This window comes from Schistocerca serialis, chromosome 3 (assembly GCF_023864345.2).
Source record: "Schistocerca serialis cubense isolate TAMUIC-IGC-003099 chromosome 3, iqSchSeri2.2, whole genome shotgun sequence".
Lineage (NCBI taxonomy): Eukaryota > Metazoa > Arthropoda > Insecta > Orthoptera > Acrididae > Schistocerca > Schistocerca serialis.
In genome coordinates this window covers 310,548,267-310,620,355 of record NC_064640.1, presented here as the reverse complement: position 1 = coordinate 310,620,355, position 72,089 = coordinate 310,548,267, and the positions used below count along the sequence as shown (strand labels likewise).

At 37.6% G+C, this 72,089-nt stretch overlaps 1 protein-coding gene across 1 annotated transcript; it reads left to right on the top strand.

The window, feature by feature from the left end:
* The first annotated feature begins 17,825 nt into the window (after positions 1–17,825).
* Positions 17,826–63,715, top strand: LOC126470112 (PP2C-like domain-containing protein CG9801). Its single transcript, XM_050097717.1, has 6 exons — positions 17,826–18,195; positions 19,123–19,358; positions 36,806–37,573; positions 42,720–43,039; positions 53,250–53,451; positions 60,448–63,715. The coding sequence occupies exons 1-6, from the start codon at positions 18,056–18,058 to the stop codon at positions 61,206–61,208; spliced, it is 2,427 nt and encodes an 808-aa protein (XP_049953674.1). The 5' UTR covers positions 17,826–18,055; the 3' UTR covers positions 61,209–63,715.
* The last annotated feature ends 8,374 nt before the right edge of the window (positions 63,716–72,089 follow it).

The following is a 72,089-nucleotide window of genomic DNA, read 5'->3' as shown; positions in this document are numbered from 1 at the left end:
AAACTTTCAAAAATGTAGCATAAAAGATGGATGTAAAAAAAAATAGTGTGCATTTCTTTTGGAGTGACCCTCGTATCTATGTGATCGTTCCAATTTAGGTTAGTTGTAAGTGTAATCCCTAAGTATTTAGCTGAATTTACAGCCTTCAGATTTGTGTGACTTATCGCGTAATCGAAATTTAGCTGATTTCTTTTAGTACTCATGCGAATAACTTCACAGTTTTCTTTATTCAGGGTCAATTGCCACTTTTCGCACCATACAGATTATCTAATCTAAATCATTTTGCAAGTAGTTTTGACCATCTGATGACTTTACAAGACGGTAAATGACAGCATCATCTGCAAACAATCTAAGACGGCTTCTCAGATTGACTCCTATGTCGTTAATATAGATCAGGAACAATAGAAGGCCTATAACACTTCCTTGGGGAACGCCAGATATTACTCCTGTCTTACTCGATGACTTTCCCTCTATTACTACGAACTGGGATCCATACCAGATAGTGTTGATAGAAGAGATAGAGAAGATCCAACGGAGAGCAGTGCGCTTCGTTACATGATCATTTAGTAATCGCGAAAGCGTTACGGAGATGATAGATAAACTCCAGTGGAAGACTCTGCAGGAGAGACGCTCAGTAGCTCGGTACGGGCTTTTGTTAAAATTTCGAGAACATACCTTCACCGAGGAGTCAAGCAGTATATTGCTCCCTCCTACGTATATCTCGCGAAGAGATCATGAGGATAAAATCAGAGAGATTAGAGCCCACACAGAGGCATACCGACAATCCTTCTTTCCACGAACAATACGAGACTGGAATAGAAGGGAGAACCGATAGAGGTACTCAAGGTGCCCTCCGCCACACACTGTCAGGTGGCTTGCGGAGTATGGTTGTAGATGTAGATGTAGATGTGACCTTTCTGATAGAAAATCACGAATCCAGTCGCACAAATGAGGCGATACTCCGTAGGCACGCATTTTGGTTAGAAGACGCTTGTGGGGAACGGTGTCGAAAGCCTCCTGGAAATCTAAAAATATGGAATCAATTTGACATCCCCTGTCGATAGCACTCTTTACTTCATGAGTATGAAGAGCTAGTTGCGTTTCACAAGAACGATATTTTCTGAATCTGTGCTATGTGTCAATAAATCGTTTTTTTTTCGAGGTACTTCATAATCTTCGAATACAGTGTATGTTCCAAAACCCTATTGCAAATCGACGTTAGTGATATAGGCCTGTAATTCAGCGGATCACTCCTACTTCCCTTTTTGGGTATTGGTGTGACTTGAGCAATTTTCCAGTCTTTAGGTACGTATTTGTCTGTGAGCGAGTGGTTGTATATAATTGCTAAATATGGAGCTATTTTATCAGCATACTATGAGAAGAATCTGACTGGTATACAATCTGGACCGGAGGCCTTGCCTTTATTAAGAGATTTAAGCTGCTTTGTTACACTGATGATATCCACTTCTATGTTTCTCATCTTGACAGCTGTTCTTGATTGGAATTAAGTAATATTTACTTCGTCTTCTTTGGTGAAGAAGTTCCGGAAAACTGTGTTTAATAACTCTGCTTTAGTGGCACTGTCATCAGTGACTTCACCGTTGTTATCGCGCAGTGAAGGTGACAATGGGCTTCAAGTGTGGCGTAGACCCCACAAAGCAATGGACCTATGTTGTTTGTTTGGTTTGTGGATTAAAGGGACTCAATTGCGTGGTTATCACTCTCCTAAGCTGTCAACAAGGCACTGTGCAAGCTATTGGCGGCTCCACCTGATGCGGATTCCATACCGCACAGCAGTACTCCAGAATAGGGCGGACAAGCGTGGTGTAAGCAGTCTCTTTAGTAGACCTGTTGCACTTTCTAACTGCCACTGGTGTGCTTTATATATGACCAGAATCTCTTTGGGTTTTCTGTCAGATTTCGAGGCAGAGACAGAATTTCATTGTGGAAATTATTAAAAGCATCTCGTGTTGAAGTACGCGCTATATTTCGAACTTACGTAAAACTTTGCCAATCTTGGGGATTTTGCGTTCTTTTAAATTTGGCGTGCTTTTTTCGTTGCATCTGCAACAACGATCTGACCCATTTTGTGTATCATGAGCGATCAGTACCATCACTTATTAATTTATGTAGTATATATCTCTCAATTGCTGTCGATACTATCTCTTTGAAAACATTCAACAACCTTTCTACACTTACATGATCAGATCGTAAGAAGTGAAGACTGTCTCTTAAAAAGGCGTTAAGAGCATTTTTATCAGCTTTTTTAAATAGATATACTTTGCGTTTCTTTTTAATGGTTGTCGGTGTTACGGTGTTCAGCCTAGCAGCAACTGCCTTATGGTCGCTAATCCCTGTATTCGTCACAATACTCACTATTTGTCCTGGATTATTTGCTGCTAAAAGGTCAAGTATGCTTTCGCAACCATTTACGCTTCGAGTGGGCTCATGAACTAATTGTTCAAAATAATTTTCTGAGAAAGCATTCAGTACAATTGCGGATGACGTTTTATGCCTGCTGCCGGATTTAAACGTATAATTTTTCCAGCATATCGAGGGTAGATTGAAGTCACCACCGACTATAATTGTATGAATGGGGTACTCATTTGAAATGAGACTCAAGTTTTCTTTGAACTGTTCAGCAACTATATCTTCTGAGTCGGGGGCTCGGTAAAACGATCCAATTAATAGTTTAGTCCGATTATAAGGTATAACCTCTACCCATACTATTTCACACGAACTATCTACTTCAATTTCGCTATAAGGCAAACTGCCTCTGACAGCAATAAATACTCCACTACCAACTGTATTTAATCTGTCCTATCTGAACACTGTTAGATCGTTTGAAAAGATTTCGGCTGAACTTATTTCCGGCTTTAGCCAGCTCTCTGTACCTATAACTATTTGAGCTTCAGTGCTTTCCATAAGGGCTTGGAGCCCTGGTTCTTTCCCAACACAGCTACGACAATTTACAACTACAATACCAATCGTTTCTACAACTACCATACTGTGTTTTGCCTGCCCACTTTTAGACGGACACCCTTTCTGTGGTCTCCTGAGACCCTCTAACCTAAAAAACAGCTCAGTCCCTTCCACACAGCCCCCGCTACCCGTGTAGCCACCTCCTGTGTGTAGTCGACTCCTGACCTATTAAGCAGAACGCGGAAACCCACCACCCGATGGCGCAAGTCAAGGAATCTGCAGCCTATATCACAGAACCGTCTGAGCCTCTGATTCAGACCCTCCACTCGACTCTGCACCAAAGGACCACAGTCGGTTCTATCGATGATGCTGCGGATGGTGAGCTCTGCCTTAATCTTGGAAGCAAGCCTGGTAGTCTTTACCATTTCCGCTAGCCGCCCAAAACCAGACAGAATCTGCTTCGATCCAAAGCGACATACATCATTGGTACCGACATCAGCCACCACCTGCAGTTGGCTGCACCCTGTACTCTTCATGGCGTCTGGAAGCACCCTTTCCACATCCGGAATGACTCCCCCCGGCACGCACACAGAGTGCACACTGGCTTCCTTCCCCTGCTTGGCAGCCATGTTCCTAAGGGGCGCCATTACGCGCCAAACGTTGGAGCTCCCAACCACCAGCAAACCCACCCTCTGTGAATGCCTAGACCTTGCGCGCCGAGAAGCTTCCTCTGGAACAGGGTGGACGATTGCATCCCGCTCAGAGACATCGTCAGCCACAGATAACACCTGAAACCTGTTCGTCAAACGAACTGGGGAGGCCCTACGATCGGCCCCTTGGAAAGTTTTTTGCTGCCAGCCAGACTATGAAATGATCTCCCACTCGACCATGGGTGAGGGGTCAAACTCAGTTCAGGTAGTACCCGGGGCGGTCACAGCAGTGGACCGATCGGAGGAAATGTGGTATGTGCTCGACGTCCATTGTATCCCCACATCCGATCCCCCACAGTGACACCCCTTGGCAGCAGCCTCAAGCTGTGTGACAGAAGCCAACGCAGTCTGGAGCTGTGAGGAAAGGGTCGCCAACTCAGCTCGCAGCTGTACACAACAATCACAGTTCCTATCCATTACTGGAGTCGTTCCTGTTTTAAGCTTGTAAAAATATGCAACAAACTAACGGTGTACTCGCCTTATTAGCAGCAGGAAATCGAAGTGCTCACTCACTGACAGTCTAACTGACACTGGGCTGTCCTAACCAAACAAACAAAAGCCCTAATGATATCAGGATCGATACAATGGTCGATAGGAACGGCGGTACTGTACACTACACTGTTATTGAAATAAAAGGTTGTGCCAAGTAAGCACTCGAACACTCAAGAAATTACAAAAATAAACTAGTAACTACATATCTAACTGAAAATAAGTCACTCCTGTTTGAAGCTCGTAAAAATATGTAACAAGCGAACAGTGTACTGGCCTTATTAGTAGCAGGAAGTCTCGCTGATGGTCTAACTGTCGTTGGTCCCATTCTTGCAGGATCTTTTTCTGGCCGCAGCGATGTTGGAGATTTGATGTTTTACCAGACTCCTGATATTCACGGTACACACGTGAAATGGTTATATGGGAAAATCGTTATGCCGGAGATGATGTGTCCCATCGTTCTTGCACCGACTATAACACCATGTTCAAACTCACCTAAATCTTGATAACCTGCCATTGTGGCAGCATTAACAGATCTAACAACTGCGCCAGACACTTGTTGTCTTATATAGGCGTTGCCGACCACAGCGCCATATTCTGCCTATTTACATATCTCTGTATTTGAATACACATGCCTGTACCAGTCTCTTTGGCGCTTCAGTGTACAATAGATTAAAGTTTAGACAACATGAACCTAATTTAAGGAAGAAGTGTAATTTTATCAGCAAGATGTATCATGGCACAACTTCTAATAAAATTGAAAGGTCGCTGTGTAAATCTAACTTGCAAGTTGCCTTTAGAACCGAAATTACTTTCGGACAAGTAGTTCTTCATAACACGTCACAGGTGAAGAATAAATACATTCCCAGTGACATTTGTAAGATAACATGTAATGACTTCCAAAGGAACTATATTAGACCAATGGATCGAACATTTATAACATGACTCAATGAACATATGCTCACACAAAGTGAAAATGCACTAGATACACATTTATCAACACATAACCATCAAGTCTCTAGTATTGGAAATAGCATGGAGATTTTGGATAGAGAAAACAACTGGCAGTAGCTTGATGTGCTTAAGGAATTTGAAATTTACTCTGCCAAAGACAAGAATCTTCATGAACAAAAAGAATTTTCCTATAATGTTTACTCTCATGTTTGTGATGACGTGCTCCAGAAGGTGTACAGTGCCTGATGTTATTCCCCGTTCTGCATACACGACTGTGTTCATCATGTTAGGTGACATGGTGGAAGTCAGTCACTGTGACGTGCATAAACACACTATTGCCTTACGCAGCACCACTCAAGCTCCCTCAGTAGATGGAGCATTCGAGTGGCCATTCTCTTCTCAAACTATTCTCATTTAAAATCTTACTTAATTTTTATTAATTATTTGATAAAAGCTGTAGTAGTTTTTGTAACTAGACTCATATTTCTCCACCCTTGGTAAAAGTCCTCAGTGTATTTCTATTTTCATTTGTTAAAATGAAGGCATATTCTTAATGTTTCAGATATTTGGTAATTTTGCAGTGGCTTTTTAAATATATAAACAAGAACAAAAATGCACAGTATCCTGTGAGTTTATTTTTGTTTTCTATCTTTTTTAGTGTAACTCATGATTCATGTTGAAATGTATTGGAGTAATGTATCTTTTAAGTCTTAATTTAATTAATTTTTTTAACTGTATGTGGAGAAATATTTTCCAGTGTTTTAATCTACTCATATATGACTTACATATATGTCACAGGCCATAAAAATTTTTTCCATACTGCTTTTTCTCTAAGTTTTACAAAGCTGTTGACAAATTCCTTTTTTCAGCTTCAGGTGTGTGTGGGTTCGTAATATTTTGTTGTTATTTCTTCAACTTTTGAAACAAGTGCTTATAATATCACATTTCTGTCAAAACATTCATTGCTGTTGCTTTTTCCTGATCCAACCTAAACCCGAAAACGCCTTGTAGCTCGAATGGAAACAGCTGGTCATTAACAAAAAGTTGTGATCCAGATCGAGTCTATTTATTATAACAACAAGATCATGGTTCCCAAGACATGGCAACAATTATGAAACAATTGCATGTTTATCAATACGTACAATACATTTACTAGCTGCTGAGCTGAAGCATTCAAAGTTTTTGTATCATTTTGAATAGACTTATATCATCAAAACACAAGAGTGCAGAAGGCAGCTTATTGAAAATATCGTAGTTGCATCTCTAAACGAGAACAGACCATCGATAGCATATCCCTTTGTAACACAGCAGTTTCTTACAACGAACAGCATTGTCGCTTCCGTAGTTGTTATTCATTTCATAAATATGCTATTGATGAACAGTACTTAAACAAAACTGATCTCACTGTAAAACTACCATATTTATATTTACACATATGATAACTTCTGATTTGCCTTGCCAATTGACTATATTGTATTTCAGAAACTACTCACGCATTTTAGGTTTACCAATAGTTATCTTCTGTGATGAAAGTGTTTCTTCAAGTGTCATACAGAAAACAAACCTACAGAGCTGCAGCAGCTGGCATTACCCTGCTAATAAAATTAACTCTATCAAACTGGGGCTAATGTTGCACTGATTTACTATACTAAAAATTCAGATGTGGTTAGAAGCATTGCTAATATATTTGATCTGCAAAGTAAATTCTTAATTTCAAATGATTTAGAAGTACATAGATGTAAAGATAAAAGATACTACTTCATAAATACCGACTCATTTCTTCTGATCTACTTCTTAAAAGTTCGTACATGAAGAGAGGCATTTATAGATTTAGTGTTGACCTGGGTTCAAAACCAATGAATTTAAGCTGTATTCTATTCTGAGAATAGATTGTGAACTCATAAATAAAAAAACCTGTCACTAAATTTTTCGAATAATATGTATACACAGTTGTGAAATATAAGAAACTTTAGCTGGTAAATAGACTTATCTGGATGGACCTTTCTTTAGCAGTACAGTAAGAAGTGGCTTTTGCACATGCACTATTCCGTTTTTGTGAAGTAGAAAGAAAGCTCCTTGTTCACAGGCATGATGTGAGACAACAAATGGCAACTTAACTTAAAACATTTAAATTATGCAATGGCTATGAATTTCAACAGGAAGGAAATAGAAAACACTGTATGATAGCATTTTGTTATATTTTAACATAAAAATAAAGGTTTTGTGACATGTTAGTAGACATTTCTTAGCAAACGAATCATTTTGTCCATGGCACTGACAATGTTTTATTTATAACAAAACAATGGAGACTCCAAGTTTATTTCTCTGTGAACATTTTATTTGAGATTTTGATACATGATTATACGAGATGTGGTAATACAGAAACCAGACTGGTTGTTGTGCACATTGCCGGCTTCGTTGATGACAAAGAAGAGAGTGGGGAAATAACTTTGAGACTCTCCCTGACATGTATACAAAATTTCAGGCGACTCTGGTGGTTAGTCTGGCTGTGAGCATGCTTAGAAATGGATCATGTGTCTGACTCAGTCGGAATTTTGCATCACTCTAAAGTGGAACAACGTGTTAACAACAAAATTTGAAAAAGGCGCCACAGAAACTTACAATTTGTCGAAACAGGTTTATAGTGATTGGTGTCTACCTCATACACAAGTTTTCAAGTGGGTGCAAGGGTTCAAGGACGGTAGGGAAGACGTCGAAGACGATCCGAAATCTGGCCATCCTTCCATTTCTAAAACTGAAGGGAATGTGGAGAACGGGCTAAGAATTGTACGAAAAGATCGCCGCCTGAGCATTCGAGCAATTTCAGAACTTGCCCACATCAATAAAAAACCGTTAGACAGATTTTACATGATGATCTGGGCATGACAAAGGTTTGTGCTTAAGTGGCGCCAAGAATCGTCACAAACGAATAAAAGTAACCTTGAGTGGACTGCTGTGCTGACACTCTTTAAAACATTGAAAATGACGCTGATTACCTCAGTAAAGTAAATATGTGTGATTAAACATGGATATTCTAATATGATGAAGACACTAAGCGACAATCCATGCACTGGAAGAGTCCTCAGTTCCTTAGGATAAAGAAAGCACACATGAGAAAATCAAAATTCAAACCAATAATGATTATTTTCTTCGATATCCGAGGGGATTATTTACATTGATTAGGGTAGCTGAAGGTCAGGCTGTCAATCAAGCTTATTATGTAATTGTTGTGAATTAGAGATGGGTAGTTCGCGAACGAACGGGTGCAAAGGAACGGTTCACCAAGATGAATGAAAGGACCGAGGAACGAATTCCAAGGAACGATCGGTTCATAATTCACTTCGGTCGCGGCGGTCTACTTATAGTTCCTGGGAACGAGGAACGATCGGTTCATCGTTCACTTCGGTCTACTTATAGTTCCCGGGAACGAGGAACGATCGGTCCATAGTTCACTAGTTCACTTCGGTCGCGGCGGTCACTTCGGCAGTTCTCGTTCCAGCTTCGGTCGCATGCTCGTCATTCTTCGCATGACCACCTGTCTCAGTTCCACTGCCGACTGCTCCTAGTTAGTACAGTATCCAGTTGTTCGTTTCGTTCACTGCGCTCGCCCATTTTACATGTGTTTCAAACTGTTCTTGCACTTGGCTCTGGCTATGCAACGTCCACGACCGGCAATCAAAAAGTATTTCATAGTTACATAAATTACATAAAAATTACGTCGTATGTAATAGGTAAGTCTTTTCAGGTAAAAAAAGGGCATATCAGCTCACTTCATTATATCGATGAACAGCAGAAGACATACTTATAACAAGGCAAGTTTTTTTTGTTATTCATATATTTTTTGGTTTCATCGACTTGATTTAGCAACTAACTTTCAATAATTTGCTTAATTTTTAGTGTAAGAAAATTCATATAAAACGATTTCCGTGTATATTTCATATACAAAACATTATATTTAGGAAAGCTCTAATCATTTTTAAGTTTGGTTGTTTCCAATTTGCATTACCTGCTAGTTTGGTTTCAGGAACATATTTATTTTCTTTAATATGTTACTGTATAATGAGATATCAGAATAAATTATACTTTTCTGATATAGTCATATTCCAGAAAACATTTTGTGGATATTTGATTGTCCTCTGGATCTTGTATGACAATTGTGCGCATCTTTGTTCTCCATTAGTTGACCATTTTTCGTGAGACAGTCCTTAGTGAATAAGATTGTTTCAAGACATACATGGAACATTTCTAACTCTGAAATAAGTAATATGAGGTCTGCAAGATCATATTTTTGGGCCCACAAATTATCTTGAGTTTCCGTATTTGCATTCTAATGGACACTGCACAATATGCCTGTACCAATGTTTGTTTATTTGTTGTACCTTTTAAAATCCTCAGACCATGCCCAACTGTCACGAGTTTCTTCAACAGGTTATTTTTGCATTTATCCTACATCAAGTCCTGCGGAACCCATAAATGCAATACCTTTGTAGCATTAATATTTACTACACTAAAAAAATTACTTTGAATCATTTTTGATCAGGTTGGTGAGATAAGTTAAAACTGACATCTACAGATTTCAGAATTTAGAACTGGGGGTTGTTCACACTGGATCTCAACAGAAGTGATGACATCATCAAATGGTGGTGAGTTCACACTAGACAGAACGAAATCGCAACATCGCTTTGCTTAGTCCAGTACCAAATGGAGAAAGTGAGGTAATGAGCTACTCCAAATGAAACAAAAAATCTAAATATAGGTTTATAATTGAGGAACTATCAATGATAAATGTTATTAAATGGCAAAGAAAACATTATAACTGATGTTCTTCAAAACCTTCGTCAGTAAACTGCTGAGAAGCGAATCAGTGGGAAAAGTTTCGTCCAAACTTTTCAAAACATCGATATTTACATGCTACAGAAACTTTATACATTCTAACATGTCCAACAATATTTGTGAGACAAGATGTAGGACTTTTTACGTCCATAGGGTTTTTTTCCTTCAAGTAACAAATTATGTCAAAAACTGGGCTTTTCTCCAGCAATACAGTCAACTTATCACTGGCAAAAAAGTTTATTTAACGAAAATTGTTTCATCAATTTATGTTCTTATTTATGCATACTGTAACCTTCTTCTGTGTCCAGATTTTGTAAAACCTTAATCATATTTCACTGTTTGGTATCTGCCCTCTCCTGTGGACTAAAACTTATTGAAAAAATATCCAAGTCATCATAGAAAATCACAAAAACAAAGGAGAATAATGAAAGTACGACTAAGAAGCCGCAAAAACACTAAAGGGTCATTCCATATCAATTCAATGCAGTGAAGTAGCATTTTCAACCTGACCATTTCAGATTTCTTTCAAATTTGGTACATTGAATGACCCTGATAAGAGATGGAAAAATACCAATTTGCAGGTGTGTGTTACAACTTGAAGAAAGTTATAGGTGTGTAAAGTTTGGAATTAGTGCAAAATTTACATGTGTCTGTCACAACATAAATGACTGTAATTCTGGGTCTAATTCAGTTACAGCAATAAATGGTACCATTGGAAAGCTAACAAATAGACCTTTACATTGATATGCTACATGGCAAGTTTCTGATAATTTTCATACAAAATGTCATTGACCTTGACCTTTGACCCTGAATATCTCAAAACACCACATCTTCAATTATTTTGAAAAAAATATTTAATTGTTCCAGTATGTTACTATAAATATGATAAATATCAAGATGGCACACCAAAGGCATCATGCACAAAAAATTATTTTGTCAGCACCAATACACTTCAGAAATGAAGAAGGTAACACACATATATGAAACACAGATTATGATAAAGTACAATCCACAAGTAATATTGTACAAAAACATGGTTACCATTATTATAGTGGTATTATGAATTATTTACATTACATTATGTTATTTACATTACAGTTGTAATGAAAAGGGAATGAAAAGTTATTAGATCTCTCCTCACAATTCTCCAACTAAATTGTTAATGTTCACCAGATCTGATGCAGGGAGATTGTATATCATTCCAATTGGTGTCACTGGATCCACTCTCGTTATAATATCACATTTTCTGATGACACAAGCGTCTGGTTTGGCAGGAAATACAAATGACAGAGATGGTTCTTGTGGATGCAAGAAGTTGACCTATACTTCACCTGTTTCTTCATATGTTTGGAAGATATATGCAACCCACCAATGACAGTGATACATACAGGCAAAAAATCCATGTATATTTGCTAACAGCATTTCATTGACCATAGCAATCACTGACTCTTCTCTACTCACTAAAGAAGCAGAATATGTCTTTGTCTTTACTAAACCTTTGTTAACAGATATCACCCAATGAAGCTTATGGGTACCTGGCATCGTCCTTGTATTTTTTAAATGTTGTTTCAGGTTGGCTGTATCTTCATCATGATAGGAAACTGATGTATAATGGAAGACACATGAAGGAACATTTTCCTTGCACCACTCAAACAACTGTTGTGATGTCAAAATATGATTTTCGCAAGTTATCTCTTTGCAGTCCCTGCTACCCCATCGCAAGATCCTTTACCATGCGCTGTAGCAAAAAAACGCCATTCTGCTGTAATAAAAATCTCCTTGATGGCAGGACAGATTCATAAAGTTCTTTCTGTTTTTGTATTGGGCAGCACACCCATCTGAGAAGTAATAAATGTGCTTTGGATTATAAAACTGGTGTTTTAAGAAAATGATGAAATTTTTCTGGAAAGAATAAACACACACTGTATCATGCTAAAGGCAGTCAGATATTTCCACATATAATACATGTCGTATTTCATTAGTTCTCGAGTCTCTGTAGTAAGCTACAAATGAGTGAATTGCAGCCTGTGAATTATTCCAGTGGAATTCTAGTACCTCATCCTCAATGGTGAAGGAGTAATTTTCTGCAAAGTCACAAAGAACAAGAAACCCATTTACTTTGAGACCTTCTTTAGTGATTTTACAGAAATGTGACTGTTGCTGGGAGATAAATGAGTGTGGTAGGAGCTGTTGTAACCTTGATGCAAACATCTGAATGAAATCATCTATTGACTTTGTTATAGCCTCTAGAACTACCCTGCCTGTAGTTAACCAACACTTATATGCAATTTCGTCAATGCAGTTCTTACCAAACAGACCATACAGATAATCAGTAAGTCTTGTCACGCCTGGACAATAGGGACATGATCCTAAGAAACATGGTGGTACTGCAGGATTAGATGTTACAAATGCTACACAGTGCTTGTATGATGGTAATTTGTATTCTTCACTCTTTGTTAGTGCTTTATGTTTACAAACTTCAATCATTAATTGGAAATTCTGGTGCAAGACATATGCAGAAACAGCATGGGTTCCACTGGCATTGGCAAGAACACAGTGCTTTGGCAGCAACTCACAAAATTTGGAGAATCCAATATTTATATCTAGGTATTTATCTTTGAAATATACATATGGTTCCTTAAGGTAGTGCAACACTAGCTGCTTTTGTTTATATACTGGGCAGTAGTTAATGATATGAGGAACACTGATTCAAAAACTAAAATTAATAATATAGAGTTAAGTATACATAATGATAATTTTTCTGATCCTTATATAGTTAGCAATATATTTAATGATTACTTTATAGATGCTATTGAAAATGATACTTGCATGAAACAGGAGAGGCCGTTTAAATATGATAAGGAAAAGGAAAGGGACTCTTGTATGCTACCTAAAGTAACCATCAAGGACGTAACAGAGCTAATTGACAACCTAAAAAATAAAAGATCTGCTGGATGGGATGAATTCTCTCCTTTTCTACTGAAAAAATGCAAGGGCGAGTTAGCCAGACCGTTAGTCCATCTAATAAATTGTGTACTTGAAGAAGGTGTGTTTCCGAAGAAACTGAAACTTGCTTTAGTTAAAACTTTATATAAAAAAGGGGAAAGAAAACAACCACAGAACTACAGACCAGTTGCCTTAACGTCAGTGTTTGGTAAATTAATTGAAAAAATAATGCTAGATATCCTAATTGAGCACTATAATATGAATAACTTAATAGGAGATTTCCAACACGGCTTTAGAAGTGGTCGGAGCACCATATCTGCAGCAGTACAGTTTGTACACTGTCTGATGGAGAAAATAAATGAGGGATACGAAACGGCAGGAGTGTTTTTAGATCTTTCCAAAGCGTTTGACAGAGTCCATCATGGCGCTCTTTTAAGTAAACTTGCTTATAATGGTGTCAGTGGGAAACTGTTGCTTTTAATAGAATCTTACCTTAAAGATAGACAGCAATGCACAGAAGTTGTGTATGATAATGGAGAGGTAATTGCAAAAAGAAGATCATAGATAAGGAACATAAATTTTGGTGTGCCACAAGGCTCTATCTTGGGCCCCTTCTTGTTTATTTGCTACGTGAACGATTTCCCAAAAGTATTAGACACCAGTCATCGTATTACTATGTATGCTGATGACACCTCTGGGGTTTGCAGGGCACGTAGTAATGATGACCTAAATTCAGTGGTACAGAATTTTGTTGAAAAAGCCCAAACACATTTTGAAAAAGAAAACCTGATGGTCAATATTAACAAAACTAATTTAATTTATTTTAAGACAAGTAGTTCAAATAAAAATACTGTTCTAAATGAGGACATTCAGGAAAATACCTGTTCAGAATGTAAATTTCTGGGGATATATATAGATGACAGACTTTCATGGAATCAGCAAATAGATCATGTCTGTGGTAAAATAACATCTAGTCTGTATTTACTAAGGAGATTAGTTCAATATTTAGATATAGAAGCAATAAAAATAGCGTATTTTGGGTTGGTGTATCCCCATCTATCTTACGGAATTGTATTGTGGGGTGGGTGTAGCCAATACAATATAAAAAGGGTATTTGTATTGCAGAAAAGAGTAATAAGAACTATGCCAAAAGTAAGACCCAGAACTTCATGTAAAAACCTGTTTATTAAGTTTAATATTATGACTATCTATGCAGTATATATGTTTCAATCAATATTATTAGTGAAAAAAGACAAAAAAGTGACAAACAGGAATATGGAAATCCATGATTACAATACAAGACAAAAATCAGACTTTCATATGGTGAGCAGACGATTGAATCTAACAACAAATACCCCATTCATTAAGGGAGCAATATTTTATAATTCTCTGCCAAACAACCTGAAACAGCTTTCTGGTAGAATTTTTAAAAACGAGTTAAAAAAATGGCTTGTATTGAAGTGCCCATAAGTATGGTGCTGACATGATTTGACCTCAGGAATGCTATATTAAATATACTTCAATGATATTTTACTTAGTGGCATGTAATCTACTTTCATTGTGTATCAATAATCTGAATGTAATTATTATAACATTGCCCATGCATGTTAAATACATGTTTCGAGCTGTAAGATAAATAAATAAATAAATATTTCACAGACACAAAGTCTTTTCTTCCTGGCATCATACGGCTCATGTCATGATGACAGTAAAACTCACGCACACACTGAACAGTTTTCTCACATAATGTCTTACTTAGATTTGGATTTGGTGTCACTAATATACCATGTTCTTCTACTAACTGTTTTGCTCTCCATACCATGTAATCTGAAGCAGAAAATTCTTTCATAGTTTTCCTTATACTCCAACTCTTTCGAAGTACAGTTAGATTTTGTGTTTTGTTGCACATACGATCTGAATTGTGAAACTTATCTTTCAGCTGGGTGACAATTTCACTTTCTCCATTTTCACTCTCTTCTTTTTCCGGTTGTGCCACATAAGTATACTCCAACACAGAGGCTATTATTTTCAGTTTTTGCTTTGGGTACCTTTTATCAATCTGAAGCGTCCTTTTCTTCACAGGAAATTCACCTAAATACTGAAGGCTACCATTTAAAGCATCGAGTGCTAGATCTGATGCTACTTCAATTCATTTAAATCTTCTCTGGAAGTAACTGGCACAACTGAGGCAACATCTGCAGTGATTGTTGGGTTTTGCGATCTTTTTTTCTACATTTACTGCAAATTTTTCCACCTAACAATACATTAGGATATTTTTTTATCATCCACTCCTGATTATTCCTTATATTCTTCTGCATTCTTGCATGACCTTCTTCCCTAAACGGATTGCAACAATACAATTTTGACTTGAAATCCATTTTTTACTACATATTACTTTATGACACATTTACACTGCACTTTGTTAAATAAGCCACAGCCATAAAACATATAAAACAAAATTTGCATAATATATAGAGATAACTGGACTAATAGTGACTAGTTGAAATAAGAGTCTCTCTGACTGGCTGTTCACTAAAACAGGCTAATGATGATTGGTGGAAATAAAAATCTCTTTGATTGCGTGTTCACTAAAAACGCTAATGTTATTGATTGAAATAAAAGTGTCTCCCATTGGCTGTTCACAGCTAGAAATATTAAAGAACTGGTCTGAATAAAAGTAACTGCTATTGGCTGGTGTTACAGAAAAAACTGGATACATAGCTGCTTACTACATGTTGGTGGTGTTGACAAAATAATTTTTTGTACATGATGCCTTTGTTGAGCCATCTTGATATTTACCATATTTATAGTATACTGGAGCAATTAAATATATTTTTTTTAAAAAAAAATTGAAGATGGGGTGTTTTGAGATCTTCAAGGTCAAAGGTCAAAGTCAATGACCTTTTGTATGAAAATTCTCTGAAACCTCTCATGTGGCATATCAATGGAAAGGTCTGTTCGTTAGCTTTCTAATGGTACCATTTTCATTGCTGTAACTGAGTTACAACCAGAATTACAGTCATTTATGTTGTAACATATGCATGTAAATTTAGCACAAATTCCAAACTTTGCAGACCTGTAACTTTCTTCACAGTTGTAATACACACCTGCAAATTGGTATTTTTCCATCTCTTACCTGAGTCATTGAATGCACCAAATTTGAAAGAAATCCGAGAGGGTCAGGCTGGGAAGTGCATTGAATTGACATGGAATGACCCTAAATCCAAGTCAAAACTTTCCTCCTGACGTCCATTTCCGTCTCACCTTATTCCATTCCGTTAACGGCATGTGCGAATTCCGTCATCTGAAATGCATTCTGAAATGTTTTAATATTTTGTTCTGTCCCCTTCCATTCCATAAGCTGTGAATGGACCTTAAAATTGTTTGTGCTGGACTACTCAGAAATTCACAATATAAATATTTCTGCTGTTAGTTGGAAACTTTCGATACTAGGTGCAGAGAAGGATATACTTGTATCAGCGGCAAACAGGGCACATTTTTTGAGGCTCACATATTCAGCGAGGTCACCCACATAAATCCGAAAAAGTGATGGCTCCGAGATCGAGCCCTGAGGAACTTTATATGTTATTGTTATTCCCAGTGCTTTATTTTCTAAAAAAAAATTTGAGGGTACTCCGATGTTGGATATAATGCACCGAAAATATAACTGAAGCATGGGATATCACCCTTATGCTTTTTAGCCATGACGTCATCAACATGTCGAACTACAAAAAAAAAAGTTATCGGACTCTTCAGTTAACTCCATTTCGAAGCTGCAGCAACTGTTCTTGACAATTGAATCGCTGGCAGCCAGTTCGACAAGCGTGTAGTGCCCTCGCCCGCTAATAGTGAGCGATGGTAGTGCTAATCGGATATGCGATGTCTTCGGTAATATTTCCTTGTATTGTTTTGTATGTCGGAGGGTTGATTGGATTCACCTGCTTCATTTGAGGTGTATTATAGGTCAATTGAAGTGTACGATATCATTTTGTTTTATTGTTCAGGGGTTGATGGGAATGGCATGTTTCATTTGAGGTAATGTATACTAAAGTGTTCGATACCACATTGTTTGCTTGGGTGTTTATTGGCATCGCCTGCTTCATTTGAGCTTCGAAAAGCGTGAAACAGTGAATGACATCGCTTTTCCCACCAAAAACTGCGCTGGTATCGTTCTTATTGCAATTACCAACACGAAAAAATGAAATAAAAAATTGATGTCAGTGAAATAAATCTTTGGCACTCTTCCAAGTTCTCAACATCGAAAACAATTACTTTGACAACGAAAAAGTTTAGGGGTACACCCCCCCCCCCCAGCGTTCCCCCAGAAAAACAGCACTGGTTATTCCATCTGAAAAGAAATTGCTATTTCTGACTTCTTTCCGAACATTTTACCCAAAGCAGGATATAAAAAATTCCGCTTGGAAATTCATTTAGTTGGCAAAATTAGAGTTCCGTCCTTGAGTAGTAGTATTATTATAGTACCTTTCCGATTGGTTTACGAGTTAATTTGTAATTTTCGTTGTATCTGTAAACGTTCCTGTATGATTACTACCATGGGCATGATGAAGAAAATAATACAAATGCGGCGATGTTATCGAAACTCATCTCTTAAACCACTTTAACGTGACTGTCCCTTTGAACATATGTTAGTACAAAATACTGGCGACATAGAGCTGTAATTCTTCAAGCATCTTGTAATTTAACCACCGCAACTTCCCCGTACTTCACTGACTATGGTGCGTTCTGCTATTACTCTTCGAATCAGCTAATTCTATAAGACGAAGATGACTGCAATCTAAGACGCTATCACCACCAAGAATACCTGAAAAATGTGTAAACACAATGTTATTTACAAAAGAAATCAACAAATTGGAATCGAGAACTATTTTGTACACATGACATTATCGATTCATCGTAATATATATGATAGGTTTCGATCATAGAGTATGGTTTCGATAGTGGAGTAGTAAGCATAGCAAAGCTAGCGGCCTAGTAAACAGTGCGAGAAGAGCTGGAGTGCTATGTAGGTAGTTACTGAGCGTATAATTAAGGCCCACGCAAGAAAGTTATTGAATTTGGAATTCGACCCTCAGCGATATGAAAATATTCGGTGTGTCATTGTTGAACTGTGTTTTTTGTTGTTCATTTTTGTGGAGGATGTGATCATTCGTGTATTGTCGTGCAACAGAAATCTTACTTGAATGATGCCATCACTAAGAAAGAAAGTGGTAGGCTTTATAAGGCAGCTATCAGTTAATACTCAGCAAGAAAATGTAACCTGTGAAAAATATCAACAGTCAGATTCTCCTGGAAGTTGTTTCATTCACCGCTATTTAAGTGGGTAAGTGCATATTTCATGAGCGCATATAGTTCTTTCAAAAAGCCCATTGTTAGTGTGTGTTACATTACGCAGGGTTCAGATGTATGAAAAGACAAAATTCTGACTGGTATAAAGAATAGTACTGAATCTCTTAAAGTGCTTTTCAAACGTAGATGAAAAATAAAAACCCATCTGTGTCACGCCAGCTAAAAGCTCTTGTTTGGAGAGGGAGAGAGAATATCTGCCCAATAATCGGCGCGCTCATATTTTTATTTTAGCAGTAATGATGGTGTAAATCATGTTTATTATTTTCAAGTGTGCGTAATGTCACGTATATGTTGCATGCGTTTGATAGTAAATATTTACATTGTGTAGGTATAAACGAGTATTAATTGTGCACTAAAAGTTGAACATAATACGCTCTTTTTCGATTCCCGTGATTATATGAGCGACATTACTTTGTTCAACCAGGCTTCATGAACTGAAAATCTATATATCGTCGTAGAGAATGGATTTTTAAGTACCCAGTCATGACAGTTACCTGTGGCTTTATTTGCGGAGGACTTTGTCCAGACAGACCCGTTCTGTAGTCTCACGTGTTTTGCAACCAATAAATCGTTCGTACTTTCATCAAACGATGCAATCAGCTTCAGTAATCATAAGAACTTCTCATGTGTTCAGTACAAAAAAAGTGAAGAATTCACCCGTGTTTGCTACCATAGTCTAAAGCATTTTATGCCTAATATCATAAATATATGAAACATGTAGTATGCAGTTTGAATTATTTATGTACCCCCTGCTTTATTTATCCAGTTATTAGTAAATAATACAGCTGCCAGTTTTGGCACTCAAAAAAAGTTTCGAATCCTTCTCATCTTCTCATTACTTTTATTTTTCATTAACACAGTTTCAATAACTGTTAGTTGCATTTTGGTTTATTTGTTTCAGTCATGATGTTCGTTCAGACGAACCTGTCATTCTCCATGGGCGAAACCCTCATGAACTTCCAGTTCGGTCCTTGGGTTCTGTTGTGAAAGGAGTTGAGACAGTATTTGCAGCTGTGACAGGACCAGATGGTGGATTGACGACTGTCAACAGGCGTCAGAGGCATTTGTCAGCTAGTGATCCAGATGTTGACTACATTGATATTCACGATCAGCAAGCAGAGCACGACCGTTCCACAGGTACCATTTAAAGATATTCTTCCCTTTCTTAATTTGAACTGTACAGACATAATTGTCAAGTGAATGTGAAATACTATTATTACCATGTATAGTGTTAGCTGCAGAAGGAGTGTAGAGTATTCAGGTTCAACCCCCTACTGTTGATTTATTTTTTTAGGCAACACAAAGGTATTCATATCTGTTGCTCACTTAATTACGTCTAGCCTACCTAATTGGTGATGAGTGTTCTGTTTGTCTGATGGATAGGACTAGTCAGACTGTGATGCTTATTTATGGCTCTCTGACAAGGGTGGGGTACCAGTATGTGCATGACGAAAGACATCAGTCAGGGGCTATTCATCATTCTTCTAGGTATCATAAACAGAAGTTGTTTATGTTGTTATCCTCGTCAGTTTGGAGACTCATTAACAGAAGTCATGTGTAAGACCAGCCTGTCAGAGCCTGCCTATTTTTCACAAACTTACAAGACATAAATTAATTATTGTTGATAAAATGAAACTATAGTCACTCTGAAAAGTGAAATGTCAAAGAAATCTGATAAATTTCTAAGGTCTGTCACGGATGAGATTTTTGTTGGAATAAATTTCATTCTCCATGTCTTAGTTGTATTAATTTGCAGTGATAAGCACTGCCGGAACCTTTAAGCTACACACTCATATCTACAAATCCAAGTCCACAGAATGACATAATGGCACAAAGTCACTAATGTGCACAAATCACTGTATGGGAAAAGACAGGATGTATGGTATGAGTGCTTCGTACTAAACAAGCTTCATGTACTGTGAGAATGGATGCAGGGCTATTTTTGATGAGCCAGTACAAATGCTCAGTTGAAGAAGGGCGTACACCCCTTCTTTGTGGGTTTCCAAAACATGTCTATCAATAGGATCATAGGGCAGTCACAGGTATTGCAGAAAGTGTATGTCAGCAGGCCAACAACCCTGTTTATGTGAAATAAATTCTTATTTGTATGGCTGTTTTGCTATAGTCATTTTGAACCAATTGTTGCGTGGTAACAAACTTTTTGTAGTATAGACAAAGTGCACTACAGCATCCCTGGCTCTTCCGTTGTATGCTGCAATTGGAAATTCGTTATTGTTGAACATATTCTGTGAGGTGGTAGTATACAATAGGCAATGAGAGTCACTCATGAAATTTGCTGTCTTAGTTTGTCAGAAATACTTCACTGTTCAAAACAATATGTTGTGGTTTTGGAGGTGCTGGCCAGGGTGGGACCTGAGAGCAGAGCTTATCAAAGATATTTGTAGTGGTTTTTGTCAGTAATATTACACTTTTTTCCCTACAGTAAATTAATATTTGCTAGATGGGGTTTAGGGTGGGACCTAATAACTCACATTAAACTGCTGGGTCAATCCATGTCAAGCAGTCCAGCACTGATCACTTGTCAGTCTCTGGGTGAATCCCAAACGTTTAGTGGGCTCAAAGATATTTTTAATTTTTTTTACTGTTCATCATTTAGAAATGGCAGCCATTTTTGTTTCAGGCCATAAGCATTTTTTTCACACTTGCACACGTGTGCCTTTTTTAAATGATTGAGAAGTGGGTTGCCCTAGGCCTTTGAAATAACACGCATTTAGTTCAGCACCCACTGGTTTACAAATTGAAACCATTAGCACGTAACTGGGTGTATTCGGTAATCTATATTTAATATCTCGGGATTAATTGCTCAGCCGAAGTATTTTTTGTGCTGTTCCATTATATAGTGCAGTTACTTTTTATCGAGTATCAATGCTCAGAAGCTTACACCGAAGAAAAACACTGTCTGAAAAAACATTCTTTATTTATTTATTTTTTGATCTACAATGTTTAAGGGACCAGATACAAACTGAGAAATAAACATGTAATAGACCTTTAGAATATCAAACTTTAGTAGAAATTTCAACTTTGAGACTCTGTTGGAAGCTATGCAAAAAAATTACAAGTGTGAGTCAGAAATGTTTTTTAATATCTGTGATTCTTGGCTAATGGAGTAAAATATATCAATTTTAACATTTCTGTGATTACTTGTTATGTCTTATTGAAAATGAGCCAACTAATTATATTATGTTGTTCTCATCTCATTTCTTGTTATTACATTGTTAATTGAACATCTGAGAAATTTCTCCACTCAGTTTGAGCTTTAGATTAAAAGTTCACCCAATGACAGTTGTAAAATCTAGGAGACACGCCTTCTCCAGTATGTTTTTACCTAGCATTCAAAATTGGTCCTTCTCAACTTTTTTAAACAAGCTCCTTGGTCCTGGTGGATGGCAAAATTTAACATACACATTTTGGTTTTGACAATAAATATAAAATACGGAAGCGTCCGATCCCGCCCGTCTGCTTTGACCCATGACGTCACAAATATGGCTGAAATGACCATAAACCACGATTCCAATATAGCGCATATAAAGTTGGTACGTACACATTATGAGGACGAAAATACATTGAGAAACAAACACACACACTTTCCACAAAAAGCCTAATGACACTAACGCGACAAGCGCGGTGAATGGGGTGTTTTTGGGTGAGGGCAAACTAAATATAAACAAATTTAGACACCAACCCGCATACAAAACCACAGAAAACGACGAAAAAAACCGGCATCACAAAACTCCCCAAATACCACTAAACACAATATCATCTGGAATGGGACACTTCCCTTGACCTATATAGCTCAACAGCAGCTCCCGATCCCATAAATTAGGGTCAAACACTTCCCTTGGTCTATATAGCTCAAAAACATCTCCTGATACCAATATCAACATACACAGCCACACATTGGGATCGAACACTTCCCTTGTACAGCGAACAACACTAAATTAACATTCACACAAAATCGTTAACTCACTGAAACGAATTCCACTACAAAACAGACCCGACACTCAAACAGAGCCCATTACACCACACAAACGAAAACCCTGAACATACCACCAGAGAGCACAACAAACCACAACACGACAACATCTACAAACACGCCACACTCACAAACCAAACTCCGCGCCGTCATGACGTCACACACGACAACACCCTTACATCACGGGTCAAAGCAGACGCGTGGGATCGGACGCTTCTGTCGACCCCAATTAATATTATCAACTTCAGCAGCCCCCCACTGTTCATTGTAAACCATTGCGTCCTTATTTTGAGGTGTCACTGGTACAGGTTTTTCATATTGATGATGATCACTATCAGGGGATGATGATGTCGAGTGCCTTTAATCTTCTGACAAGTGTTAAATCTTTCCTTCAGTGTGTTTGTGTGAAGTCCTCGAATTTACTCACAGTTTACAAAAACATGGGTAATTTCTTTTAGGTGTTATATAGAAGTTTTATATCACAAAGGTCTATGAGTGTGCAATTTTTAGATTTTTATCTGATTCCCTAACAAAGATATCACAGGCCAAAAAATGAAAAAATAAAGGAAATCAGTTTTTCCAAATAGTGTATCTTTTAACTGTAAGTTTCATTGATGCTTGATAAAAAGTAACTCTACTATATTGTGTAGTAGCACAAAAAAATATTAAGACTGAGAAAGATTAAATCTTCTCTAGAAAACTACTGTTAGTAAATGGAGTTTTTTAAATTTGTGACCAGCAAGCTTGAGCTATTAAAAACACATTAAGGAATGCACTCAGCTACATAATAATGGTTTTAATTTTTAGAACAGTGTGTGCTGAACTAAATGCTTTCTACTTCAAAGGGTTAGGGCAACTCATTACTGAATAATTAAAAAAGTAAACAGCAGATGCTTGGACATGTGGAAAAATGCTTGTGACCTGGAACAAAAATGGCTGCCATTTCTAAATGATAAACAATAAAAAATTAAAAATATTTTTGAGCCCACTAAACATAGGAAATTCACCCAGCAATACCAAAGTTTTCTGAGATGATCAAGCAACCAATTACTATTTTTCCTGGACCACTTGACATGCAGTGACTCTGCTGTGAGTGAAACAAAACACCTGCTAACATCATTTATTATACATGAGAAATTGTGAATGAATAATGTGATTGGGTACCCACATTCCACTTGTGATTTGTCATGTTCAGTTCCCGTCAGCCATCACATGAATGGTTACCAACAGTAATGGGCAATGGAAAAGCCATGGAAACCATATATGCATCTTTACCTGGAGTTCTGTGATATGTGGAAAGGTGATTTATTTACTGCAACTGAAGCAAGGGATATGAACAAGCATAAAACATGCATTGCAAGGTGGCTAAAGAGTACAAAGGGCTGTCCATGTGCTGCCAACTAATTTTTTGTATGTTTGTCTGTTCCCACCCTCCCTCAACCAATTAATTTACTTCCGGCTGGCCGGAATGAATAGTTGAAGACTGCCCGATCTCATGACTATCTTACAGCCAACAGATTTTTCATGTCTAATAAAGAGCATAAATGCCAGCCGGTGTGGCCAAGCAGTTCTAGGCGCTTCAGTCTGGAACCGCGCGACCGCTATGGTCGCAGGTTCGAATCCTGCCTCGGGCATGGATGTGTGTGATGTCCTTAGGTTAGTTAGCTTTATGTAGTTCTAAGTTTTAGGGGACTGATGACCTCAGATGTTAAGTCCCATAGTGCTCAGAGCCATTCGAACCATTTTTTAATTTACTTCCACTCCCAGTGCTAGTATTTAAAGGTTGCCATAACATTGGAAACTAATACATGTAAAGAAAATCCTATCATTGTTATGTGAGTGACTACATAAAATGCTGCTCTTCATTCTTGACAACAGATGCTGGTTCTGTCTATAATAACCATAGTTTCAAGGAGATAGTAAACCTTAACCTTCCTTTTTGTGAGTGCTGGAATGATGAAAAGGACTTAGCCAATATCTTTCCCTGTCATTTCATTATCCAGACTTGCACTTCGTTTGTTGTGACCTTGTCAACATGTATTTGGACCTCAACCTTCATTCCTTCTAATATTCACCTCATGTTGTATTAAAATCATGTATTCATAAAAAAAGTGGAAAAAATGAAATTGGTCGTATTGTATAGCCTCTGTGGACTGAAGACCAAATAGTGCTTGTGGCAGGGGTTCGGTCTTTTCCACAAGAACACTACAACCGATATGCTGTATTACTAAAACTCAGTTTCCTGTCAAACATTTCTGTGCAACATTCATTGATTTGTATGGATTCTTTTGATGGGCATTTCTTCCATATTTTGTATTTTCTAATTTTGTATTCTGTATATTGTCAACACATGTATTGCAAAATAAACACTTTTCAGGCATGTTTGTGCACTGCTTCACAACAAATTGGAAAGACACACTGTGGAAGGGCTTGGTAAAACAACCTGTTGCTAATCTTAGTGACACAGCGAAGTGAAGGGGGTGGGTACTCACCTACTCATTCTTCAGTTTGCAGACAGACTATGTTGTTGTTTTCTGTTGTTGTTGTCTCCAGTCCAAAGACTGGTTTGCTGCAGCTCTCCATGCTACTATATCCTGTCCAAGCCTCTTCATGTCAGAGTACCTGCTGCAGCCTATATCCTTCTGAATCTACTTATGGTATTCGTTCTTGGTCTTCTCCTACAATTGTTACCTCCACACGCTTCCCTACATTATTAAATTTGTGATCTGTTGTGGTCTCAGAATTTGTCCTACCAACTGATCCCTTCTTCCGGTCAGGTTATGTCACATATTTCTTTTCTCCCCAATTCTATTCAGTAGCTCTTCATTAGTTATGTGAACTGTTGTGGGTTGGCAGCAGAGCCAACACCGGGTACTAGAGGAAGCCGAAAGGCACGCGTTTTAGCTCACGCAGGCTGGCGTGAGGTCTGGAACAGGACAAGGAAATCAGACTTTAGAAAAACGGACGTAGTTGGTGGAATACTTAACTTTAATCCATTAATGATGAGCGTCGCTCTTGACTGTACATGACTCGGTATCAATAGTAACTGATAATGGCGCCTTGCTAGGTCATAGCAAATCACGTAGCTGAAGGCTATGCTAACTATCGTCTCGGCAAATGAGAGCGTATTTTGTCAGTGAACCATCGCTAGCAAAGTCGGTTGTACAACTGGGGCGAGTGCTAGGAAGTCTCTCTAGACCTGCCGTGTGGCGGCGCTCGGTCTGCAATCACTGATAGTGGCGACACGCAGGTCCAACGTATACTAACGGACCGCGGCCGATTTAAAGGCTACCACCTAGCAAGTGTGGTGTCTGGCGGTGACACCACATGAACTACCCATCTAATCTTCAGCATTCTTCTGTAGCACCACATTTCAAAAGTTTTTTTGTCTAAACTGTTAATCATCCATGATTCACTTCTCTCCTTACAAATACTTCCAGAAAAGACTTTCTGACACATAAATCTATATTCAATATTAAGAAATTTCTCTTCTTTAGAAACATTTTTCTTGTCGTTGCCAGTCCACATGTTATATCCTCTCTACTTCAGCCAGCATTAGTTATTTTGCTGCCCCAACTGCAAAACTCATCTATATATGTCTCATATCCTTACTTAATTCCCTCAGCACTACCTGATTTAATTTGAGTGCATTTAATTATCCTTGTCTTGCTTTTGTTGATGTTCCTCTTATAGCCTCCTTTCAAGACAATGTCCATTCTGTTCAATGTTATAAATGTCGGTTTGCCTTTCCTTAATCTATCTTCTGTGAGAAGTTGTAGGGTCAGTGTTGCCTCGGGTGTTCCTACATTTCTCTGGAATCCAAAATTATCTTCCCTGAGGTCGAATTCTACCAGTTTTTCCATTTTTCTGCAAGGAATTGTATTGTTATTTTGCAACCATGACTTGTTAAACTGGTAGTTCGGTAATTTTCACACCTATCAGCACCTGCATTTTCTGGAACTGGAACTATTATATTCTTCTTGAGGCCTGAGACTGTTTCATCTGTCTTGCAACCCTGCTCACCAGATGGGAAATTTTTGTCATGGCTGGTTCTCCCAAGGCCAACAGCAGTTCTAACAGAATGTTGTCTACTCCCGGGGCCTTGTTTCGACTTAAGTCTTTCGGTGCTTTCTCAAATCCTTCACACAGTATCATATCTCCCATCTCCTCTTCATCTATGTCCTCTTCCATTTCCATAATATTGCCCTCGAGTACATCTCGAGTGTGTAGGCCCTCTTCATACTCTTTCAACATTTCTGCTTTCCCATCTTTACTTTAAAACGAGCAGTTGAGTTCGCAAACTCACTGTGCAAATTGCATGCAGCTCTTGTGAGGCGTCTGCCATTGGCTGGCGATGATGTAACCTAAAGGCAGCATGTGAATTGGACACTGTTTAACCTGTGGCCTCACAGCCATCAGTCAGAGTGTACAATAGTGGTTACCACGAGAAACCTGAGGGGCTATCAGCACCAGCCATAGTGGTAAACACCATAACCTTTCTCTATTTGTTAATGCCATATACAATAGTACTGTTTATTTATACTACAGCCTTTCTGTATCCTATTCGAAGACCATATGTAATAGTACAGTTTATAACTTTTCTGTTTCTACCCTTGCAGGGCCAAGAAGTTCTGAAGACGGCTTGTATATAAGCTGAAACCGATCAATAAAGAAATATTAATACAATATCAACTGCTCATTTTAATGTAAATATAGTATTAGGTCACTGTTCTCCGCAGTCTATTTCGTCTAAATTTTATTTCCCTTCTTTGCACACTGTTTAACCTGTGGTGATTCTATTTTCTCCAAAGGTTACTGTAATTTTCCTGTAAGCCAGTCATTTCAACAATGTAGGAAAAGGCAGATAGCTACTTACCATAAAGAAGACACATCAGGCTGCAGGCAGGCACATTTAAAAGAGACTTGCATATAGCTTTCGGCCACAGCCTTAGTCAGTAAACACTTACACACACACACACACACACACACACACACACACACACACAAAATTTTTCCTCAAGCCATTCCTGCTTAGCCATTTTGCACTTTCTTTCACTCTCATATTTTACACCTTTGTATTGCCTTTCGCCTGCTTCATTTACCACATTTTAATATTTTCTTCTTTTTTAATTAAATTCAGTAGCTTTTGTGTTACCCAAGAATTTCTACTATCTTTCGTCTTTTTATCTATTTGAACCTCTGCTGCCTTCACTATTTCATCTCTCAAAGGTAGCTATTCTTCTTCTACTGTATTCCTTTCCCCTGTTCTTGTCAGTCATTCCCTAATGCTCCCTCTAAAACACTCTACAACCTGTGATTCTTTCAGTTTATCCAAGTCCCATCCCCTTAAATTCCTAATTTTTCACAGTTTATTCAGTTTACTCTACAGTTCATAACCAATAAATTGTGGCCCCTGGAAATGTCGTGCAATCTAAAATCTGGGTACGAAATTTCTGTCCTGCCATTATACAATCAACCTGAAACTTTCAGGTGTCTCCAGGTCTCTTCCATGTATATAACCTTCTTTCATGGTTCCTAAACCAAGTGTTAGCTATGATTAAATTATGCTCTGTGCTAAATCCTACCAGTTGACTTCATCTTTCATTCCTTCCCCCACTTCATGTTCACCTACTGTTTTCCCTTCTCTTCATTTTCCTACTGCCGAATTCGAGTCCCCATGAGAATTAAATTTTTGCCTCCATTAAATAGCTGAATAATTTCTTTTATCTCATCACATGTTACTTCAATCTCTTCATCTGCGGAGCTAGTTGCCGTATAAACTTGTACTACTGAAATGGTTGTGGGCTTCTTGTCTGTTTTGGCTACAGTAATTTATTCAATATGCTGTTCATAGTAGCTTATCCACATACCTATTTTTTTTTATTAATTATTGAACCTACTCCTGCATTGCCTCTATTTGGTTTTGTATTTGTAACCCTGTACTCATCTGACCGGAAGTCCTGTTCTTCCTGCCACCGAGCTTCGCAAACTCCCTCTATATCTAACTTTAACCTATCCATTTCCCTTTTTAAATTTTCTAACCCACCTACCTGATTAAGGAATCTGACATTCCATGTTCCTATCCATAGAATGCCAGTTTTGGTTCTCCTGATAACATCCTCCTCAGTAGTCCCCACCTGAAAATTTGAATGGGGGACTATTTTTACCTCCAGAATATTTTACTCAAAGGGATGCCATCATCATCTAACTGTACAGTAGAACTGCATAACCGTGGGGAAAAATTTACAGCTGTAGTTTCCCCTTGCGTTCAGCCATTTGCAGTACCAGCACAGCAGGGCCATTTAGGTTGATTTTACAAGGCTAGATCAGTCAATTGTCCAGACTGTTGCCCCTGCAACTGTTGCAGAAGCTGCTGCTGCTGCCCCTCTCAAAGAACCACATGTTTATCTGGCCTCTCAACAGACACTTCTCCATTGTGGTTGTACCCATGGTATGGCTATCTGTGTCCGTGAGGTACACAAACCTCCCCCACCAACAATAAGGTCCATGGTTCAAAAGGGGCGGGGGTGGGGGGAAGAGACAGACTGTATCTGTATGGAACGAGTTTAACATCTTAGAAACACACTCAAGGAAAAGTATATTGTCATCTCTGCAGCTCAACTTGAATTTCAGTTATTGTCAGTCATTGTGAGTTATAATGATGACTCCACACAACTTTGTAATACCTGAGGACTGTGATCTTGGAAAAACAGAATCAGTTTTTCACTGTGTGTACCATTTCAAAATTTATTACATTCAGTCAGCTACGAGAAGCCCCAGATTTATGTAAATCTTTTTGATCCTTTCAATGATTCTCATGAGAGAACAGAAGACCATAATTTGAATAACGATCTGCACTTAATACGGCTACTGGCATCTAATGAATCATTTAGATTTTCTGTAGGTTGCACTTGCTGTAAAATTCTTTCCTGTGACATGTCTGCAACATTCTTATTGTTATGTTTATTTTAATGGGTATTCTCTGTGTAGAATCATGTATGTAGCTGTACTTGATGGTAAATTTATGATCCCGTTAAGTATTTTCTTAGGTTAGTGAACTATACAGCAGATGACATCACATCTTAATGAGTTTGCCATAGGATGGATGCAGATGTTGTTCCTGTTGCTAGTAGCACTGGTATTAAAATGACATTTATATGTGTTTTCATGTCATGACATGACACACAATGCTGAATGAACAATTCCAAGAAACAACATCTAGAAGTGGTGTCAGTTCAGCTGTCCATCTGAGTCTGTAAATCATTTCAAACTGCCTGACATAATTTAATTTTTATTATACTACATGTTAGGGTTTTTTACTATCCTATTTGTGGATGGATCGTGGAAATTGTGATGGCTTATACACCTGTGTGTGCGCAGTTTTAGTGTACTTTCATATTTATGATACCTGTACGCCAGTATTCCTTCATTTTCGAAATGGGTTCTTGGAATTTTCTGATTAGGTTTTCTCGAGATATTGGGCATCTTTTTCAAAGTGTGTGGAGCTCATCAATGTTTCTGTTCCACACTCAAATGAGGTAGATAAATCTGCAATCATTCATCCTGCCCTTCTTTGTACATATACACTTGATGTTCTCTACTAGTCCAACCCGACACGGATCCCACACGCTAGAGTAGAATTCCACTATAGACCATACTAGTGTTTTGTAAACAATTTCCCTTGTAAGCACTCTGCAGTTCCCTGTATCTTACAAATAAAGAGAAACCTTTTACCTGTGACTGAGCATAGTGATTCTTTCACTTCAGTCTTCAGACATTGTCACACTCTGGTGTTTATATGCCAAGGCTAATTCATTTATTATGTAGTCAGAGCATAATGTTACTGCAGAGTTCCATATGATTGTGAAGGCACTGGAGCAGATGAGGCCTCCTCGAGGCAAAAAGTTTTTAGTCTGCTCTGATTGTCTTAGCGCCTTACAATTTTTGCAGCTTATGTACCCAGCAGAGAAAATGGTCTGGCTCCTACATGGTCAACTGTACTTCCATCAGCAGTGGGGGAATTAGGTACTGGAGAATAAGGGAATTTTGGGAAATGTGCAAGCAAACCAAGCTGACAATGAGACCTGCAGGAAACATGCAATGACACAATGTGCCGTTCCGCCTGCAAGCTGTCATTTCATTGTTGTGTGAGAGATCCACACAATTGTTGGAGAAGAAGAGGCGTCTGGTGGAGCCAACTATCTGGCCATGGCATACCTCATGCTGGTAACTCAAATGGAATGAAGTGATCCTGACCCACTAGCTACTAACCCCTCACACGTCTTCTTACTCCGACGAGGCCATCCCCCAGTGTGTGATGCGTGGGATGTGCAAATCACTGTAAGCCACATTTTAACTGAGTGGCAGAAGCAGGATTTTGATGGGGATCTTTCCTCTGTGAATGTGGTCAAGGTTTTAAAATTTTGTGATGTGTCTGGACTCCAGCTCATACTTTTTATTCTGGTGATCAGCCAGCCACAGGTCTCTGCTGTATTATTTTAATACTTCCCCCATTTTTTTCTGTTTGCCATCAGTTTTCTTTCTAGCACCCTATTTGATTTTTATATACAGGGCTATTACAAATGATTGAAGCGATTTCATAAATTCACTGTAGCTCCATTCATTGACATATGGTCACGACACACTACAGAAACGTAGAAAAACTCATAAAGTTTTGTTCGGCTGAAGCCGCACTTCAGGTTTCTGCCGCCAGAGCGCTCGAGAGCGCAGTGAGAGAAAATGGCGACAGGAGCCGAGAAAGCGATGTCGTGCTTGAAATGCACTCACATCAGTCAGTCATAACAGTGCAACGACACTTCAGGACGAAGTTCAACAAAGATCCACCAACTGCTAACTCCATTTGGCGACGGTATGCGCAGTTTAAAGCTTCTGGATGCCTCTGTAAGGGGAAATCAACGGGTCGGCCTGCAGTGAGCGAAGAAACGGTTGAACGCGTGCGGGCAAGTTTCACGCGTAGCCCGCGGAAATCGACGAATAAAGCAAGCAGGGAGCTAAACGTACCACAGCCGACGGTTTGGAAAATCTTACGGAAAAGGCTAAAGCAGAAGCCTTACCGTTTACAATTGCTACAAGCCCTGACACCCGATGACAAAGTCAAACGCTTTGAATTTTCGGCGCGGTTGCAACAGCTCATGGAAGAGGATGCGTTCAGTGCGAAACTTGTTTTCAGTGATGAAGCAACATTTTTTCTTAATGGTGAAGTTAACAGACACAATGTGCGAATCTGGGCGGTAGAGAATCCTCACGCATTCATGCAGCAAATTTGCAATTCACCAAAAGTTAACGTGTTTTGTGCAATCTCACGGTTTAAAGTTTACGGCCCCTTTTTCTTCTGCGAAAAAAACGTTACAGGACACGTGTATCTGGACATGCTGGAAAATTGGCTCGTGCCACAACTGGAGACCGACAGCGCCGACTTCATCTTTCAACAGGATGGTGCTCCACCGCACTTCCATCATGATGTTCGGCATTTCTTAAACAGGAGATTGGAAAACCGATGGATCTGTCGTGGTGGAGATCATGATCAGCAATTCATGTCATGGCCTCCACGCTCTCCCGACGTAACCCCATGCGATTTCTTTCTGTGGGGTTATGTGAAAGATTCAGTGTTTAAACCTCCTCTACCAAGAAACGTGCCAGAACTGCGAGTTCGCATCAACGATGCTTTTGAACTCATTGATGGGGACATGCTGCGCCGAGTGTGGGAGGAACTTGATTATCGGCTTGATATCTGCCGAATCACTAAAGGGGCACATATCGAACATTTGTGAATGCCTAAAAAAACTTTTTGAGTTTTTGTATGTGTGTGCAAAGCATTGTGAAAATATCTCAAATAATAAAGTTATTGTAGAGCTGTGAAATCGCTTCAATCATTTGTAATAACCCTGTATATATGGTCAGAAGAATGCAAGAGAGAACACAGTGAATGTATGAAGAGAATTTGGGATGAAAGAAGAAGAAATCATGACTACTCAAGCTCAATCACTCTCTCAAAAGGGAATAATCCGACACACACACACACACACACACACACACACACACACACGAGTAGTCAAGATTTCTTCTTCGTTCTTCCCAAATTCTCTTCATACGTTCACTGTGTTCTCTCTTGTGTTCTTCCAACCATCTTTTTCCTGCTCTGTTCTCTGTATTTTTTGTTTAAGTGTGTGTTTCTTTATAATGTTTCTAAACTGTTCTCTATTGTTTATGTTGTCTTGTGTGATCCCCAGTTCTTTAATGTCTTCTTGTGCTTCAGTGATCCACTTTGTCTTGTTTTTGCTCTTGGTTACTATCTCAAAGATTTGTCTTGGGAGCCTGCTTTTATTCATCCTGCTGATATGTCCATAAAATTTCATCCTTCTCTTTCTAACGGTGTCTGTTATTGTTTCTATGTCTTCTTAAATCTCTCTAGTTGGCCTCTTCATCCAAATTCCTTCCCGAAACACTGGTCCATATATTTTCCTCAGAATTTTTCTTTCCTGCTTTTCAATCTCTCTGATCTTTGTATAACCATGAATCACTGTAGTTTCTGCAGCATAAAGTGCTTCTGGTAGGGCTACTGTGTTGTAATGCCTTAGTTTCGTATTGACAGAAATAGATTTCTTATTATAGTGATTCCAAGTGAGCTTATATGCTTTTTGTAATCTGGAGATTCTATCGTTATTGGCGATTGAGTTCAGCCCTGATGGTTGGATTATCTCTCCCAGATGTATGAAGTGGGCAACTTGTGTCACTTTCCTGCATCGAGTATTGTCCACCATGTCATGTACATAAAACATGAACATTATTCTCCCAATATGATTTCCCAGGAGCATAACTAAAATTACCACTCTTTCTGTCGAGGACAGTTTGTTCAGCACAGTGTGCTTTATCCTGTCTTTCAGGAACTTTTCAGTAAATTTTCAAGCCTAATTAGATGCCCTACCAGTAAAGAATTTAATTCCTTTGTATAAAACAGCTGCAAACATCTGATTGCATTGCAAATAAGTTGATGTGTTAAATAATCGACATTAAGAATGTAAGTGAGAAAAGGTTTGAAATTAGTCTGGGTAATTTGCACACCATTTTAAGCAGAAGCTAATTTTTCACGCAGCTAAAGGTTTATGATCTCACACTATGCGTTGTGCAATGATGTAATTTTGCAGGTACATTCAGTTGTATATGTGGGCATTGTCTGCAAACTGTGTTGTGAATAGAGTTGCTAGTGAAAAATTAATAAATTTGAAATTATGTGTAAAATTTGTTGGGAGCTCTCACTCTCAAATAGTGAATGAATAGAGTCCAGATGTTTGCGCACCATCAGTTATGCTGCCTCAAAACACACACACAGTTTCTGACTACAATACTTGTTTTATTACATTAAACTTTTAACATAAGGGTATATTTGCTTGATGACTATACTATAACAGTATTTTCAATTCAACCAATAATTACGTGACATATTGAAAATAAAATTTTTGCTGCCCTCTGTTACTGGCAGCGTGTTCCAGTGTAGGCGCTTAGCAATGTAGATATGAATGCATTTTCAAATTAGATCTTCATATGGTGTTGATTAAAAAGTTTGTTGGGAGTCTAATACATTTGTATGTATGTGTTTTCATGTATCATAACTCTTGGAATATAACCTGCAGAGAGTGCTATTTGGATTGTTTGTTAACAAAGGTTTTGAGAGCCATACACATTGCCGTGGAAAAGGTCAGTCTGATTAAGGTAGGCCATTTTTAGAATTCAGAATGTTTTCCATAATTCTGCAACAGGCAGGGGAAGTACAGCAAGATGGTAGTTCTTTAAATCACTTCTATTGTCTTCTTTTGTAAATGGATGTAACTTCTTTTTTCTGTAATTGTTGGGGACAGTCGTCTGTATTAAATTATGATTAGGACTAGAACTAATTCATTTGAAAATTCTTCATAGGTCCTATCAGGGACACCATTGGGCTCCAGGGTCTTATTTACTTTTAGCAATTTGTGCTGCTTCATTTCACTGCTAATAATGGTTATCCTTGCAGCAGTATGTCGGTTGAATTGTGACACTCCTTGATTTTCTTTTGCAAAAGTACATTTGCTACAGGAATCAAAATTTTGTTTTCATTTTTCTTCCCTGTTACCATAAGGGAAATTAATTTTCGTTGCAAAGACATTTCTTTTATAGAGGACACACTTTTCGTAAGGTTTGGGGAGATCCTGCAATGGGCTATTAGTACAGTAGCTGTTGATGTTTTCTGACTTGGTTCTTCTGGTAGATGGTTTAGATATAATTTGTGTAACAAGAGGGATGTTTTCCTATATTTCTATATTTAATTCTTCTGTTAGATTTATTTGTTGCTAAGCCTTGATCAGCTATTAATTAAAATTTCAGTTACAGTTAAGTACATTAACTGCCCAAATTATCTAGCCCCTGTCTCAGAAATTAGGGAAACACACCTCCTTCTCTATTTTTCTGAACATCTATACTTTCCTTCTTGTTTCTGTAGCCATTTATACCTTGTGGTCATTGTTGCCACAACTGCATCATGATTTGTGATCCCAGTCTCCATGTGAACGTCCTAATAGATGTCATTTGTGTTTGTTGTCAAGAAATGTAATATTTCCATCAAGGGCGGCTTTACCAGCTGCCTATTTCGTGTCATTTTCCAGCAAAAACTGTAGAACAGTTCCACAGTGTGTTTTATAACACCAACTGTGAAACTGATTTGGCAAAAATTACCGACAGTTCTCATGGGATGCAATGGCATTGTAGTTAATATTTAACTAAGATTTCGCTTGAAGTTTTCATTTACTTTTGCGTGTGGATCTGGTGGCAATAGAAGGATTCAGTTTTTAAGTGTAGGCTAAAAGTTGAACTTGTTCAAACAATTTCATGTGTTGACTCAGTTTCAACCTGATTTGATTTAAGTCTGCCTGCTTCTGTTCTATATATTCAATAATTTTCGTAAAGATGTAGGTTTGGCAAAAAAAGTCTCATTATAATCAGTTAATTGTCTTAGGTACCATAGTGTACAGGATGGTTGCTGGTCAGGAAATATTTTAGGGAATTCGTTTGAAAAAAAATTATTTCAATGGCCTTAGCTGAGTCTTTCCAAGTTTTCTCCCAACGTAACTCTGTCTGTGCCTATGTGACCCAAACTGCCAGACATTCAGAATCGAGGCAGTGACAGCTGCTGATGAGACACCTTCAGCCCTTTCTTAAAGTTGCTGGTGAATTCACACCATTGATTTAGCCAATAGCGAGGTGGGAGGCACATCACGTGTGTGAACGCTATAGGATTCTGGAGAGCAGAATTCAGTAACTACGCTCTGTTGTCATCCAGACCTCAGCTAGAACACAAGTGTTTCCTGGAGGCCACCAAGTGTAACCCGTGTTTTGAAGTATATGATCTTTATCTGACCTAAGTCCGTGTTCTAATTTAACATCAGCTGTAGACAGCCTGCTTCCAAGCTGACCACTTCACTACGTTTGCAATAGTAATTTGTGAGACCTAGTAGTTTCCAAAATCTAGAACTTTTTTCTGAATGCTTTTACAGTTGATTAATAACCATTTAATATTATTTACTGGGGGTGTGACTAGCATTCTCGAGCCATGCAATAGCATTTCTCCTCTCTGGATGGAATTTCAGGAGGAATAGTCAATATTCAGGGATATCACAGGAACGATCATTCAAAGCAAAAAAGTCTAATAAATATGGGCTTGTAATATGCATACCTTAAACACTACGTGCACTTGTCCAACATAGCTACTGTGAAACACATCTCTTCTGCTGCGAGATTGCTCAAAGCTCTAACGGAATGCATTTTAGAGCCCATATTTACTAGATATTTTTGCTTCAATTGATCATTCCTGTCTTATTCCTGAATATTGAACATTCCTCCTGGGACACCCTGTATATGCACATTGTGTGTTCTTATTAGTTTCTGTAAGATGAAGGAGGGATTCCTGTGTGTGTTTCGGTTGTGCATGTTCTGCTGTGTTTATATGTGGTGGGCAAGTTGATGATACTTCTTTAATTAGAAATACTTATATGTAACATGATCTATAAACATTGTAATTTGTTTAGTTCTGTTTTCTTTCAACTTTTCAACAATACTGACTTGTTCAGATATTAAATGATTTAAGTTTTAAAAATTGATGCCTAGTCTCATGTGCGATTCCCCCTGATTCAGCCAAGTCTCTGTCTTGTTTGCAGATTTCACAGTGTAGCACCTTAACAGCAATAGCTGTTTTGTTTCCAATTTCAGTTTACATACTTATGGCAACTGTGTTATTTTATTAATTTATTAAAATGTCACTAATGTCGCCCATGTTTTGATATATGTAGATACACAGCCATCTTTTAGGAGCCATTGTATTAAGAGTAGCTTTGTTCTCTTACAAAAATCTTCTTACTTATGTTCAAAAATTAGGTGATATTACTTTAATTTTTTAATTCATTTCTGCTCATTTCAGTTGACACATTGTACCATTTCGATTATAACAGTGAAATTAATTTTGAGGGGGAATCGCATTCTGGGCTTGATCCAAAAGTTATTTGCTACATTCTCTTACATGTGTTCTGTTGACTTTCTGTCCCAGTTACAGCAAGTGGTTGTAATTCCACTCATGGATATGAGCAATGGTTCCATGGTCAACCTCGTATTAATCGGACTTACCCAATAGATAATTCAGTAATGAACATTCGAGCTGCAGGATCTGTCTTCAGTGTTGGGAAATTGTCTGTACAGACAAGTGTATCTGATTTGCCTTCTGCAGTTGATGTTTCAGAAGAAACTAACCAAAACAAAGAATCATCTCTGGGCAATACTGTGTGCAGTAGTTCCAAAACTATAAAGAATTCAAATGAATCTTTGACAGGGAATGCAAATGTTGGAGGGATCATTGAAGACAATTACCTGGGTACAGATAATGCTAATGCAGAACTTTCAACCACCAACATTGATAATTCAAATGGAAGCAATTCAGAGTTTAACAGGAATGCGCAGATTGTGGCTGCGAGATATTCTGATAATTCAACTACACATTTGCTAGATAAAGCAGAGAACAATGCTGAAGAAAGTTTAGGAATAGAGAAAAATGTGTGTAATACATCCTCTGGAAATGGAGCCAATGTAGAAAGTGTGACTGCAGATAACAACATATATTCAAGAAATTTTCCTTATGAAAAGAGTGGCCGGCGAACTGTTGCCGTGGAAAGTATTGATGTCTTTCATACCAGTAACATTCTAGAAGAATGTGTAATACCACCACCTGCAGAATATGCTTCTGCCAATTACTGGGCTAAACATATGTCACCCATACGAAAGTCTAAGAGTGCTCCACCTCCATTGTCAGCTGGAGGTATTGGTGAGTTCTGCCACCGATAAATTAATTTGTGATGTTCATTTAAGTATGTAGCGTGGAGTGAAAATATTGGATTGCAGTAGCTCATGCATACTTAAATAACAGTGACAAAAACAAATAGTTTACATAATTGTATTAATTTGCAATTTTATATAAGCCTCAGAGTAATGAATGTACTGCACGTTAGGTGCTACCTGTGCTTGTTAAACTTTTTTCTCTTCTTACATTTGGGTTGAGCATCAGTTTTTGCATGTATTTTATACTTTTATGGATGAACTTTTGTGATACCTGTTCAGAAATGTGCATGCATTTATGCATGTGTAAGAAATAATATATAATTCAGATTAAAAAAAAAAAAAAATTAAAGCCACAAACTGTTGCCAGACAGATAAACTAAACTGGAATATTGGGAGTTAGTAGCATGTTACTGTTAGCCCTAAGTCTGCAGGTTAAGTGGGCATTTGCATTACACTCTGATACACCATGCATACTCTTGCTGTAGTAACACATTGGAGATAAGTTACCATAGAAACACTTTTAGATAACTTTGGAAGAAATTCTAGAGTCCAATTTAAAAGAAAATTTTCCTTGCAGAAATATTCAAACTGTTTTGTTTTTGCACTTTAATGTATCTTAATTTTCGCGATAGCCTTAAATTGACTTCTTAGCCAACTAGAAAAGATGTTACAATAAAACACTGACGTTGGAAGAATTTGTTAAGTGGGTAGCTAACAAGATCCACTTGAGTTATCTCACTTGATTTTCCGTTATTCTTTCATATTGGAATTGTGCATGTGTAGAGGTTTTTACAAGTGTATTCATATTCCATTTTGGAAAATGCCACTGTGTTGCTGCAAATATGACCATTGTCCTTTAGCTGTATAAGTAGAGCATTGTTGGGTATTATATAACGTCATTTAACCTCTCTGCTTTTAAATGAATGTTATAAAGCACTATATTGTAATGTGCAATAAAGTGCTCTTCGGCATGCACATTGAATTGAGGATGAATACTACAGTGCATCAAATAAGTCTTTATCTTTAAGAAACAACAGTACATCTTTTAAAACTATTAGTGAATTTTATCAGCACAGTTTAAATGCACATGCAAATGAGACTGTAACCATAATTGGAAAAAAGGTCAATGCAGGTCCACATGGTGGTAGCAATTGACTGAATTTTCTGTTTACACCATCAATTGGTTATGTTCTGATGATATTTCAGCCAAGTACTTCTTGTCCGTAATAACATAGTGCTGTGTAGATAATATCCATATAGCCATGTTGTAGGACATATCTGTGGTGCTCAGTCCACCACCAAATAAAGTCATGTTTGTGCTGCCTGTCCACCTCACTATTTTCAACCTCACAATGGCTAAATCCCAAGCTATACGGAACTGAAAAGCACCATTTTTAGTGATGATGGTTTGCAGTATTTTAATTTCAGTCTTTACTTTTCTCAACCAAATTAAATGTCAGTAAAATTCAGCATTATTGAACACACAAACATACAGAGTGAGCCAGATAAATTATTTGCCTGAAATGTTTCCAGAAGTGGTATAATAAATCTGTTTTCACCCAGTTGAATTGAGAAAATCTTCACTATATGATGTATAGTCTATTGTCACAGCTATATCAATTACATTGATACCAACATCCACTTTGGTTTTACAAATAGGACTACTGTAATTTCTGCTGTTTAGGATCACATATCTTAAAGAGGTAGATTCAACATATCATTTCTATTGCTTAAGGGATAGGGAGGCAAAGGAGCGAGAAAAATTGTACACCAATGCAGATAATGTTTAATCATTAAACACCCAAACAATCTTCTGTAGTGTAGTCAGTTGTATGGAGGTGCCACTGTGAACATGTCTGGAATTACTAATGATGAGTATCTTTTTGAGAACAATTTCTGTAGCCTCAGTATTTAGAATTTGATGGATAATACAATGTTCAGTCTAGTAATTTGTCTTTTGGTTGGAAGAAACTAGGGGCTTAAATTTAATATGTACAAATAGTTGAAACTGTTTGCATAATTTGAGGTTGTGGCAATTTATGTTAGAGAATTAGTGCCTGCATATATTTGTTTTTGAATGTAACACACTTCCTCTGCATTACAAGGCTGAAATTAAGTAGAAGTTATGAAATTACATTTTGCATTTACAGTAGCATAAATTCATAGTAAAATTGACTTTTCCTTTGTATTTTTTGCCATCTGCTTTGTTATTTTGCAGCACCCCAAAGTTCTTGGCATTTGTATTTCAAGTTGTTGAAGAAATATTACTATATCTTGTAAAAATGTATTTTATCTGCATGATATTTTTCTGTGCATGCACTTTCAACCTATTTTGATTACTTATCTTTTCAGTTGTATGCTACTACCCTACTGTTATGTGCTACTTTTTAATAATAATAATAATAATAATCACCCTTTTCCATGAGATTATGGTATGATTTTGCTGTCCATTTTAATTCATATCCATATTAACTGTGAGCTGAATAGTATTGTTAAAACTTTTCTTATAAATTTCTAGAAGTAAATTATATGTACAATGTTCAAAATGCTTAGGGGCAGTCTAGGCAATCTTTACTTCCTGGACTTGAAGCTCTCAAAAACTACAAAAAAAAGTTGATGGCTTATTTTCTAAAGAAGGTAGGTGTTGAGATATTTAGGATGCCATTGTATAGTGATTGAAATCTAAAACTAAATGGCATACACATTTACTTCATCATATGATTTAATATGTTTGACTAAAACATAAGATTTCAGTGTAAACACATGCACTGCTCAATTTTATTTGTTCTTCAACCAATGAGGAAGCAGCATTACTCTCTTTTTAAATTTCATGAGCTTTGTTTGGATGTAAGTTTTTTGTAATATTTATATTTATTATTAACACTCTAGAACGAAAGTTGGTAGAGCACTTGCCGCAAAAGGCAAAGGTCCTGAGTTTGAGTCTTGGTCCAGCACACAGTTTTAATCTGCCTGGAAGTTTCATTATTAACACTGTTGGAAGAAACAGACATAGTTGAATTTTTGCAGCTGTACTAAATTTATGAAATTTATTCACAATTGTGGTATCTTTCTGACATTAGCTGTGTTAAGTATGAAGATTTGTGACACATGAAAATTTGTGGCAGACTGGGACTCTAGCACGGATTTCCTGCTTGTCACAAGCGGTCACCTTAACCACTTTGGCCACTGGAGGCCACTTCCAGGACTGACTCAAACTTCCATCTGTCATACTGTGTACAACATATGGAAGTTTGGCTGAGTCCTGAAAACGGTCTCAGATAGCTAAAGTGGTTAAGGTTTCAGGACTCAGCCAAACTTCCATATGTTGTACACAGTATGACAGAAGTTTGAGTCAGTCCTGGAAGTGTCCTCCAGTAGCCCAAGTGGTTAAGGTGACCAGTCGTGACAAGTGGGAAATCTAGGTTAGTCCCAATCCAGCTCAAATTTTGGTGTGCCACCAGTAAGTGACATCTGCATACTTAATACAGCTAGTGCCAAGAAAGATTTCACAATGACAAATAAGTTTCACTTAGGCCCCTACTTAATATATGTAATGGCTGGAACTTGGAGATCAGCACAGTATTAATTTAAATTAGCTGTAAAAACTAGTCAACAGTTCTTTTTCAGTGTGACAGTCACAACTGTGCTATGTGACATTGTATCCTATGGATCTAACACTTGTGATATGCTTAATAAAATTGGCGGAACTGATAAACCCACTTAGGCAAATAGTAACATTAAAATATTTTTGGTTTTATAATGAGATGAGTTCCATTTTAGTACAAAATAATTGTGTCCATCTGTCTGATGGTGTCTACAAGTGCTGAGAGAAATGCAAATGAAGAAACCTGTTTCCAGAATTATTATCAGAATTAATAAGCTATGAAGGAGAAAGACAATTTTATTATTTTAGTTTATAAGATAGAGGGATATTTTGTGGGGGCTTATGTTATGACAAGTACTGCTGCTTCGTTTCATTTCTGTTATGAAGTAATGAGTGTGCTCTCACTCCCCCCTCCCCCCCCCCCCCTCTTCCCCCACCCACCCATCCGAACCATCTACTCATCTCCCCCCCCCCCCCTCACACACACACACACACACACACACACACACACACACACACACACACACACGTGCACATTTAATTTTGTTATGAGGCCACATTACCTTAGCCCTGTGTGTTATATTTTCCCACTGGACAAACAATGAAATTTTTTACTCTTGATTTAGAAGACTGTCACTTTTGTACACTTGAGTTTTTCACAGTATTTGTTCATGACTCTTGGTGAATATTGATAGAAATACTTTAAACAGTCTCTTCCTTTTCTTTCACATTTTTTAGTTTTAAATATGAGAAGTATTCTTGCATTTGGCCATTTACTTAGTAACAGTCTTTCTTAGCTTTTACACTGTTGTAGAAGGTCACTGTTTTCATTATGTGGCATATTTTATTTTAACTTTGTGGTGGATGCCCTTCTTGTTGCCACTATAGTCAGGATGTCATTTAACAGACACTCTAGATAAAGTGGTTATGTAGTCTACAAGAATTAAGAGTTGGGTCCAAAATTGTTAAGGCTTTTGTGGCCACTTGTTAACAAGCTGCCTGTTTGCTTCAGTCTCAGGTTCTTTGTCCAATGTTCGTCTGATTTTTCTGACGTTTCGCCTGCCCTCACGCTGGCGAAACATCAGAAAAACCATCAGATAAACAACGGCTGAAGAACCTGAGACAGAAGCCAAGAGACAGTTTGTCAGGTGGATCCAAACTTTCATAAGTACAGGGAGATAATTCACTAAGTTTCCTTGCTTGTGTTCAGTAGTATTTTCATTTTTATCAAAAATATGTGAAATCTATTTTGCATAAAGTATTAGAGGCTGGAACACTAAGGTTCACTATGCAAGAATATGACATAATAAATACAAGAATAAATGAAAATTTTTATTGTTTGTCAGTATGCCTGTGTTTTGGAAGAAGTTACTAAAACCCAAAGTATTATACACAGGAGAATTTACTTAGGTATTTTAATAGAATTTAATAAAATATCTCTGAGTTCAATCTGAATTTTTGTTGACATTTAATGTTTTATCTATCACAGAAGAACATTTTGAAAAACTCCTAATTTTGGTCTGTGCAGATGCATCACAGATTTCATCTGAACCAGAGGAAATAGCTGGTATTTTGAATTGGTTTCATCCACATCCTGACGCATTTGGTGTTGCTACAACTTTGTATGAGAAACATCCAATCACTCAAGAAAATGCTGGAGACCCAATTGCTGACTGCTTTGCTATAGTAGCAAGAGAAAATTCAGCTGTCTTGGCACTTGCAGATGGAGTTAACTGGGGTGAGAAAGCCTGTGTTGCTGCAAGAAGTGCAATACATGGATGTGTGGAATATCTGAACAAAGCTTTCTTCACCCCCGGAGTCTCCGCATCGAAAGTTACAAACACAATGGTAGGTTCGGCAATGTAGTTTTAATTCATAAGTATTTATTGACTTATGTGAAAAAATCTCTACTGGATAGGACACAATTCAATGATGGTTTGTAATATCCTGAACACCTGTTTTAATGTCCTGTGTTCTGTGAAACAATTAGAAAATGCAATTCTTCTCCTCCCAACAGCCAGGAACAAAACCAGAAATACGCATTTAAACATGGTGATGTGCTGTGAAAATCAGGGAAAAAAGGTATTTGTGAGGTGCATCCCATTGCTATTGGATTTTTTATAAATATGGTAGTGGAAAGTCCTGGTGGACTGAAGTAATTTAAGGGGTAAAAGTAACAACACACCAAATAATAGAGGCAATCATTGAAATTGAGCATGTTGTGCATGTAGCACGTTGCACCACTGGATGGTGAACTCTACTCCTGGCTGCAGTTTGGCAATGTCCATTCATTCAGGTGGATAGTTATTTGGTGAGCATGCCCACATACAATGTTGTGCATAAGTTGCAGGAAAGCAGGTAAATTATGTGATTGCTTCTGATAGGATAGGATAAGATAAGATAAGCCTATGACAGGACTGAAGTAGGATGTGCTGGATAGGTATGTTGGACAGGGCTTGCACCTGGGTCTTAAACAGGCGTGTGAACAATGTGCAAGATGTTGTGGGGTGAGAGCTATGTGAGGATTGACGAAGACATATATCCTAGTCCACATCCATTCTCAATCTGTTGCCACAGGACAAGATTTTTTAAATTTGTTTTTTAGTCATCAGTGTTCATTTCTTGGTTATTTTGATTGCTATGTTAATGTTTCTGGTTCAAATTTCTCAGTGAAAAATACCAACTGGGTTGCTGCCACTTTGGCCAAAAGGACAGCAGTAAATTAAAAAGTGGTCAACAAAGCACTGTCAAAAATATTCTCCTCGGTATTGATGCATGCCATCAACAGTTTTTTCGTTTTCAGAGGACAGTAGAGTCGAGTGTTAAAAACTAAAACTTTGAACAGTATTACAATGGTGTATCTGTTAGAAGAATCAGTGACAAGGAGGTATCAATTAACATATTTGAAAGAAAGCCCCGTGCTTGTGGATTTTAGAGGGCCTATATGAAAACAGACCACTCCATAATTCAGTGTTCAGTGTGACTGACTGCCATGCAGAGGACCCAATCTGGTTTCAATTCTCGGAGCTGCAGCAATTTTTTTGTATTAGGACTAGTACAGCACCCAGCTTCATGAGGCAAGTGAGGGGCTACTTGATATTAGTTGCGGTTTCAAAGTTTAGAAACCCGACGGCAACTGGAAGAGTCTGATAATGCCATTAGCAGAACAACGCAGCAGCCAGTTGGTCTGTCTATGAAAAGAATGCGGAACTTACATTATGCTATTTATATCAAAACAGAATGAAAAGGAAGTTGCCTCTTTAAGATAGATACTTACATCACACCCATATATAATGAATTATATATTAGCCGGAGAGGTCAGAAGGATCCCTTGACTGATTCAATATAGTCTTATAATTAACCAAAGTAATGCTAAAAATGTAAAGTAAGTACCAAAACACACATGGCAGTTTTAAAATGAAATTATGCCTTCCTTAATTTAATTTCATCATTGCAGTATCTAGAAGCAGAACCTCAATCTGTCTTAGAGAGAAAAACAATGACAACAAAGAACTGCCTAGATACAAAATAAATATTTTGGATGACTTTTTGTAGGTTTTGTGGCCTAAGTTCCCTTTCTTTGTTCAGAACTTTTGCTTCATTTCATGGCAGCTATTTCATACATTGCTGTTATATATCCCATGTGATATTATGAATCGTGCACTGAAGTCTGGTAGCTCCCTCAAACAATTTCCATCTTCAGCAAGAGACAAAAATGGGAATTTAAAGTACAAAAGTAGGCTAAGTAACATGGTAGGTCAAGCTTTTGTTACACAGAATGTGTGATTAGAAACTGAAGATTGCGTGTCTCCAGTCATGGATTTCATTATATATCATAGAACTGCAATGGGATATTTTGTGGTTAGCAAAAAGAATTAACTAAGAATGGCTCGTCACAAAGAAAACTCTTGCTGCTTTCAGTCACTGATAAATGTTAATATGTGGCCCAGGTAAATAACTCCTATCTAGGTGCTGCACAACGATTACATGTGGATTTCCCCCATAAAGCTTCAGCTGGTAAAGCATTTTAATCCTCCATTATAACACACTGCAAGCCACTGTTTGGAATTCTCTTGCCGTCACTTTTGCTGCATCTCATAGAGCAACCTCTGTAGTGTTTGATGTGGTTTATTGTATGGTCCTCCAACTTTGCATTCCAAATACCCAGCCTCTCCTAGTGTTGCAATCCTGTCTTTGCCTATGTTCTTAATGACTGTGACATACTAGTTTTTGTTCTTTAACACACTTTGAAAATTGCAAGTGTTGTACAAGAGTTGAAAAATGTTTTTGATCCAGATGTTAGGAACAAGGCTCTAATAATGCAGCTTGTAAGTAAAAGTCTTGTATTGTGTGAACAAAATGTTCTCCAACAACACAATTTCATATACATCTCGTCTGCAGTCAGCTGTGCAGTTTCACCAAAGAGCACACATTTGCTGTCACCTTAGATGTGTTTTAAGGCAAGCAAGCTTCTGGCAAAAACACAGCTTTTGTGAGTCTTCTCATACCAGTAGCAGAACTCCTGTTAGTGAGACACTGGATTCAAATGATGGATTGATATCTCGCCTCGTCTTGAAGTGCATCCTTGTGGCACATTTTGCAGTCAACTCTAAGCCCAGAATGTACTTGGAGTGACCACCATGGCATACAACAGCGGATCATTGTGTGTCACAGGGAAAGTGGATTTTCACTGAACTGTGTAGATCATGAGGATGCTACAGATCTCTTATGAGACCCCTGTGGTATCTCTGCTGTTTTAGGCTTTCCCAGGTATGCAGGGCTCTACTTAAGTCACCTTGTATTTTTCCTATTTGTTTGAAGGGATATTGAAAGAGAAATTAGATATGATCAAATGGAGTATAGTGAGGTCAGCAGAAGTGTGGTAACAAAGCGAAGACCAAAATTCAGTCAGGAGACATGTTATACTACTAAAAAAAATACTTCAGATAGGAAATTCAAATGTAGGCTTTATTGTAAACAAGAAAATAAAAACCATATTGTAGATGTGTAAGGTAACACAGACCGAGTAGCAGGGCTTGTTTTAAAAATAAACCATAGATATTCCATAGAAGTCACTAAAGTTTGTGCACCGAAATGTTCAAAGGATGAAGTAAGACCACTAAGAGGAGTTACAGAAACTTGTAAAAGCACAGCAGATCCCATTAAAAGACTATGGGAGATTTCAAAATGAGTATAGGACAAAAACCAAAGAGTGATTCCTCAGTGAAAAACTATGAATGTTACATAAGAAATGACAGAAGTCATACAGCAGTAGAATTTGACACTAACAACATGTTTGTTCTTAAAACATTCTTCCTGAAGAAAATAAATAGATTACAGAGTTTGCAATTATGAAATGGAACTCTGAATGAATGTGACCGTATATTTTATCAAATAAAGACATTTTGGCTGTTTGCAGTCTCCCCGCAACAATCTTTAATTGTACTGGATGTGATGGCCTTGAACCATTTTAGAATTTTAAAGTGACCAGTGACTCATAAGATGCAGAGTACAAGTAGATACAATGTTAAAAAGAAATACTTGTGAGGCAGGAAGCCGATAATATATACTTCCCGTTGTGTGTGACTTACACACCCCGATCGTGTATTTTCAGTACTGTAGTAGGAGAGTCCACTCACTTGATGAAACAGACTGAACAGATTTTCACACTGTGTTTTGTGGTGTACTTTGCATGCGACATAGAGCAGCATTTTCTCTGAGAATACTACTGCATTTGTTATGAAATATATTTCGTATTTCAATAGATGCAACTGCTCTTACACTGGGGCTTATTTGCTAATTAACAAACTAAAAATCCAAACGTACTGACATTCCATCACCAATTTTTTTTCCTGTCACTTATTATTTCTTTCGCCTTTGGCAGTGATTTTTTCAATTGTGAAAACTTCCTAGCTGCTCTATAGTACAGGGTCCATGTTAAACTATGGATTCTGCTATAACTAGTTGGGTAAGCCATTTCTAACATTGTCAGAAGGCAAGGGCATCCCACCTCAAGCAAGATTGTGCCTGGCAAAGCATTGAAGTGTTCAAACCAACCTCTAGGATAAGGACAGCTTTACTTTTCCATGTCAAAATGAAAATTACAGGTGTTGCAGTTATTGTAAAAAAAAAAAAAAAAAAAAAAAAAAAAAAAAAAAAAAAAAAAAGGGGGGGGGGGGGGGGAAGAAGCCAAGAGTTTGATTTTTTTACCCTATGTGGAAATGACTATTACCTAAGTCACTGCAAGTCTTTTAATATTATTGGTCAAAGCCTTTTTATGTAGAAACACATGTATTTCATTGTTCATAATTTATTTTTTCCTGTTTTTCATGCCAAAACTAACAACATTTGTATTATTTTAAATTCGAAAACAGGCTTCCAACCTTTCCATACCCTTTTAATAGTTTAATCAGCTTGAAAAAACAGGCTACTTATAGTCCACTAAACTCGGTTTTGTACATAATTCACTATTATGATTGTGGATATTTTATTCCCATGCTTTCAAAAGATGGTGGTTCATTTTAAAGAATTTTATTCTTCTCTGCATTTCTTATCTCCCCCCCCCCCCCCCACACACACACACATACATACATACATACACAATAATCTGAAGGTTATTATATCCAGGTGTATCTAAAACTTTCAACAACAACAGAAGGCAGTCAACTCAACATGTATTTGAACTTCCCAGACATACTGTCCAACCATTGCAAGTCAAAGACCTGAAGACAAATTATTCAGAATCTCCAGTTCCAGAAAATCCACTCCATTAACCATTACTAAAAAGGAAACTCAAAATGGAATGTGGGTCTGTTAAAAAGGAAGGCATGGGTTTCAAGTAAAAAATAATAGGAAAATAATAGAATACATTTAATTAAACAGGACTGTTGATAAATGTGTTAAGAGAATGTGACAAAATGCAATGAAAATTTGGTAGCAAATAAACATTAAAGCTACAAATAAAATATATGTTGGAACTTGTTTTAGGTAGACACCATAATTCATCATTTTATGCTTCTGCCTTATGCCACACAAAAAATTACCAATGAATAAGCATGCCAAACATGGGTATAAGCAGACACATGGCCCAACTCAGTATGTATCAACAGTTAATTTAACAGCAAAACACTGTACCTCAAGACTGCTTCAACACTTATGTACTGTCACCAGCCAGAAGAGCCCAGCTGGACATTCTACTAGTTAAGTTAGCCATCATTCACTGGATTCAGGATTAGACCAGTGTTCAAACATTGGTTAGTGCAATTGAATGTTGTACTGTAATTAACACATGTGATCTTCACACTGAGTGTCAACCTTTGTACCATAGTTTGCCTAAACCTATTTGGCCCTGTGATGAGGCTTTATAGTTGTTACATGCATTTAAGACATCACAATAACAGCAATTATTTTCAGTGGTAGAAGGCTCTCTTCCTGCCACATTTACATTTGATGCCAAGTGTATTTGATGAACACAACTTAAAAAGGACTGTGTGTTGATGGAACATATTTGAACTATCTTCATTTTACAGATGAAATTGTACTGTTTGTCCTTGGTGCAGATGGTCTTGAATAAAGAAACAGAAGAAGTCTGAGAGCAAGTAGGAAAGCAAGTCTGAAAATCAGTTAAAATAAAATGAAAGGAAAGTGTAATCACAAATTAAAAATGAAGTCATAGAATTAGATGATAAGTTTGGCTATTTAGTGTAGATGAAAATGACTGGGAGTACAGCAGAGGCAGTTAGCAGAAGAGGAGGAATTGACTGAACTGCTTTTGGTAACCTAAGCAGTGTTTTGAGAACTAAGCTTCTTAGAGTCTAAGAAGGAAAGTTTCCAACTGAAGTGTATTACCAGTTTTGATTTATGGCAGTGAGGCATGAACATAAAAACCTGAGGATGAAATATTGGGATTTTTAGTGGAGTAGGAGATGTAATTATGAAACAATGGAAAACCCAGGTTGGAATATAAACCATATATAGAAAAGGAGAGATTGCTAGAACAGTGAAGTTGATTGCTGGATACAAAGAAATAAGAATAAACTGAGGCAATTGCCTAATGGAATGATATTTCTTTTTCTTCCAGTGCTTCGCAAGCTGCCTTATGAATGGCGTCTCAGAATTTTATTCAACAGCAGCAAGTTTTTTCTGATAGCTGTAGCTGGTATAAAAACCAACTAGGATTATGCTCAAGACTTTGTATATTATATTGAATATTAGTGGCTTTTTGTGATTCAGTGCCAAGCTCAATCTCCGTGTCTTGTGTAAATGCGAATAAAAGGTTAGACATTACAAAAAATGGTCTGATATGCACTCTGCCACTCTCATAGTCCTCACACCTTGCAGGCTGCCACTCTCATAGTCCTCACACCTTGCAGTACTATTTTTCTTGTTTCGTTTATTGTGATGTAGTGTCTAATGGAGTTAAGGTTAATACTTGGTTTTGTCCCTGTATATCTATGGATATACTTACATTTAAACCAGCTGTTTAGAATTCTTAAGTAAGTTTGCAGACAGAATTCTTTCAACATTTCACTATTATTATTTATTGTGTTTTCGCCATATTTCCCCACTATATCACAATTGACTTTCCACACATTTATTGCATTTAAGTCTCCTAGTAAAACTATTTCTTTGTGATTCCCTATATTTTCTAGAGGTTTTGTCAGTTGGGTATAAAATAAGTCTCTCTCTCTCTTTTTTTTTTTTTTTTTTTTTACATCAGTGTCCTCATTTGGTGAACAGGCAACAATGATCATCATAGAATGACCCTTTAGCTTCAGCTGTACATGCAGGATTCTGTTACTGTAGTCCAGTCCACGAACAATGGCAGTTCGTACAGGTCGAGACAAGGACGGGGACTGCATTGTTTCTGGTCCGAAGTGACAATTGAGGTACACGCATACATATGCTTTGCACTTGATGAAAGCGTGTATCCCACAAATCGCCTTTCACTTGCTTGTGTAGCACATCACCACCAACAGCCATGACAACCCAAGTGGAATAAAAATTCACTGAATAACTAAAAATTCACTGAATAACTCGCTATGATTGCGTATAATGCAATTGCAGCTGAGTGCTCAGAACACTACTAAGCACTCATTGGCTGCCGGAGAAAGCTTGATGTAGCTGTGAAGAACAAGCCTAAACTCGACCACCGTCATTCGTGACTCCAATTATAATACTATAATATATTCCCAGCTGGTTCCCCCAACCCCAGTGGCAACTCCAATTTGCGTTCATTGTTCTTTGGTATACTTCTATAAATGTAATGTAATTATCTTTGTTACATCCCATACTTTTTCCCTTTGATTTCAGTTAGATCCACTGTATCAATGTCAAAGTGCTTTATTTCTTTAAAGACGTTGTTTGTTGTGGCAATTCCATGTTGCAAATCTACCACCACCACCAGCACAGTATCATTTAATAGCTCCATTCGTGGTGGCATCTACATTCCTGTATTCTGATCTTTTCTGTACACTCATTATTTTAGGTATAGTTGATGGCTTATATTAAGCTTATTTTATACTAGGGAACAATGTTCTATAAGGTAGAACTCTGTTTGTAATAGCAATACATATTTTGATGCCCACACTAAGGATACCGATCCATTGTTCTGTATTCCAGGTGGTCTTTTCAATTGTCTATTGTTCTTTAAGCCTTCCAGAAATTGCATGCTAGTGAAAAGTCTCTGACTGTCTGATTGAATTTTGAAGAAATGTTGAGATTTATGGATCTCATTGTTGGTGACACACTAACCTGGTTGCCATGTGACAGATCTGAAAGTGCAGTCTACCAAAATACGTAATTTGTTAAAATGCGTCAGGAGTAGAGAATCCAGTGGATTAGTTAAGCTGATATAGTAGCCAGAGAAGATGATGGAGGCCTCTCTGCCAGAAATATCTCCTCCCCTAGCATGGCACAGTTGAGCCAAGGTTTAAGAGTAGCAGAAGTGATGGAAAATAAGCTTTATTTGGTGAAACCATAGCATTTCTCCATCCAGGCACAGGAACAGGCCGAAGTGATGCTGACCCCCTTGCTGTCTACACTAGTGAGAGTTTTTGAGATTCCTGTGGTGTACACAGTTCAGTATGACACATTTAAACAGTGTGTGTTTTGCATTATGACAAGAAGACAGTACTGAATTTATACAGGGACATCAAAATGAGTGCTGTGTATTTTTTGAAATTTTTGTGAACTGTCAGGACTCCGGCTTTAATTCCTGGGTGGGAGGTTTAAATTTGTTGCAGAGTAATTGTCTCGTCCATCTTTAGTTTTGTAAATGCTTCCAAAATATTCTTGACTCACTGCTACCCTTACTTTCATCCAGTATTTGAAGAAAGGCTTCATAACATTTTTGTAAGCTGATTTTTAGTTATGATTGTGCTCATATCATCTACCATGTTTCCTGTGACTGTTGAGGACTCAGCAAAAGCCAATGATAATTATAGTTTTTGTTCTGTTTCTCAGAGTGATGGCATTGGAAAGGGCTTATTCATTACCTTGCTAAGCTCTGATTCAAATATTAAAAAAAGGTCGAAACACTCTTTTTACGCATGCGATACTACTTCAAAGCTGTGGTCTGGGGCATACTCAGTGTGTTGTAAATACAATTAAAATGAAATTGATATTTAAATGTCTGACACCATTGATACCACACCATCTCTAGGGCACAATTTTGTGACTGTTGCTTGCAGAAAGTCTGCAAGCATTTCTATAACTAATGTCTACTCTGTAGTCATTTATAGTGTCACGCCGGCCGAAGTGGCCGAGCGGTTCTAGGCGCTACAGTCTGGAACCGCGCGACCGCTACGGTCGTAGGTTCGAATCCTGCCTCGGGCATGGATGTGTGTGACGTCCTTAGGTTAGTTAGGTTTAAGTGGTTCTAAGTTCTAGGGGACTGATGACCTCAGAAGTTAAGTCCCATAGTGCTCAGAGCCATTTTTATAGTGTCATTGTACTAGAATGTGACGTGCAGTTGTCTTAACATATTGGTGTATCTTAAAACAGAGTTATTGCCATACCAACATCAGTTATTGAAAATCTCTCCACATAATATGGTTTCTATTTGGACTCCACATTGCATAATTGACTAGTGTTCAACATGTCAAATGGGGTAATTGCATCCTAATATGTTATTATGTAAGAAATTGAATCATAATTGCCATTGTGACCTTCCTGCCCAATTTCATGTTATTGGATGAAATGTTTTACCCCATTAGAATTGCATTTGATCGTTTTGGCAGTTGATATCAGATGTTCTTTTCAGAGTGTAAGAAAGATGGAAGGACACTGTAAACTGCAGAATATGTAAAACTATGTGGCACATTGGTAAGATGATGATTTACACATTTAAAAATCTAACTTCAGCTTTTTTTCCAGCCTTTCTGATTAGGATTTTTATGGCTTCTCTAAATTCAGCTCGTCGAATGTCAGAATACATGAATGAGCAGGTTATGGCCGATTCAATCTCCTTTATTAGCTCAGTGTATTTATTACTCTGTTTGTAATGATTCCACTTTTATGAGACGTTGAACCCAAGTATAAGAATAGTACAAGAAAAAAAGAAATTTGTTATGGTGAATACTGGAGTGGTTCCCTCGAAAATGACATGACCAATTTCCTTCTGCATCTTTGTCCAATTAAAGAGTGTCCTCCATCGGTAATGAACTAATAAGTGATTAGATGTTAGGACTTACTCTTCCTTTTCTGGGATGCTCTGACATAATAGGATGTTGCTGTAGTAACAGGCTGTAATAGACTTTCCAAGAAGTCACTTTTCTAACTCTAATGGGGGACATAACAGTTTCTCTTTGAGGTTTCCTCCAGCTTTCACGTTTGCAGCAGTATATATCCACTATCCTTCTGTACATTCCTTCCAGTCATCTATCATAACTGGGTTGTTCCAAGGGGCTCAAAATCCACAACCACTCTTTTATTGCAAGCTGAATAAGAAGTGATTTAGGCAAGTACATCATATTTATTATTTGTGAATGATTTATACTGACTAAAATTCTCTTTTAATCAGCTAAAATCTTGACAGTGATTTCCTTGCATATTTCAGGAGGTATTTGTTGCCTTGTTGAGGTCCTTCCATGCTGCACATAGCCTTATTTTGCAAGAGGATGGCATGCTGACTACCTTGACAGCAGCAGTTGTATTACCCTTGACTGCAGTAGACAAATATGTTGTTTGTGTGTGTAATGTAGGTGATAGTCTTGCGTACGTCTACAGCAAGAAATATGGTGTACGAGAAATAACAAAAGGTAAGTGTGTATTAGTTTAATATGTCTTTCAGAATACCTTGTGAAGCTATTGTAAATTATGTGAAATGCTTTGTTCCTTTGACAAAAGTAAGCTGTTATTGGCTGTAAGTGATGCACAAAATGGAGCAGTTGTCATCCTAGATACTTTCATGTTTAAAACTTTCTCACCAGTCATTTCTTCTCTTTCAAGAATATAGTAACTGATTTGCTTCTTGTCTCCAACTCCATCTTGGATAATATTACTGTTGCTCTGTTTTTAGATAATTTCTTGTCTTTTTATGTTATTCATTCACTTCCTGTATGCTATTCAGGTGAAAAGTCAACCCTGTCACCACAGCCAAGATTTTGTGTTTCATATGGAATCATTAATAACTGTTTCAACTTGTCAAATGAAAATGTGTATAACAATGTCAATATGTAACAAATGCAGAAAGTAAGAGGAGGACAATTCACATTTGTCACCATATAGATGTCTGTCTAATTAAGATCTTGTCATTGGTTATGTATTTTTACTAGGAAATACAGTTTGTTCACACTATCACTGCTACTGCTTCACAATTAATAACTTGCATTTTTTACTGCAGTTCAAAGCCACCATTATACTGAATGACTCCAACCTGCTAAGGACTGATGACCGTGCAGTTTAGTCCCTTCACTCTCCAAATTAACCAACCAACCAATCAACAGCTGCTGTGTATAGCTGACAAGTGAAATTGCGTGGGTGGTGTTGGCCGTCAGTCAAGTTCAACCCAAACGAATTTGCACTTTATGTAACTAGCAGCCTGCCCCAGCTTTGCATGGGTAGCAGTAAGACTGGAGGCGTATCTGGTGTAGTGGTAATCAGTTATGTTGCGAGTCAGTCTATCTATTTGTGAAAACTGTATCCAAATGTACAGTAGTTGCTGAGATTAGCCTCCCTATGCCGACAAAAAAATACAGTGAATGACTTTAATTTATATATGTGTAAATATAAAATACTCGCCATTAGTTGAGGTTCGAGCAGTTGACAGTCACATAAAAGAAAGGGAGTGGGTAGGAGTATAGAGAACAGAGAAAGAGGGAGTCCATAGAGACAGGAGTGAGTGTGTAGATTAATAGAGTGAAGACTGCGGTATGGGAAGATGGGTGGTGGTGGAGGTGGGTGTCGACCAGGAGCTAACACAGAGCAGCCACTGAAGTTGTGCTCAGCTGCATGCTCTGTGACAGAGTGCCAACTGTCCCCATGGCCAAATTGTAATAAACTGATTCAGATTGGTTGGTGGTCATGCCTACAGAAAAGTCTTGGAGCAGCTGCAGCAGAGTTATGAGACATGACTATTTTCACAGGTGCCCTGAAATTGTCATTCTTGCCATCTCTCTGAAAGTGGTATTCTGTTGCCCACCCAATTTACATATATAATGTGGATCATCCTAATGCCACAATTTCTACACTATGAGGGACATGTCATAAATAACGCACACTCATTCTTTTTTACTTACATGTTCATTTTTATTTATTTATTCAATATCTCTTTACAGCCCTTCAATATAGTCTCCCTGCTTATCCATGATTGAATCCCAATGTCTTGGAAGCTCTATTATTCCATCCTGGACACCACTGCTGTTTGTGTGTTGAATGGCTTGGGTAATGGTGGTTGAAAGCTCTTCCAAAGAAAGATGATGATGATGATGACCACGCACAGGTTTTTTCAACTTTGGGAACAAATCAAAGTTTGGCAGACTCATGTCTGGGCTGTAGGGACGTGCAGCAACACTTCCAATCCGCATTTGCGCAGTTTTTGGGCTACAATATCGCCAATATATGGGCAAGCATCATCTTGAGGAATGTGTTTTCCAGCCTCAAGCAACAGATGTTGGGTTTTGTGCATTTTTCTGCACATGTTTTGCATGAAGTTACTGCTGACACACTTGTTCCACATGGGACTCTGTCATGATACCGAGCGAGGCGGTGGAGTGGCTAGCACACTGGACTCCCATTTGGGAGGACGATGGTTCAATCCCTGGTCTGGTCATCCTGGTTTAGGTTTTCCGTGATTTCCCTAAATTGCTCCAAGCAAATGCCGTGATGGTTCCTTTGAAAGGGCACGGCCAACTTCCTTTCCTCCTTCCCTAATCCGATCAGACCGATGACCTCGCTGTCTGGTCTTCTCCCCCAAAACAACCCAACCCAACTTTGTCATGATGATTCTTTGCTGATCATAAGTGAAAATCATCCTTTGATCCAGCGCACCAAATTTTTTTTTTTGACATGGAGAATCTGAGACTCTCCACTCACTGGACTGTGATTTCCACACCTGTTCAACATCTGTAATCCACGTTTCATGAGTAATGACAATTCGACACAAGAATCCTTGACATTCAGTCAAATCATTGTTTGAGCAACGTTGCAATGTCCAGGCATTTCTGCTTCTCTTCAACAGTTAAACAGTGTAGGACTCATCTCGCAGAAATTTTCCTCTTCTTCAAATCATTTGTTAGAATACAGAATGCTGATGTTGAGGGGAATTTCCATGGCTTCAGAGAGTTCCTCACAAGTCGCACAGCGATCTTCTTCAAGAGCGTCTGCCACAAGTTTCACACTTCATTCATCTGTTTGTTTTTGGCTTTACAGGTGTTGGATTATTCTGTCTATGCTTATACAGCCACCACAAAAAAATTTAACCCAGCGTAAAACTGTACTACAGTCCACTGTAAACTCACCACAAACTTAGCACACTGTGGGTCTCTTTTTAGGTTTTTGCAATGTAAAGTTTCATTCTTGATCAACAACAGTCACAGTACCTGGGACCCCTGCCTCTCACCAATTTTATGTTAGAGTATGCAGGGGCAGGGGGGGGGGGGGGGCAAAAAAAAGCACATGCTTCTTCCTAAAACTCCCAACTACATCTGACATAATTTTCATGGTTGCTGCATCAATCCATGGTAATATCAACCTGTGCATCATTTATGGAATATCCCCGTACATACATACTCTGCAAGCCACCATAAAGTGGGTGGTGGAGGGTACGCTACACCACTACTAGTCATTTCTCTTCCTGTTCCACTCACTGATAGACAGAGGGAAAAACAACCGTCTATATGTCTCCATATGAGCCCTAATTTCTTATATCTTATCTTCATGGTCCTTACATGAAATTTATGTTGGTGGCAGTAGGATCTTTCTGCAGACAGTGTCAAATGCCAGTTCTCTAAATTTTCTCAGTAGTGTTCCTCAAAAAGAATGTTGCTTTCCCTCCAGGGATTTCCATTTGAATTCCTGAAGCACTTGCATGTTGTTTGATCCTACTGGTAACATATCTGGCAGCCCACCTCTAAATTGCTTCAATATATTGTGTTAATCCAACCAATTGGGGATCCCAAACACTCAAGCAGTACTCAAGAATAAGTCACACTAGCATCCTGTATGTGATTTCTTTTACAGGTGAAATACACTTTCCCAAAATTATGCCAATAAACTGAAGTTGACAATTCGCCTTCCCTACCACAATCCTGACACGCTCATTCCATTTCATATCACTTTGCAATATAATCCCCAGATATTTAAATGATGTGACTGTGTCAAACAGGACGCCATTGACATAGTATTCAAACATTACAAGTTTGTTTTTTGTAGTCATCTGCATTAACTTACATTTTTCTACATTTAGAGCTAGCTTCGATTCATCATACTAACTAGAAATTTTGTCCAAGTCATCTTGCATCCTCCTATAGTCACTCAACTTTGACACCTTCCTGTACAGCACAGCAACATCAGCAAACGGCCAGAGATTACTGCCCACCCTGTCTGCCAGATCATTCGTGTATGTAGTGTATAATGATGGATGTATGACACGTTCCTAGTGCACTCCTGACTATACTGTTATGTCTGATGAACACTCACCATTGAGGACAACATATTGGGTTCTATTAGTTTGGAAGTCTTTGAGCCACTCACATATCTGTGAACTGATTCTGTATGCTCGTATCTTCCTTAAGTCTATAGTACCATGTCAAATGCTTTTTGGAGATATATATAGAATCTGCCTGGTCTATCATTTGAGAAAGGGGGCAAGCTGTGTTTGATGATCAGTGCTTTCTAAAACCATGGTGTTTCATGGACATGAGCTTTTCAGTCTCTAGGTAGTGTATTATATTCAAACTCAGAACATCTTCTAGAACTCCGCAGTGAGGAAAACTTCTAACTACTTACCACATGGATTGTATCCTTGTGCAAGACCTGTCATGAGCACCTACCAAGCTTCTCCTATTCCAGTTCTGTCACAGTTTTGCACAGCATTTTATGTGGGTTTGAACACCAGTTGAATGGGCACCAGAAAACTGCAGCCAAAGCAGACTGACCAACCAATGCCTGAACTGGCTGCTGAACACACATTCAGCTTCAATAAATGTTCTATGGCCTGTGGCAACACAACACAACACCCACCCACCCCAACATCACCAGTACTGGAATCTTTAAATTAAGGCCATGGTTATAACTGTATTCTCAGAATTATTAAATTCAGATGTAATATGCTTTTTGCTATAATAACTTTTTGTTATTCATAACATTACTTATATTTAAAATAGAACAGTTACATATCTACATGTATGCTGAACCTTTTGTGAGGTCATTTCTTTGAAATATAGTGTTTTAATTCCTCTTGTTATGCATGGTTCTTGTGGTGGCATAATGTATGGTTTTCAGTGGGAAATATTTGTACAAGTTAGAGAACAATATACCTGGAAATTCATTGACGTTAGAACCACCATCTAATGTATCACAAACATGACTCAAACTTACATTGTGCAAGTTCTTTCTAAAGTTGTCTGCTGCGAAATCACTACTTGCTCTATTGTCTACCTGGCCAGTAACAGGAGTGGTCCTATTTTTTATTGTACCTAAATCACCTTGTTGATATGACCGCCCATTTACAACTGATGAATATTAACTTGATTTATATTCCAGTTAAAAGTGTTGAGTAATATTTCTGTACCACCCCTATTACTTGTTTTATAAATTCCTTCAAGAAATTAACACTAAAATCATCATTATTATTTTCCTTTTCTTATCTGACAGAACATAGTAGGATCTGAAATCTTTTTAGAAATGTCTGAAAATGTACTATTATGCAGGGATTGTTTTTACAAAAAACTGTGATTTTGAAAGGCTTCTCTGTCAGATTAAGTAATGTGATTAAGCATTTTGGCAGACAATTTTGCACACATGAGAATCATCAACTGTCAGATATTTAAGTTCTGCAGCCACTATACATGATAGCTAAGATGGTCACATAACGTTGTTATAAACAATAACAAAAGGTGTCAACATTTTTCTCTTGCCTAAGAAGTGCATGCATTTGATCCCTGTTAACATCTCTCCCTATCTTATGATAAATGTTTATATTATCTAATTTTTTGGCATATTTGCATATGTCCCTGCTTACAGTCAGTTTGTGTTCATTGTTGTATTTATAATGCTATATTGCTTGCGTGTGTGCGTGTGTGTGTGTGTGTGTGTGTAGTTTAATATTTATTCGTGTACACACTTCCTGCCTTCAATGTTGTGCTTGCACCCAAAGACTTCGAAGATTTCACACTCATCATGTGAAGAGGAAAGTTCTCTAATTTACTAAAAAGCTTTGTTTCATAATGACAAAAATGAGTAAGTGCCCATATTAGGAGCAAAATATGTGCATTGAAAATAGTATCAGAAACTTGTAGGCTCCAATCTGCCACTTGGATACTGTTTGGCTTGGTCTCTCCCTATGTAGTTTAGTGAATACCGGAATGGGCCTCATAAAAACCTTTCTTGTTGCCTTCCTGGTGATCAGACTAGTCAGAAGAAGAAGTCATCAGTATTTACTAACCCACTTCCATCAGAGCAGCCATAAGTCGCAATCAGTATGTTTTATTTCTACTAGTTTTGTTCTGTAATTTTACAAGAGCATTATCAGATACTGGTGAGTTGAATACAATAAATTATGTCAATTAAGACATTAAAGAAAATATTTCATTTACAAGATGGTAACTTACATTTAAAATACAGTAGTTAGCTATAATTTTTTATAGGGTGAAACTAGGAAAAATAAAACGAGCTGATTGCAACTTGTGGCTGTCCTGAGAAACGTAACTTCAACAGTCACGGTTTCCACTACGGTCAGTGCCTACTATCACAACATTTACTAATCTCATTGTAAATTGGGCATTATGTGATATTAAAAAACAAAAAAAACTGAAATGGGGCAGTGGGGTATGAAGGAAAAAATTGAAGTAAGTTGAATGCCTCAGCTGAGAGATGACATAACATAAAACTGTTCTCAACATGAAAATTTGTTTGAATGTCATAGTACCTTACTAGATATGGTCCTATTGGAGATGGTATACCCTCTTGGCTTTCTCCAACATTTGAGCCAGCTTACAGTCCGCCGCCGGTAGCTGAGTGGTCAGCGCAACAGACTGTCAATCCTAAGGGCCCGGGTTTGATTCCCGGCTGTGTCGGAGATTTTCTCCACTCAGGGACTGGGTGTTGCGTTGTCCTAATCATCATTATTTCATCCCCATCGACGCACAAGTTGCCAAAGTGGCATCTAATCGAAAGGCTTGCACCAGGCGAGCGGTCTACCCGATGGGAGGTCCTCGTCACACGCCATTATTATTATTATTATTATTATTATTATTATTATTATTATTATTGTTATTACTACTATTATTACTGAACTTACTATAGTGGCCGGCCGGTGTGACCGAGCGGTTCTAGGCGCTTCAGTCTGGAACCGCGCGACTGCTACGGTCGCAGGTTCGAATCCTGCCTCGGGCATGGATGTGTGTGATGGGGAGGGGGGGTATCAATAGTTCATCTTATATTGGCACAGCTCTTTTTTTTTTTTTTTAACACCACACCAGGATTGAAATATACAAAAGTAGGACTTGCAGTGCATAATAACGGAATCAAATTCACTAAAATCCTGTATTCTTTCTTGTGTAATGTGTATCTCCTTTAACATTATTTTGTTTCAGGATCTCACGATATCCATTGTATGCGAGACATGAGGGATGCACTTGGAGCTTTAGGCCCTGTGGATGGTCAGAATCCAGAATTAAATAACCTGACCTGTTCAATGACTGAAGTGGAGCCTGGCGATATTGTGTTTCTTACATCTGATGGGGTTTCTGACAATTTTGATCCTGTTGTAGGCAAGTTTGCAGTACTTCCACCTGCACAACCAAGCTCATCAGCAGAAAACACGAAGACAGCAGGGAACACTATGAATATCACGGGAAGTACTATGAAAGTGCAATCAACCAATACATCCTCTAGGGCAAATGCAAACAGTGACATTTTACCTAGTTCACTACCCACAGTACAGGCATATCAGAGACATGAACTGTCATTGTTAAGAATGGAGGACTTGTTAAAGAATGGAGTATCTGGTAATGGACCACCCTGTGATGATGCCAAGACTCTTTGTGAACTACTCTTAGATTTTGCAACAAGGCTTACAGCAGCAAAACGTCACATTTTAGAAGATCCAGATCTGTATTATACAGTTTCTGAAAATTCTGATCAACTAAAGGAACTCAGTAAATCCGAGCAACGCACAAGACGAAAGAAGGTATGTGAAAAACTGGCAATGGTACCAGGAAAACTTGATCATGCAACTGTTGTAGCCTACAAAGTTGGAGTTCACCACAAGGAAGAAGCAACAGCAACTAAAATATCTGCCAACAAGGAAATTGCTGAAAAAACAGATGAGAACTATTTAGAAACTATTTTGTAGATATGACTTTACTCTTATGGGCAGTGTAGCTTTAATAATGGGAGTATATTGAATTTTAAATTTTGGTAATTAATTCTCATTTGGTTTTGTGCTGTGAAATGCAAGATAATTTTGATAGTCTTGGTGAGAAATTGAGTTATGAGGCACTTGAAAGGCTAAGCACAAAAACACACGAGAAAAATCTTGCTTATTCTCTCCCGGATATCTTGTGCTGTCCAAGGAAAAGTAGAGCAGATAGACATAAGATGGATTCCCATCTCTTTCTGTGATTCAGCTGTGGTTTTCCAGTAACTGGCTTAATCTATTAGACATTCATAATTGTGCAGCCAGTACTGAAAATAAGATATTTCACAGTAGTTATATAAAAGGTATCATATTTACCAGTGCAGGTTGCACCCACTGAACTGTTAGACATGAGAATACCATTGCTTGAAGCAAGGTTGGCCTATTAAAACTTCATGCGAAAGCAATGCCTCTGATTTTTTTCCTCTTAATGCACATATACATTATTTATTAAATCTGACACTAATGACTCTGTAGTTTATAATTTAGTTATAATTTTGTAACAGATTTTTTGTTTGAAATTTTGGTTTGCGGATTGATGATCTTTCGTGATTTTAGAATAAGTTTACAACTGTTCCACTCTAAAAAGCAACAACATTCCTCAATGATAAAAAAGGCACTAAAGGAACTGAATCTGCCTTGCATGCTGTTTCTCTGCTAGTGAGTTTTATAAATGAAAGGTTGTTATGTGGCTCTTCAAAAGTGAGACTGACGTTCTCAACTTGGTTTGCCAGCCAAGGGAATGTGGAAAGACCTTCACAGGAAAACAAAATATGCATTTCTATGCATTCCAAATCAGTATCTACATCCAAGACTGAATAAAAAAATCTTTTGTGATTTATCTAAAAATAGTTTCAGGGTAGCACCCTATTCTCGTTGCACCATTAATAAATAGTGTTTGTAATACAGATTTTTGTTTTAGTAGTCACACAAAAATGAATAGCATTCAGCTGTAAAACTGTGATACATTTTTTGCAAAATTATAAAACTTTGGGAACCAAATTGACTAACTTTACTGTATTCAAACATAGGTTATTTATTGCCATATGGCCAGTCTATCAGTAACTTAAGTATCTAGGAATGGAATGGGAAAATCCTCAAAGTTACTAAAGGTAACTCTAAATAACCAAGTATACCATTACAGCTTATGCCATCCTTACATGTAGATTATGGTACAGATTTCTGAAGATTATGCAGAGTCTGTCTTGTTTGTTGTCTGAATTTGCCCAAATCATGTCGTGTTTTACTCTAATTGATACTGAAGATGTTGGTTTTCAGGTTGCATATGTTGATAGGATAGATTCTGAAAGAATAGAACTAGATATTCTTGTGATAAAGTCCCTTGCATCATTTGAAGGTACTACTGATTGGGTATTTCTGTCACTACAGGAATATGTAACACAGAGAAGTAGTGATGATATATTTTAAAAAGTAAAATGGGCAGTACAGAGAAATTTATTGAAATGTATAGTTTTGAAATGTGGAAAGACCTTCACAGGAAAACAAAATATGCATAATTGGGTTAAATGTTATTTCTCCTAACTTAATACCTATAAAAATTCACCAAAATGTTCTCTATCAGAAAAAGAGCTTGTAGTTTGTATGTATGGTAATATCTGAAACTTGTTTCATCTGCCTTTGCCAGTCTTTACAAATTTATTGACGGACAGTAAGGTTGCTACTTCAATGCTTGGGTACTCTTACAGGTTTTACCTAATTTTAAAAGTCAGTAATGTTCACAGAAACTGTTTATTTTTAGAAAACATGTTCAGTCGCACTCTTGAGAAATGTGGGCCTATCTGTGTGTGTGTGTGTGTGTGTGTGTGTGTGTGTGTGTGTGTGTTGGTTAGTCTGTATTAATTTAAACCTACATAAACCTATAATTTAATTGCTACATAAACGTAACAAATGAAATTTCATCTAACTAGAAGTTTGTGATGCTCAAATGTTGATATTGATTTACTTGATACTTTGATGGCTGATGCTCTAGAGAATTACAAGTACTTGTGTAAATATATTTAAATTAGGAGAAGAAATCATGTAAATGAATCTTGCAGCATACAGACTAGAGTTGACACAAGTTTATGTAACAATAACTGTTACATACTGCTGTACTTTTGTAAGATTGTTATTGTGAATGTTTTATGGCTGTGATTGTTGTAAGAAGTTAGTTCTTCGTGTGAATTGTAATGTGTGGGTTGTCATTAATGGTTTTCACTATAAATTTATATAATGTGTACAGTTTCCCGTAAATACATACTGTGACAAAAAAATTGGTAGTTCACAAAAGATATTATTTTTGTTGATATTGTATAATTTGAATAATTGCTTTCTGTGACATGGCTAGATTATTGTAGTTGTTGCAGTTAGATATTTATGGAGTATGGGATATTTAAGTTGTCAGTATATTTGTGACAAACTGAAAATACAAAAAAAAAGAAAAATGTTGACAGGGCATTCCACTGAATAAATGCAGCTATCTGTGAAAATGCTTTACTTCAGGATTCAGTGTTATTTAAATATACTAATATCTTAGATATGCATTTTTCTTTAGCAGTTTTGTTTCACTGAATCTAAAACATTTATTATGAAACCAGATGTTAATCGTAGCATTGAACTGTCAATGAGTGAATTGTTTTGTGTTATTTGCAAACCACTGGAAGCTACTTGTTACTAAGTGATAATTTTGTGACGACTATAAAAGAAAAATCTGTGTAGAATATGACACTTGCTGGTCAAGTGTGTATTTGGTTTATCTGCTATTTATGTAGAAAATGATAACACTCAGTTATTCAGAAGTGTAATGTGTGACTGTGATAAAAAGCAATATACATTATATAACATGGAGCACTTTCACAAACTGAAGCAGTCAAACACAAACTTTGTTATAGCATTTTTACTTACAATTGTTTTATGGTCTCTGATTATTTCAATAGAAATTAATAAAGTTTTCCTTGGACTTAATTTTTAAATTACTTGTAGCAATCAGTAAATTTTTACATCCTTTTCTGCTATGTTTCAAAGCAGCACCTGCATATTCCTTATGTGAATTTTACTTACATGAATTATTTCGTGCAGGGATGTTTAAAGTGATGGGGGCAGGTGAGAGTCCTGCGAAATCATCCCTTCTGTTTCTTCAGTATCTCACTATCAAATGTTAAGGCTATGTTTTCAGCTTTACAGAATAGCTTTGTGACATTATTTCATAAGGCTCATATTTCAGTACTTCTACTGTACAGATAATTTTATTGGCTTTTCCTTCAGTTTCATTTCAGTTCCTTTTAGATAAAAAGAGCAGTACAGGCAAAAGAATTATTAATGATGAATTATTTTCTACTAGATAGATTTACATTTGAGCTATTTGTTCACTTCTGAGTTTCAAAAACTAGACATATAAGAGATGGCAATGTATTAAGTGTCCACTTTGCGCATGTCTTGTAGAGATCTGAAGTTTTTCAGATGAAGTTTTTTTGTATGTGCAACTGTTTTTTAGTTGGATGAATGTTTCCTTATGGGGGTCATATCTGACTTCGGTTCTGTGGTAAGTGAGTTACATCTTTACAAAGGCTATTTAAGATTTGTGAGAATTTGCCAAAACATCTAGATTTGTTTTTCATGAAACTCATTATATCACCCTCAAAGCTGCATCAGATAAACCATATACTCAACATTATTTTGATGGTTATGTATTGTTATGCTAAAAATGCATAGTAAACTGAGACTGACAGTGGATTGCATTATGTTGAAAAAATGTATTTAAAATAAAAAATAGTAATGAAGAAAATATTCCAAAACAAATAGATCATTTTGATATTTACCTACCTAAGTACTTTTATGTTTCTGAAATAACACTGCAGGATAAAAGGTCGAAACATGACAAAGAAACTATTGGGGGGAATGAGACAAATGCTGTAAATGAGTAATAGTTATATATCAGTAGTGGATTTGTAACAGTATGCACCGGTACACCGTACATGTAGCTCTGACAAAAAAAGTGTTAAAATAATATTTTGAGATGTCTAAATTTCAAAAATAAATCCTTGGAAAATTCTTAAATCAAGCAATGATTATATACATAAAGGATTATAAAGTTTTAGGGCCATGGCAAAATCATTTTCATATTATCACTGTTGTCTGGAATCACCAAGAACTGAACTAAGAGCTTCTACTCAAAACAAGATAAAATCAAAGTCATGTCTGTTGTCTTTACAGTCTTTATTAATAGGTCACTTTTCTGAAGTCCAGAGTTTGTGTGAGACAGTGATCTAATCTGACAGGCGGAAAAAGTTTCTATATTAATTTAAAGAATATTTTGCATTTCGTTCTATTTTATTAAACAATATATTAGAAATTGAAATTGTAATGACATAAATGACTATCTGATTAGTGGTTGGCTAAAGCAAGTTTTGCCGCGAGAATGATCTGGAAGGATCATTCCGATTGGTTATTCAGATCAATAGCCAATAAGAATCGAGCAGTTCCTGCGTGCAGATAGTTAGATAGGCAGAGAGGAGAGGAGTATCGAGAGAGTTGCTCACTAACCTGCTTCCGAGTAACACCATGCTAGATGTCTCAGTGAAAGTAGTATGTAAAATGAAGAGCTAGTGAGATCATTTCAGATAGAACGTGTCATGACTAGAGCGGTTTAATTTATGAACATTTTGAGGAAAGTGTGACGTTTCAGAACTAATTAGTTGAAGTTTTATAAGCGTGTGATCTTTTGGTCGTAGAGAGAATTCCACGTGGCATATTCCGTGTTCTTTATGGAATACTTTGGCAAGCACTTCTGACGTAGAAGACCCCTGAAATGACCAAATGTGCAACTTGCAAATAGTGGTGGGTCAGTGACTGTTAGATCGCAAATTTAATCGGGTTGGAGTTGCAGAAATTCTGACTGCTTTTTCGTATGAAAATATGTTGCAAAGACTGTGAACTTGGAATGATTGAGCCTTTGCCTTATTAAATACGGACTTGATAGCCATTTCATGTGCTTTATTAAGAAAAAAAGCCTTTTCAGTAGAATTTTCAAATGCTTACCGAAATTAAAATGCATCCTCCAAAAATATTTGAATATCAACTTACAGGAACTGATTTACAACTTGAGTTGCGCACCCTCTGTGTGGTAGGTATTAGGTAGTGGTTTCATCAACACCGCTTTACACTGCCTAGCGTGTATCTACTACTGCAGAGTGAAGGGATGTCAGAAAGAAGGCATATAGAGGTAGGTGAACTGTTTGATGAAAGTGACAGAGGGAGAGAGATGAAGGAACGACAGTCCGACCCCGACCCACTGCACTGGCTAGGAAATTATTATAGCTACCATTCACAAAGATGTTGCCCAAATTGGCAGAAACTGCTGGAGATTTCATTGATGTGTGAGAGTTCTATTTTTTCTGTAACCATGGATAATATGTGACTGGACTTAATGCTATCAGTTTGATCAGGAGTTGAAGTGATAATCAATGGCTTGACATTGCCCGTTTGTGATGTGCCAGAAAGTGTTAGTGCAGGATCAATACAATATTATTAATAAACTTTTTGACACCAGGAATCTGTACTTGATGAAATAGTCAATGTCAAGTTATATGAGGGTTAAAAAAAAAAAAAAGTTGCTATGCATCTGCTGTGTTTGATCAGAGTTGTATAATCCTGGAAAGTTGACTCTGCCGCATGATACTGCCCGCTTGCATACTGCCACAGATTTCCACACTTGCTCGGCCAAATGCTGCTCAGTTATTCTCAGATAAATACTGTATTCTGCATACTGCTTTCCGTCACTCATATAAAGGAAAGCAGAGGCACCTCTGGTATCCCGAACCAGTGACTTTGAAAGCCCACTAGAGAGCATGGAACTGGAACCTTGGTTACTAGACGGAGCAAGTTGAATTGAATTGAATTTTATTTGATCCTGTAAGATTACATTGTGTACAGTAAATGTACGTGTAATATAGGACATGTCAAAGTATTAACATTCTTTATCACTTATTTTTCTACACCTTTAGCTTACATTTTTACATCACTGATAATGAGTAACAATATATACAAATTTAATGGCATAAGTATTCTGCAACACTGTAAAACTCTTTTTCAATGAGATAGTCTTTAAGTTTCTTTGGAAAGTCATTGTGAAGTACACTATCTTGCAGGTTTTTGGGCAGACTTCTTAGTAGTCTGATACCAGAGTACTGGGGTCCTTTTTCTAGCATTGCCAGTCGGTGGGGTATGCTCCGTACTTCATTCTTCTTTCTTGTATTGCGGGTGTGTACACTAGCATTTGTAATCCAGTCCTCACTACCTTTTGTGATGTGCATTATTGTTTTGTATACATACAACGATGAAAAAGTTAAGATACCTAAATTCTTGAAACAGTTTCTGCATGTTTCAAAGGTCTTTCTTCTTAAAATGGTCCTAATTGCTTTTTTTGTAATGTGAACACTCGTTTTGTCTCTTGTTTGTTTGAGTTTCCCCACACAGTCACTCCATACTGTAAGTATGGTTAGAAAAGTCCATGATACACTGTACACAGAAGGTTCTTGTCTGAATACTGTGATAGCTGCATCATTAAGAATATGACAGAGCTCAGTTTCTTACAGACATTATTAATATGTTTTTTCCATTTCAGTTCATTATCCACAAGAATACCTAAGAATCTGCTTCTTCCAGCCTTGTTCCATCAACCTCTAAATCCATGTCTACAGCCTTTTCCTTGTTTTTAAACACTGCATACATAGACTTTTTTAGATTTATAACCAGTTCATTTTCCAACAGCCACTGAGCTGTGACATTTGCAGATATGTATGCTTTTCTCTCAAGCTGTTCCATATTTTGGTCACTATTTAGTATTGTCATGTCATCAGCATACAATATTTTCTTTTCTTCCTCCTGAACACCTATATCATCAACAAATAAATTGAATAACAATGGCCCCATTACCGAACCCTGCGGCACTCCATATTTGATGGATTTGGTTTCTGATTGGTACGAGTTTCCTAATGATACATACTGCTTGGGGTTGCACAAGTATGATTTTATCCATTCACCTGGTTGCCCCCGAATGCCATAGTTGCTTAATTTTTGTATCAGCATATCATGGTCAATGGTGTCAAATGCCTTTGAAAGATCCAGAAACATTGCAGAGACAACCTTTTTCTCATCTAAGGACTGTAAAATGTATTCAGTTAGACTGACAATTGCTGATTCTGTAGATTTACCCTTTCTGAAACCATGTTGTGAGGGCATGAGAATGTTATGTTTGTCCAAATAGTTAACTAATCTGGTATACATAAGCATTTCTAGGATTTTTGAGAAACCTGATATCAGTGAAACTGGTGTGTAGTTGTTGGGATCATCCTTACACCCTTTCTTGTACACTGGCACTACCTTCGTTATCTTCAGTTTTTCTGGAAAAATCGCATCTCTGAAAGAACAGTTTGCTATGTTCAGCAGTGGTGTTATTATCTCCTCACATACCAGCTGCAAGTGCTCATGTAGCCAGTTGGTGGTGCCATACATCATTCTGCTGCCCGATCAGAGCTTGCAGCCAATTTAGATCAGCTGCATGGCAACACCAGACTCAGTGATGTATTCGTCTCACTTGCCGTAATGCACTGTTATTCCTCGGCATATGCTTTGCTGTGTCTTAAGTTCTCTCTCTCTCTCTCTCTCTCTCTCTCTCTCTCTCTCTCTCTGGCTTACTTGTTGGGCTCGTTTATCTGTAGCACCATCTCTACTTGTCCATTTCCTCATTGTTTGTCCTTCTGTCCAGAATCTGCGATCTGCCTTTGATGGCCCCAGGCCACTTGGCCTAGCCTCAGCGGGTTCTTTTGGGTGGTTCCTGATCTTCTGTTGAATCCTAGTCGCAATACCACCAATTTGCGGACATCGAAAGATGTACTGTCAGTTCCTCAACAGAATCAAAAAGTAGCATTAGCTGATAGTTTCTAGCAACTTTAGAATTTTGCCAAAAGAGTATTATAGACAATGCAGGTTACTTTGAAGATGATTAAGGTATTTTCTGTTGTTTCATGATACTGTTCACAGATTATTTGAGACACAACTTGTATTTTGCTATTCATATTGGAAACTGATTAAGATTTCAGTTTCTTGGCTACTTTTAGTATTACAAAAATCATCTGATGTGTGTATGAGAGGATAGATCCCATTCGCCAAATAGAGGGGGCATGGAACAGTAAACAGGCATGTAAAAAAAGAGAGAGAGAAAGGGGGGGAAGGCAGAAAATCATGTAGGTTTTCAGGGTGTCTCAGATCCGGGAAAAACCCGGAAATTTTTTCATCCGGGATAAACCCAGGAATTTTTTGTTTGTTTTAGCTTTCACGTAATTTTTTTAAAATTTTGACTAGTAAGAAACAATACTCTAACAAAGGGTATTATGTACCCCACTTCTGTAGAATAATACTGCAGCAATAAAACATGAACGAGAGAAGAAAATAAAATAAAATAAAACTTAAGTTGCAAAGGAAATGCGGCATGTACTACAACAAAACACAGTGCTCATACAAGCGTCTGCCAACAGCAAAATGTGTTAAAGGCCTTAGGAAGACTGCAATGCTTCATAACAACTAATTGCCTCCGATGAGCGTGACGTCACAACAGTTTACTTTAGATTCCTTTGAGCAGTTGCGGGCGATCTCATGCGCATGCGCAGTTGAGTCCCGCATGTGTAGTACCTTCTCCTGCTTCTGGCTGCAGAAGTGTGGCTGTTAGCTGTATAAGCTGCAGCAGCAAGAAGCTATCTGGAAAAATTTTACTGGTGCGTGCAAGTTGCCAGATTCACTGGGGGCAAACCGGGGTATCTACCCCGGGCGGCAATTTCAGGGAATTGGGGGGAAGATTCATATTCTTGAGGAAAAAAACCTTGTTTCACAAAGTGCCCAGTATCCAGTGCACGTTGATCTGTCGATTATTCATATGATTTTGAAACGCATCCCTGTTGGTTTTTGAACATATTCTAAGTTTATTTCTGAATGAATGATAAGTTGAATTTTGAATGCGTGTATAGTGTACGTCATGTTTCTGCCAGGGGAATCCCCATCGCATCTTGAAATAATCTTTCCTGCAGACAGAAGGGGACGGGGCTATAGGAGCTGAGCAGAATAAAGCCGAACGGGTGAATAGCAAACCTTGTTTGTTTATGTGGTTGACTGGGTTTGCGAATGATCAGCGTTGTAATAATTGCCACCGGAATCCATGGATTCAGACTATCAGAGTGGAAGTAAACGACTAACAGGATTGATAGGTAAGAAAGATTACATATTTTCTTCTTGGTGTATCCAAGAAAATGAAATGTTGATAGAAAGTTTTAGGCCAGACTGCTACACTACTAAGGACCAGCTCTACTGTCCCCGGTGGCAGTCGCCTGAGTTCTATTCTGGGAGTAATGCAGAAAACGCGTTGTATGAAGTAATAACACCTAACCAGAGAATAAACGCGGGATAACTAAACCGTTGATTGTGGCAGGGTGAGTGAAGTTAACCGGAGAATAAGTTACATGATTAGTGATGACAAGATTGTTTATTAGAACGAGGAAGGAGAAGAAACGGGGACATCACACAAATTATGGAAGAATAAGACGATTCCAAATTTATATAAAAATTTCATACTACTACATTTCGATCTCATTCTTGAGAAGCTGGAGCGTATGAATGAAATGTGAAACTATTTCCTAACACAAAACTTTTTGCATGTAGTAGGCCTGATAAGCATTTGATATTGGTACTTCGTGAAATTTCTCGTGTTATAAAAATGACCATTTGTGCCAAAACAGTCTCGTTTATTTGGTGTTTGTTACAAAAACGGCAATATTAGACAGGCCTATTTCGTTTTATCTAGCAGACAGATACAAAAACATGTAATCAGATGGAGAAACCACACAAGTCTTGGGTACTGTTTGTATTAACAGCTTTTTCGGTATTAGACAATGACATTTCTTTTTTCATATAGCAAAACATTTGACGATCTTTGATGAGGTAATAGATTCTTTCCCAGAAAGGAAAACACATCATGTAAAGCTGTAACAAGGTTGTAGAGAAAAAAATGCTAGGTTTTTGGATTGAAGAAATGTGTACTGACTTGCTTGTCTCTTCTACTGGTTTCATGTATCGTATATTTAATTTTATGTCACACAAAAAAGCAAGTTATTAGCTATCGGCAATAAACAATGCAAATTTTCTGAAGAGTTCTTGTCCTCCCAGTTACAAATCATCCCATCCAATATTGATTGCGAGTTTTTTTTCTGATGCACAGAGCAGTCTGAGTTGTAGTAGGAAAGTGGATAATCTCCACGTGACCGGCGTTTACTTTAAGTGATTTTGCTGTTTCCTCTTCGTTTATTGCTCTCACGTCAAGTGAAAACAAAATGGATTTCTGTGACCGGGAGCTATCAAGTGAATTAAAATACATTGACGTGAGTACGGAAGGCTAAAATATGTTATTAGTTTCACGTTTTATTTTGTTTCCACCCTTCTGACTGTCAAGCATTAATCGCCTTGCAGAACAATGAAGCTATTTTTGGCGATTTGCTAAAGAAATTTGGCTTTTATTAATCTTTTCCGCTGAGGCAGTCAATTTATTTGAAACGAGGTGTTTAAATTCCACACTAGTGGCTAGTTTCATCTGTTTGCTGCATTTCAAAAGTGCATGTTTTCATCTTCCAGCACGTATGACATTATGTCATAATGAAGAACCAAACATGAGATAATACATTACTGGTACTCCAAGAAAATTTACATCCGAATCAGGACATTCGAATTTGTACTTTAAGCCAAATTACGCGTTTTAGTATGGCTCACGAAATTCCG

What these genes read in the sequence shown, in the direction of transcription:
- LOC126470112 (XM_050097717.1), top strand. Translation starts at nt 18,056, where the DNA reads ATGATGCCATCACTAAGAAAGAAAGTGGTAGGCTTTATAAGGCAGCTA. An exon ending in ATTCACCGCTATTTAAGTGG is followed by an intron (nt 18,196 to 19,122) that starts GTAAGTGCATAT and finishes TATTTGTTTCAG; the next exon opens with TCATGATGTTCGTTCAGACG. An exon ending in CGAAAGTTACAAACACAATG is followed by an intron (nt 43,040 to 53,249) that starts GTAGGTTCGGCA and finishes TGCATATTTCAG; the next exon opens with GAGGTATTTGTTGCCTTGTT.